The sequence below is a fragment of the Aegilops tauschii genome, chromosome 7, assembly GCF_002575655.3.
Source record: "Aegilops tauschii subsp. strangulata cultivar AL8/78 chromosome 7, Aet v6.0, whole genome shotgun sequence".
Classification (NCBI taxonomy): domain Eukaryota; kingdom Viridiplantae; phylum Streptophyta; class Magnoliopsida; order Poales; family Poaceae; genus Aegilops; species Aegilops tauschii.
The window spans coordinates 613,167,919-613,240,007 of record NC_053041.3 but is presented as its reverse complement, the minus strand read 5'-3'; the positions used below and the strand labels follow the sequence as shown (position 1 = coordinate 613,240,007).

General features: G+C 45.2%; 3 protein-coding genes and 1 pseudogene across 3 annotated transcripts; 3 read left to right on the top strand and 1 right to left on the bottom strand.

Annotated features, from left to right (window-relative positions):
- Positions 1–42,164: 42,164 nt before the first annotated feature.
- On the bottom strand, positions 42,165–42,916 carry LOC109746807 (uncharacterized; annotated as a pseudogene).
- Positions 42,917–43,995: 1,079 nt separating this feature from the next.
- On the top strand, positions 43,996–46,115 carry LOC109746808 (uncharacterized). The gene has a single exon (XM_020305909.4). It carries the CDS (start codon positions 45,124–45,126, stop codon positions 45,523–45,525), a length of 402 nt encoding a protein of 133 aa, XP_020161498.1. The 5' UTR covers positions 43,996–45,123; the 3' UTR covers positions 45,526–46,115.
- Positions 46,116–49,782: 3,667 nt separating this feature from the next.
- On the top strand, positions 49,783–54,242 carry LOC109746815 (magnesium transporter MRS2-B). The gene is made up of 5 exons (XM_020305916.4): positions 49,783–50,541; positions 52,936–53,064; positions 53,166–53,507; positions 53,605–53,652; positions 53,862–54,242. The coding sequence occupies exons 1-5, from the start codon at positions 49,954–49,956 to the stop codon at positions 54,090–54,092; spliced, it is 1,338 nt and encodes a 445-aa protein (XP_020161505.4). The 5' UTR covers positions 49,783–49,953; the 3' UTR covers positions 54,093–54,242.
- Positions 54,243–54,937: 695 nt separating this feature from the next.
- On the top strand, positions 54,938–55,480 carry LOC109746818 (uncharacterized). Its single transcript, XM_020305919.4, has one exon. The coding sequence runs from the start codon at positions 55,033–55,035 to the stop codon at positions 55,258–55,260; it is 228 nt and encodes a 75-aa protein (XP_020161508.1). The 5' UTR covers positions 54,938–55,032; the 3' UTR covers positions 55,261–55,480.
- The last annotated feature ends 16,609 nt before the right edge of the window (positions 55,481–72,089 follow it).

Here is a 72,089-nt window from a genome sequence, read left to right as displayed (position 1 = left end):
CAAAGGTATTTGTTGGGTTGGCATAGATCAAGATTAGGATTTGTCACTCCGTGTATCGGAGAGGTATCTCTGGGCCCTCTCGATAATGCACATCACTATGAGCCTTGCAAGCAATGTGACTAATGAGTTAGTTACGGGATGATGCATTACGGAACAAGTAAAGAGACTTGCCGGTAACGAGATTGAACTAGGTATGATGATACCGACGATCGAATCTCGGGCAAGTAACATACCGATGACAAAGGGAACAAAGTATGTTGATATGCGGTTTGACCAATTAAGATCTTCGTAGAATATGTAGGAGCCAATATGAGCATCCCGGTTCCGCTATTGGTTATTGACCGTAGATGTGTCTCGGCCATGTCTACATAGTTCTCGAACCTGTAGGGTCCGCACGCTTAACGTTCGATGACGATTTGTATTATGAGTTATGTGATTTGATGACCGAAGTTTGTTTGGAGTCCCGAATGAGATCACGGACATGACGAGGAGTCTTGAGATATTCAAGAGGTAAAGATTCATATATTGGAAGGCTATATTCGGACATCAGAAAGGTTCCGAGTGATTCTGGTATTTTCCGGAGTACCAGAGAGTTACGGGAATTCACAGGGAGAAATAATGGGCCTTATTGGGCCATACGGGAAAGGAGGAGGCATGCCAAAGGGGAGGTGGTGCTATCACTTGAGCATGCGTTGGTTTTCCCTTGAAGAGTAAAGGGTGATGCAGCAAAGTAGCGTAAGTATTTCCCTCAGTTTTTGAGAACCAATGTATCAATCCAGTAGGAGATAACACGCAAGTCACCTAGTACCTGCACAAACAATCAAGAACCTTGCAACCAATGCGATAAAGGGGTTGTCAATCCCTTCATGGTCACTCGCAAAAGTGAGATCTAATAAAGATAGTAAGATAAATATTTTTGGTATTTTGTTGTATAGATTGGAAAGTAAAGATTCCAAAATAAAATAAATAGGAAACTAGAATTGTAGATCGGAAACTTATATGATGTAAAATAGACCCGGGGGCCATAGGTTTCACTAGTGGCTTCTCTCAAGATAGCATGTATTACGGTGGGTGAACAAATTACTGCCGAGCAATTCATAGAAAAGCGCATAATTATGAGAATATCTAGGCAATGATCATGAATGTAGGCATCACGTCCGTGTCAAGTAGACTGAAATGATTCTTTATCTACTACTATTACTCCACACATCGACCGCTATCCAGCATGCATCTAGAGTATTAAGTTCATAAGAACAGAGTAACGCATTAAGCAAGATGACATGATGTAGAGGGATAAACTCAAGCAATATGATATAAACCCCATCTTTTTATCCTCGATGGCAATAATACAATACGTGCCTTGCTGCCCCTACTTTCACTGGGATAGGATACCGCAAGATTGAACCCAAAGCTAAACATTTCTCCCATTGCAAGAAAGATCAATCTAGTAGGTCAAACTAAACCGATAATTCGAAGAGACTTGCAAAGATATCTGCTACCTCTTGAGCATGCGTTGGTTTTCCCTTGAAGAGGAAAGGGTGATTCAGCAAAGTAGCATAAGTATTTCCCTCGGTTTTTTAGAACCAAGGTATCAATCCAGTAGGAGACTACACGCAAATCCTCTAGTACCTGCACAAACAATTAAGAACCTTGCAACCAACGCGATAAAGGGGTTGTCAATCCCTTCACGGCTGAGGGAGTCCTGGATTAGGGGGTTCTCGGACAGCCAGACTATATACTTTGGTCGGACTGTTGGACTATGAAGATACAAGATTGAAGACTTCGTCCCATGTCCGGGTGGGACTCTCCTTTGCGTGGAAGGCAAGCTTGGCAATTCGGATATGTAGATCTCCTCCCTTGTAACCGACTCTGTGTAACCCTACCCCCTCCGGTGTCTATATAAACTAGAGGGTTTAGTCCGTAGGACAAGAACAATCATAATCATAGGCTAGCTTCTAGGGTTTAGCCTCTACGATCTCGTGGTAGATCAACTCTTGTAATACTCATATCATCAAGATCAATCAAGCAGGAAGTAGGGTATTACCTCCATCGAGAGGGCCCAAACCTGGGTAAACATTGTGTCCCCCCGCCTCCTATTACCATTAGCCTTAGACGCACAGTTCGGGACCTCCTACCCGAGATCCGCCGGTTTTGATACCGACATTGGTGCTTTCATTGAGAGTTCTACTGTGCCGTCATGATAAAGGCTTGATGGCTCCTTCGATCATCGGCAACGATGCGATCCAGGGTGAGGTTTTTCACCCCGGACAGATCTTCGTATTCGGCGGCTTCATACTGCGGGCCAACTCGCTTGGCCATCTAGAGCAGATCGAGAGCTACGCCCCTGGCCGTCAGGTCAGGTTTGGAAGCTTAAACTATACTGCCGACATCCGCTAAACTATACTGCCGACATCCGCGGAGACTTGATCTTTGACGGATTCGAGCCCATGTCAGGTGCGCCGCACAGTCACGATGAGCATGACTTAGCCCTGCCGTCGGACGGTGTTCCGGAGATCACACCTGCGGCTACTCCGGCCCTCAATCCGAAGCAGATCATGCCATCCGAGGACGGGTGGATGGACCCCGCCAGGGAGGCCGCACACTCAGCGGCGATAGAGCCGAATACTGACTTCACCTCCTATGAGACCTGTGTTGCCGGACCCTTGGATTCGTCCCCGGCCATGGGCTCCGAACCGCCTGCGTCCGTGCCTATCAAATCTGATTGGGCACCGATCATGGAGTTTAGATATTTTTCAGCACTCGCCCTTGGGCGACGTACTAGATTCATTGAGGTCTCTCTCCTTTTCAGGAGACCCTCGGCCGAACTATGTCCGGCTCGAGTGGGAAGCGGACGATGTAGAAATTCGCTCCCCACCCACCACCCACTTAATAGCCACTGTCGACGACATAACCGACATGCTTGATTTTGACTCCGAAGACATCGACGGTATGGACGACGATGCAGGAGAGGAATAGGAACCACCGCCCACAGGGCGCTGGATAGCCACTTCATCACACGATATATACATGGTGGATGCACCCAAAGAAAACAACGACGAGGAACGGGAGGAAGCAGCGAAGGATAGCTCCCTCGAGAAGCAACCAAAGCGACGACGTAGGCGCCGCTCCAACGCCTCAGCAAAAACAGCGATAACAGCGCAAGAAAGAATAATATCCCGGTCGACTCCAAAGGAAATGACGACCACATGGACCCAGCGATGGAGCAAGATGAGCCAGCGGACGGCGAACATAGTACGGAGCCGCTGTCCGAACACGGTGACGCCGAGGGTAAAACTCATCAACCTGTCTCCGGAGAGGAGAACAGTCCAGACGACGATGCACACATCATCCCGGAAAGGCACTTGGAACAAGAGAACCTCCATAGAAGGCTTATCGCCACCGCAAGGAGCCTGAAGAAGCAGAAGCAAAGGCTTAAAGCCGCGCAGAATACGCTCAACAGCAGATGGAATAAAGTGCTTGACACTGAAGAAAAATACGGTGGCAGTCGCCACACAAAAAGCTATCCAAAGCGCAAGCTGCTGCCTGAATTCGATGACGAGGCTTTAGAGCCCATTCAGCCAAAAAATAAAACGGCTGATCAGCCGGATCGACCACCCCGTGGCCACGACAGGGTGGCTAACAACATCGCACACAAGTCAGCGCACGATCTACGTGAGGACCTGCACAAAAAAGCCGGTATGGCCAGGTCCATCTACGGATCTAGGAAGCGCGTTCCGGCGCAGAATCATGGTCGCCCAAACGACTATACTGACCGAATAACAGCTCGGAATCAAAACCGAACACTACAACCGTCAGAATGCCATGACACATCCAAATACAGGGGTGCCGCCCACCCCCTATGCTTCACCGATGAGGTGCTGGATCATGAATTTCCAGAGGGATTCAAACCCGTGAACATAGAGGCATACGACGGAACGACAGACCCTGGGGTCTGGATTGAGGACTTTATCCTTCACATCCACATGGCTCGCGGAGATGATCTCCACGCCATCAAATACCTGCCCCTCAAGTTGAAAGGACCAGCTCGGCACTGGTTGAAAAGCCTCCCCGAAAACTCAATCGGAAGTTGGGAAGAGCTTGAGGACGCTTTTAGGGCTAATTTTCAAGGGACCTATGTCCGACCTCCGGATGCAGACGATTTAAGTCATATAATTCAACAGCCGGAGAGTCAGCCCGAAAGCTGTGGAACAGATTTCTCACTAAGAAGAATCAAATCGTCGACCGCCCGGATGCCGAAGCCTTAGCGGCTTTCAAACACAGTGTCCGGGACGAATGGCTCGCCAGACACCTCGGCCAGGAAAAACCGAGGACAATGGCAACCCTAATAAGCCTTATGACCCGCTTTTGCGCGGGCGAAGACAGTTGGCTGGCCCGCAGCAGCACCAGCGACCCAGGCACATCCAAAGTCAGGGATGGCAACGGGAAACCGCGACGCAATAAAAGCAAGCGTCGAAACAATGAAGACAGCCCAGACAATACGGCGGTAAACGCCGGATTCAGGGGCTCTCGACCCGGCCAACGGAAAAGCCATTTAAAGGCAGCAGAGATGGACCGTCCAGCCTAAACAAGATTCTAGACAGATTATGTCAGATTCATGGCAACTCCGACAAACCTACAAATCACACCAACAGAGAATGCTCGGTCTTCAAGCAGGCCGGCAAGCTAAACGCCGAACACAAGGGGAGGGAGACACCAAGTGAAGACGAGGATGAGCCTCGCCAGCCGAACACTGGGGGACAGAAAACATTCCCACCAGATGTCAAAACAGTGAACATGATTTACGCAACTCACATACCGAAGAGGAGGAGCAAACACGCACTCCGAGACGTATGCGCCGTGGAGCCCGTCACCCCCAAGTCCAACCCTTGGTCGGCCTGCCCGGTCACTTTTGATCGCAGAGATCACCCGACTAATATCCGGCGTGGAGGATTGGCTGCCTTGGTGCTAGACCTAATAACTGACGGATACCATCTCACCCGAGTCCTTATGGACGGCGACAGTAGTCTTAATCTGATATATCAGGACACCGTCCGCAAAATGGGGATAGACCCGACAAGAATCAGCCAAAGCAATACTACCTTCAAAGGAGTAATACCAGGCCCAGGGGCTCGCTGCACGGGCTCTCTAGTACTAGAGGTTGTATTCGGTTTTCCCGACAACTTCCGAAGCGAAGAATTAAACTTCGACATCGCTCCATTCCGAAGCGGCTATCACGCACTACTCGGAAGAACGGCCTTCGCTCGTTTTAATGCAGTACCGCATTACGCTTATCTTAAGCTCAGGATGCCCGGTCCACGTGGCATCATCATAGTTAGCGGAAACTCAGAGCGTTCCTTATGTGCGGAGGAATATGTGGCGGATCTAGCAGCCGAACACTGAACGGCCTCTCCAACAAGAGTAAATGATCGGTCGTCAAGACCGCGGACACGGCTAGACGAGTCCGGCGCACCACTAGCTGTAACAGCTCAGATAAACATGAGATTGGGTCGATGGATATACCCCCATAGGTGGTGCTAGGGGCTTCCCGCATGTAAAAAGGGATACAGTTCAGCTTGACCCTATTTAGTTTGCATTTTAATGGTTCATTAAGAATAACCAATTTTTCGCACGAAGACTTTCACCTGGGTTTTTCTCTTTTACAGATGATCATCGTGCTACACCCTTCCAGGATACGGCACAACGGAGACACAGGCGCCGACGTGCAGCAGGGCCCGGCTCAAAGGTTTCTTTTTAGATTAAGACCCTGTGTAAACCTTTTTTTACTGTCTCTTGTTGCTTCACACCCTCCGGATACTCAACACAACCGAGAGGGATGCTGGCGTTATTGGCATTTCATCACGTCAGACTAATGCACGTACCTGGAAATTCAGGGCTCATTATCGAGGGCGTTACTCAGCACAGTATACGTTGTAAAGTCCGAATACCTTAGGGAGTGTTCGGCGTCGCGAGTTTGGCCTTATATGCATCAGCTCCGAATCATGTCTTTGGTCAATAGTTGGGTTTGCCCGGCTCCCGTGTTTTGCTACCTTACGTCCCGCTCTATCGGGTAAGGTGGCACCAGGAGAACTACTGTGATGGTGCCCTGGTTCATCTGGATGAGCACCTCAGTAGAAAGCTGAAAACTAACTGTCATGATAAAGCGCGAGACTGGTTAACCACTCGATGACTCAGCGGAATCTTCGCGATTCCTCCGCAATAACGAAGGACCGGTTTCCCGGTCATGTATGTACGCGCACCGTATTCGGATGAGCGCGGAAGTACCAGGGGCTATATAGTAGCCCCGCCTTTAAAATCCTATGGCTAAGTGAAAGTGTTAAAGCTATATAGTCCGATTGCCTTGTTCACCGCGCTATCACCTCCTTAATGGACCAAGACGTTGGATCAAGTGTTAATACGCGCTTTTCTGAACACCCCCGCATTATATGCATGGGGGCTGAAGCCGACGACTGCAAACTTTCAGGTTATATACATACATAAACGGCCGCACAGGAGGCATCATAATACTTTCAGGCAAAAGTATAAACACAACCTTTATAATCCAAATAGAATTGTTTTTTACAATTGGGATACATGTCACTCGAACATGATACTCTTCGAGCACTGAGCCTCTATTAAACGAGCGCCTTTTAGGACTTCTTCAAAATAGTGCTCGGCCAAGACCTGGCCTACGGCCGGATCCCGGGTTGCAATAGCGGTGGCCTCCATCTCTGCCCAGTATGTATTAACACGGGCAAGGGCCATCCGCGCACCCTCTATGCACGCCGACCTCTTTACAGTGTCGATATGCGGCACAGCACCAAGGAATTGTTGCACTAAACCAAAATAACTATTCGGCCTTGGTCCCTGATACATCTCCAACATATCTATAATTTTTGATTGTTCCATGCTATATTATATTCTATTTTGGACATTATTGGGCTTTATTATACACTTTTATATTATTTTTGGGACTAACCTATTAACCAGAGGCCCAGCCCAAAATTGTTGTTTTTTTGCCTATTTTAGAGTTTCGCAGAAAAAGAATATCAAACGGAGTCCAAACGGAATGAAACCTTCGGGAACGTGATTTTCGGAATGAACATGATCCAGAGGACTTGGACCCTACGTCAAGAAATCAACCAGGAAGCCATGAGGTAGGGGGGGCGCCTACCCCCCTGGGCGCGCCCTCCACCCTTGTGGGCCCCCTGTTGCTCCACCGACGTACTCCTTCCTCCTATATATACCTACGTACCCCTAAACTACCAGATACGGAGCCAAAAACCTAATTCCACCGCCACAACCTTCTGTACCCGTGAGATCCCATCTTGGGGCCTGTTCCGGAGCTCCGCCGGAGGGGGCATCGATCACGGAGGGCTTCTACATCAACACCATAGCCTCTCCAATGATGTGTGAGTAGTTTACCTCAGACCTTCGGGTCCATAGTTATTAGCTAGATGGCTTCTTCTCTCTTTTTGGATCTCAATACAATGTTCTCCCCCTCTCTCATGGAGATCTATTCGATGTAATCTTCTTTTGCGGTGTGTTTGTTGTGACCGATGAATTGTGGGTTTATGATCAAGTTTATCTATGAACAATATTTGAATCTTCTCTGAATTCTTTTATGTATGATTGGTTATCTTTGAAAGTATCTTTGAATTATCAGTTTGGTTTGGCCTACTAGATTGATCTTTCTTGCAATGGGAGAAGTGCTTAGCTTTGGGTTCAATCTTGCGGTGTCCTTTCCCAGTGACAGTAGGGGCAGCAAGGCACGTATTGTATTGTTGCCATCGAGGATAACAAGATGGGGTTTATATCATATTGCATGAGTTTATCCCTCTACATCATGTCATCTTGCGTAAAGCGTTACTCTGTTCTTATGAACTTAATACTCTAGATGCATGCTGGATAGCGGTCGATGTGTGGAGTAATAGTAGTAGATGCAGGCAGGAGTCGGTCTACTTGTCTCGGACGTGATGCCTATATACATGATCAGACCTAGATATTCTCATAACTATGCTCAATTCTGTCAATTGCTCAACAGTAATTTGTTCACCCACCGTAAAATACTTATGCTCTTGAGAGAAGCCACTAGTGAAACCTATGGCCCCCGGGTCTATTTTCCATCATATTAATCTCCCGACAACAAGCTATTTCTGGCGCCGTTTTTATTTTACTTTCTTTATTTGCCTCTTTATCATAAAAATACCAAAAATATTATCTTATCATATCTATCAGATCTCACTCTCGTAAGTGACCGTGCAGGGATTGACAACCCCTTATCGCGTTGGTTGCGAGGATTTATTTGTTTGTGTAGGTGCGAGGGACTCGTGCGTGGCCTCCAACTGGATTGATACCTTGGTTCTCAAAAACTGAGGGAAATACTTATGCTACTTTGCTGCATCATCCTTTCCTCTTGAAGGGAAAACCAACGCAGTGCTCAAGAGGTAGCAACAAGGATTTCTGGCTCCGTTGCCGGGGAGTCTACGCAAAAGTCAACATACCAAGTACCCATCACAAACCCTTATCTCCCGCATTACATTATTTGCCATTTGCCTCTCGTTTTCCTCTCCCCCACTTCACCCTTGCCATTTTATTCGCTCTCTCCTTTCCATTTGCCTCTTTTTGCCCGCCTCTTGTTTGCTCGTGTGTTGGATTGCTTTCTTGTCACGATGGCTCAAGATAACACCAAATTATGTGACTTTACCAATACCAACAATAATGATTTCCTTAGCACTCCGATTGCTCCTCTTACCGATACTGAATCTTGTGAAATCAATGCTGCTTTGTTGAATCTTGTCATGAAAGATCAATTCGCCGACCTTCCTAGTGAAGATGCCGCTACCCATCTAAATAGCTTCGTTGATTTGTGTGATATGCAAAAGAAGAAAGATGTGGATAATGATATTGTTAAATTGAAGCTATTTCCTTTTTCTCTTAGAGATCGTGCTAAAGCTTGGTTTTCATCTTTGCCTAAAAATAGTATTGATTCTTGGAATAAGTGCAAAGATGCTTTTATCTCTAAGTATTTTCCTCCCGCTAAGATCATCTCTCTTAGAAACGATATTATGAATTTTAAGCAACTTGATCATGAACATGTTGCACAAGCTTGGGAGAGGATGAAATTAATGATACGTAATTGCCCTACGCATGGCTTGAATTTGTGGATGATTATACAAAAAATTTATGCCGGATTGAATTTTGCTTCAAGAAATCTTTTAGATTCGGCCGCGGGAGGCACTTTTATGGAAATCACTTTAGGAGAAGCTACTAAACTCCTAGATAATATTATGGTTAATTATTCTCAATGGCACACTGAAAGATCTACTAATAAAAAAGTGCATGCGATAGAAGAAATTAATATGAACTTATGAAATTATTTGCTACTAAGAGTGTTTCTTCTGATCCTAATGATATGCCTTTGTCTACTTTGATTGAGAATAATAATGAATCTATGGATGTGAATTTTGTTGGTAGGAATAATTTTGGTAACAACGCGTATAGAGGAAACTTTAATCCTAGGCCTTATCCTAGTAATTCCTCTAATAATTGTGGTAATTCCTACAACAATTCTTATGGAAATTTTAATAATATGCTCTCTGAATTTGAGACTAGTGTTAAGGAATTTATGAATTCGCAAAAGAATTTCAATGCTTTGCTTGAAAAAAAATTGCTCAAAGTTGATGAATTGGCTAGGAACGTCGATAGAATTTCTCTTGATGTTGATTCTTTGAAACTTAGATCTATTCCACCTAAGCATGATATCAATGAGTCTCTCAAAGCCATGAGAATTTCCATTGATGAGTACAAAGAAAGAACCGCTAGGATGCGCGCTAAGAAAGATTGCTTTGTGAAAGCGTGTTCTTCAAATTTCTATGAAAATAAAGATGAAGATCTAAAAGTTATTGATGTGTCCCCTATTAAATCTTTGTTTTGCAATATGAATCTTGATAATGATGGGACTGAATATGATCCACCCTTACCTAGAAGGCGTTCCAAAAAATCGGAGTTTTTAGATCTTGATGCTAAAATTGATAAAAGTGGGATTGATATTAATGAACCCACTATTTTGGATTTCAAGGAATTTAATTATGATAATTGTTCTTTGATAGATTGTATTTCCTTGTTGCAATCCGTGCTAAATTCTCCTCATGCTTATAGTCAAAATAAAGCTTTTACTAAACATATCGTTGATGCTTTGATGCAATCTTATGAAGAAACACTTGAGTTGGAAGTTTCTATCCCTAGAAAACTTTATAATGAGTGGGAACCTACTATTAAAATTAAAATTAAAGATCATGAATGCCATGCTTTGTGTGATTTGGGTGCTAGTGTTTCCACGATTCCAAAAACTTTATGTGATTTATTAGGTTGCGTGACTTTGATGATTGCTCTCTAAACTTGCACCTTGCGGATTCCACTATTAAGAAACCTATGGGAAGAATTAATGATGTTCTTATTGTTGCAAATAGGAACTATGTGCCCGTAGACTTTATTGTTCTTGACATAGATTGCAATCCTTCATGTCCTATTATTCTTGGTAGACCTTTCCTTAGAACAATTGGTGCAATTATTGATATGAAGGAAGGGAATATTAGATTCCAATTTCCGTTAAGGAAAGGCATGGAACACTTCCCTAGAAAGAAAATAAAACTACCTTATGAATTTATCATGAGAGCCACTTATGGATTGCCTACCAAAGATGGCAATACCTAGATCTATCCTTGCTATTATGCCTAGCTAGGGGCGTTAAACGATAGCGCTTGTTGGGAGGCAACCCAATTTTATTTTTAGATTTTTGCTTTTTGCTTCTGTTTAGTAAAAAATCATTGATCTAGCCTCTGGTTAGATGTGTTTTTATGTTTTAATTAGTGTTTGTGCCAAGTTACACCTATAGGATCTTCTTGGATGATAGTTATTTGATCTTGCTGTAAATTCCAGAAACTTTCTGTTCACGAAAATAGTTGTTAAAAATCATCAGAACGTGATAAAATATTGATTCCAATTGCTGCTGATCAATAAACAAATTTTCTAGGTCGTCCTATTTTTGCTGAATTTTTTGAGTTCCATAAGTTTGCGTTAGTTACAGATTACTACAGACTATTCTGTTCTTGACAGATTCTGTTTTTCGTGTGTTGTTTGCTTATTTTGATGAATCTATGGCTAGTAAAAGAGTTTATAAACCATAGAGAAGTTGGAATACAGTAGGTTTAACACCAATATAAATAAAGAATGAGTTCATTACAGTACCTTGAAGTGGTCTTTTGTTTTCTTCCGCTAACGGAGCTCACGAGATTTTCTGCTGAGTTTTGTGTTGTGAAGTTTTCATGTTTTGGGTGAACGATTTGATGGATTATGGAACAAGGAGTGGCAAGAGCCTAAGCTTGGGGATGCCCATGGCACCCCAAGATAATCTAAGGACACCTAAAAGCCAAAGCTTGGGGATGCCCCGGAAGGCATCCCCTCTTTCGTCTACTTCCATCGGTAACTTTACTTGGAGCTATATTTTTATTCATCACATGATATGTATTTTGCTTGGAGCGTCTTGTATTATTTGAGTCTTTGCTTTTTAGTTTACCACAATCATCCTTGTTGTACGCACCTTTTGAGAGAGACACACATGATTCGGAAATTATTAGAATACTCTATTTGCTTCACTTATATCTTTTGAGTTATATAGTTTTTGCTCTAGTGCTTCACTTATATCTTTTAGAGCACGGTGGTGATTTTGTTTCATAGAAACTATTGTTATCTCATGCTTCACTTAGATTATTTTGAGAGTCCTACAAAACAGCATGGTAGTTTGCTTTAACAATAATAGGCATTCAAGATTAGCAAAGAGAAAAAGAAAAATTCTTATGAGTGTGTTGAATACTATGAGAAGTTTGATGCTTGATAATTGTTTTGAGATATGGAGATGATGATATTAGAGTCATGATAGTTGAGTGGTTGTGAATTTGAGAAATACTTGTGTTAAAGTTTGTGATTCCCGTAGCATGCACGTATGGTGAACCGTTATGTGATGAAGTCGGAGCATGATTTATTTATTGATTGTCTTCCTTATGAGTGGCGGTCGGGGACGAGCGATGGTCTTTTCCTACCAATCTATCCCCCTAAGAGCATGCGCGTAATACTTTGCTTTGATAACTTGTAGATTTTTGCAATAAGTATATGAGTTCTTTATGACTAATGTTGAGTCCATGGATTATACGCTCTTTTCTTCCTTCCACCATTGCTAGCCTCTCTAATACCGCGCACTTTTCGCCGGTATCATACACCCACCATATACCTTCCTCAAAACAGCCACCATACCTACCTATCATGGCATTTCCATAGCCATTCGGAGATATATTGCCATGCAACTTACCACCGTTCTGTTTACTATGACACGCTCCATCATTGTCATATTGCTTTGCATGATCATGTAGTTGACATCGTATTTGTGGCAAAGCCACCGTTCATAATTCTTTCATACATGTCACTCTTGATTCATTGCATATCCCGGTACACTGCCGGAGGCATTCACATAGAGTCGTATTTTGTTCTAAGTATTGAGTTGTAATGGTTGAGTTGTAAGAAAATAAAAGTGTGATGATCATCATTTTTAGAGCATTGTCCCAAGTGAGGAAAGGATGATGGAGACTATGATTCCCCCACAAGTCAGGATGAGACTTCGGACTAAAAAAAAGAGGCCATAAAAAAAAGAGAAAAAGGCCCAAATAAAAAAATGAGAGAAAAAGAGAGAAGGGACAATGTTACTATCCATTTACCACACTTGTGCTTCAAAGTAGCACCATGATCTTCATGATAGAGAGTCTCTTATGACATCCCTTTCATATACTAGTGGGAATTTTTCATTATAGAACTTGGCTTGTATATTCCAATGATGGGCTTCCTCAAAAATGCCCTAGGTCTTCGTGAGCAAGCGAGTTGGATGCACACCCACTTAGTTTCTTTTGTTGAGCTTTCATATACTTATAGCTCTAGTGCATCCGTTGCATGGCAATCCCTACTCACTCACATTGATATCTATTGATGGGCATCTCCATGGCCCGTTGATACGCCTAGTTGATGTGAGACTATCTTCTCCCTTTTTTGTCTTCTCCACAACCACCATTCTATTCCACATATAGTGCCATGTCCATGGCTCACGCTCATGTATTGCGTGAAGATTGAATTTTTTTTGAGAATGTCAAAAGTATGAAACAACTGCTTGGCTTGTCATCGGGGTTGTGCATGATTTAAATATTTTGTGTGGGAAAGATAGAGCATAGCCAGACTATATGATTTTGTAGGGATAACTTTCTTTGGCCATGTTATTTTGAGAAGACATAATTGCTTAGTTAGTATGCTTGAAGTATTATTATTTCTATGTCAATATTAAACTTTTTTCTTGAATCTTTCATATCTGAATATTCATACCAAAATTAAGAAGAATTACATTAAAATTATGCCAAGTAGCATTCCACATCAAAAATTCTGTTTTTATCATTTACCTACTCGAGGACGAGCAGGAATTAAGCTTGGGGATGCTTGATACGTCTCCAACGTATCTATAATTTTTTATTGTTCCATGCTATATTATATTCTGTTTTGGACATTATTGGGCTTTATTATACACTTTTATATTATTTTTCGCACTAACCTATTAACCGGAGGCCCAGCCCAGAATTGCTGTTTTTTTGCCTATTTCAGAGTTTCGCAGAAAAAGAATATCACACGAAGTCCAAACGGAATGAAACCTTCGGGAACGTGATTTTCGGAACGAACATGATCCAGAGGACTTGGACCCTACGTCAAGAAATCAACCAGGAAGCCACGAGGTAGGGGGCGCCTACCCCCCTGGGCACGCCCTCCACCCTCGTGGGCCCCCTGTTGCTCCACCGACGTACTCCTTCCTCCTATATATACCTACGTACCCCCAAACTACCAGATACGGAGCCAAAAACCTAATTCCACCGCTGCAACCTTCTGTACCCGTGAGATCCCATCTTGGGGCCTGTTCCGGAGCTCCGCCGGAGGGGGCATCGATCACGGAGGGCTTCTACATCAACACCATAGCCTCTCCGATGATGTGTGAGTAGTTTACCTCAGACCTTCGGGTCCATAGTTATTAGCTAGATGGCTTCTTCTCTCTTTTTGGATCTCAATACAATGTTCTACCCCTCTCTCGTGGAGATCTATTCGATGTAATCTTCTTTTGCGGTGTGTTTGTTGAGACCGATGAATTGTGGGTTTATGATCAAGTTTATCTATGAACAATATTTGAATCTTCTCTGAATTCTTTTATGTATGATTGGTTATCTTTGCAAGTATCTTCGAATTATCAGTTTGGTTTGGCCTACTAGATTGATCTTTCTTGCAATGGGAGAAGTGCTTAGCTTTGGGTTCAATCTTGCGGTGTCCTTTCCCAGTGACAGTAGGGGCAGCAAGGCACGTATTGTATTGTTGCCATCGAGGATAACAAGATGGGGTTTATATCATATTGCATGAGTTTATCCCTCTACATCATGTCATCTTGCTTAAAGCGTTACTCTGTTCTTATGAACTTAATACTCTAGATGCATGCTGGATAGCGGTCGATGTGTGGAGTAATAGTAGTAGATGCAGGCAGGAGTCGGTCTACTTGTCTCGGACATGATGCCTACATACATGATCATACCTAGATATTCTCATAACTATGCTCAATTCTGTCAATTGCTCAATAGTAATTTGTTCACCCACCATAAAATACGTATGCTCTTGAGAGAAGCCACTAGTGAAACCTATGGCCCCCGGGTCTATTTTCCATCATATTAATCTCCCGACAAAAAGCTATTTCTGGTGCCGTTTTTATTTACTTTCTTTACTTTGCATCTTTATCATAAAAATACCAAAAATATTATCTTATCATATCTATCAGATCTCACTCTCGTAAGTGACCGTGTAGGGATTGACAACCCCTTATCGCGTTGGTTGCGAGGATTTATTTGTTTGTGTAGGTGCGAGGGACTCGTGTGTGGCCTCCTACTGGATTGATACCTTGGTTCTCAAAAACGGAGGGAAATACTTACGCTACTTTGCTGCATCACCCTTTCCTCTTAAAGGGGAAACCAACACAGTGCTCAAGAGGTAGCAGTCCCTTCGGCCAAAGATGATCCACGACAGACCTCATGGCAAGTCCGGACAACCTATGGAGCTTGGCGCACTCGGTCATTTGTTCAGTTAACAGCAGCGGATGCGTTGGAGCACTGAACTGCGACCAGAACAACCTTTCTACTTCATTATCTTTCTGATCTTTGAAAAACTCAGTCGCATCTGTAGCACTCATTGCCAAGTCCAAGTATGTGTCTGCAGCACTCCATAATTGATCCAGAGGGGCATACTTCGGATCTCCGAACTTTGTCCACAACAAAAAGGGCTTCCCAGCCGTGATATCTCCGGCTTGACGGAGCTCCTCCTTCGCCGCTCTGATTTTAGAGCGGGTTTCCTTGGCTGCTTCCATGGATTTCTTCAGGTCAGCCGCTTTCGCTTGGCTTTCCTTTTGAAGAAGCTCATATCGGCCGGCGGCATCTTTCAGCTCAACAGCCATCTTGGCTATTTTATCTTCGCTCTGGTGATGAGCAGCCTGTTCGGCTCTGAACTCTTCGACCGCCTTTAGGGCGGCCGCATCACTTATCCTGGCTTGTTCCTTGGCTCGGGCAAGTTCCGCCCGAAGGGTCTCCATGGCGGCAACTCCATCTGCAGTCACAACATATTATAGATACTAGCATCATGCTCCTCTTAATATTTTTTGACCACACGAAAATACATACCCTGTGCCTCGTCAAGCCGCTTGTTCACAAGTGTGATGTCGGCATCTGCCGCGTCAAGCTGCCGCCTCAGTTCGGCAAACTCAGCAGTCCGGCCAGCCACCGGACCCTCAGCCGCCGGCACATGTAAGCAGCGCGATCATTACCTGGGACTATGATCCTCAGTTTTCCGCCTTTGGACAGCAACCAGAGTCTCAGGGGCTACTATCTGTATAGAGCACACCTAGCGTGTGCGGTAATGTCAAAAAATATATATATTACTTTGCGTACCTCAAAGCCTCTTAGCAGGCTCATAAAAGCTTCATGCAACCCGCTTTTGCCGGATGAAATCCTCTCAACCACCGTACCCATTAAGGTACGATGCGCCTCTGAGATAGCCGCTAGCTCCAGAAGACCCATCAGTGCGTCCGGTCATGCACCGGACAATCCCGGACACTTTCTGTTGCTCTCCTTAGGAGCCGAATACTCCGGACTTCGGGTGGCTGAAGGGTTACCTTCTGGCCTTGGCGGATCAGGAGAAATCCTCCGTGACGACACCTCAGGGTCGTCCGCCCCATGAGGCGGGGAGACAGGGGGAGGCGTTTCGCTCTCCATCATCTCCAGAAGAAGATCCCCCGAAGACGAGCTCTGTCAAGAAGTGCTACGAGCTGGACTGCAAGATATATGTCTCGGTTATTGTCCTCGGAGATAAAGCAGGATATATCTACCAAAATACTCCTGTTCACTTACAGCTCGGTGGAGGGCTGGACCCCTTGAGGGCGCTGTGCGGTAAGGACGCCCTTCGGGGCAGGGCCCCTTGGCGAAGGTTTCTTCCCTCGTTTGGAAACCTCCGTTTCCAAGTCTTCAGAGGCGGTCCTTTTCCTTCCTTGGGGAGATGGGATTCTAGATTCTTCTTCCCGATTATCCTCCTTTGCGGAGACACTAATTCCCCCGGTTTGGATGTGTAATGTGTGAAGCCCGCTTTCGGCTTCTTTATTCCTCCCTTTATCTTCCCCTGATGGCACTTGATAAGGTGCGTGCTCAAGCATCCTGGCTAGTACAGGATCCGGTGAGCCTTCGGGAAGGGGGGCCGAACACCTGATCATCTTCGCCTTTCTTATCCAGTCCTGGCCAAGAGCGATTTTTTTCAGAATGATGTTGTGACAAATAAAACGACAGCATGTTCGGCCGCAGAATTACTTATGTGGATATCTGGACGGTTGCAGTTGAGACCCGCATCCTCGGTGGTGTCCGGACACTTTATTCGTGATCCGAAGAACAATTCGTACATCTCTTCGAGCGTCATGCCGAAGAATTGCTGAATAGTTCGCGGTCCTTCCGGGTTGAACTCCCACATACGGAGAGATCGACGTTGGCCTGGCAGGACCCGATGAACTAGCATAACTTGCATTACCTTGACAAGACTGACATCTCTCTTGAGGAGATCTCGGATGCGACTTTGCAATGTCGGCACGTCATTAACTGGCCCCCAGTCCAGCCCCTTGTTGACCCATGATGCCAGTTGTAGCGGGGGGCCCGAACGGAAGGCGGGGGCAGCTACCCACTTAGTACTTTGGGGAGCTGTGATGTAAAACCACTCCCGCTGCCATAAGTTGGACATCTCTGGGAAGGAACCCTTTGGCCATGGAGCATCGGCGCCTTTGCTTATTATGGCACCTCCGCATTCTGCGTGTTGCCCATCGATCATCTTCGGCTTCACATTGAAGGTCTTGAGCCATAAGCTGAAGTGTGGGGTCATGCGGAGGAAGGCCTCACACACGACGATAAACGACGAGATGTGAAGGATGGAATTTGGAGCTAGATCATGGAAATCAAGCCCGTAATAGAACATAAGCCCTCTAACAAAGGGATCAAGACTAAAGCTGAGCCCTCGGAGGAAGTGGGAAACAAATACGACACTCCCGTTGGGTTCGGGAGTGGGGATGACCTGCCCTTGAGCAGGCAGCCTGTGCGAGATTTCGGCGGTCAGATACTGATGTCTACTACGCAACCTTCTTCTTGTAGACGTTGTTGGGCCTCCAAGTGCAGAGGTTTGTAGGACAGTAGCAAATTTCCCTCAAGTGGATGACCTAAGGTTTATCAATCCATGGGAGGCGTAGGTTGAAGATGGTCTCTCTCAAACAACCCTGCAACCAAATAACAAAGAGTCTCTTGTGTCCCCAACACACCCAATACAATGGTAAATTGTATAGGTGCACTAGTTCGGCGAAGAGATGGTGATACAAGTGCAATATGGATGATAGATATAGGTTTTTGTAATCTGAAAATATAAAAACAGCAAGGTAGCAAGTGGTAAAAGTGAGCGTAAGCGGTATTGCAATGCTAGGAAACAAGGCCTAGGGTTCATACTTTCACTAGTGCAAGTTCTCTCAACAATAATAACATAATTGGATCATATAACTATCCCTCAACATGCAACAAAGAGTCACTCCAAAGTCACTAATAGCGGAGAACAAACAAAGAGATTATTGTAGGTACGAAACCACCTCAAAGTTATTCTTTCGGATCGATCTATTCAAGAGCTCGTACTAGAATAACACCTTAAGACACATATCAACCAAAACCCTAGTGTCACCTAGATACTCCAATGTCACCTCAAGTATCCGTGGGCATGATTATACGATATGCATCACATAATCTCATATTCATCTATTCAACCAACACAAAGTACTTCAAAGAGTGCCCCAAAGTTTCTATCGGAGAGTCAAGACGAAAACGTGTGCCAACCCCTATGCATAGGTTCATGGGCGGAACCCGCAAGTTGATCACCAAAACATACATCAAGTGGATCACGTGATATCCCATTGTCACCACAGATAAGCACATGCAAGACATACATCAAGTGTTCTCAAATCCTTAAAGACTCAATCCGACAAGATAACTTCAAAGGGAATAGTCAATCCATTACAAGAGAGTAGAGGGGGAGAAACATCATAAGATCCAACTATAATAGCAAAGCTCGCGATACATCAAGATCGTATCACCTCAAGAACACGAGAGAGAGAGATCAAACACATAGCTACTGGTACATACCCTCAGCCCGAGGGTGAACTACTCCCTCCTCGTCATGGAGAGCGCCGGGATGAAGAAGATGGCCACCAGTGAGGGATCCCCCCTCCGGCAGGGTGCCGGAACAGGGTCCGATTGGTTTTTGGTGGCTACAGAGGCTTGCGGCGGCGGAACTCCCGATCTCCTCTGTTCTCCGATGGTTTTAGGGTATATTGGTATATATATATATATAGGAGGAAGAAATACGTCAGGGGAGCCACAAGGGGCCCACGAGGGTGGAGGGCGCGCCCAGGGGGTGGGCGCGCCCCCTGCCTCGTGCCTTCCTCGTTGATTCCCTGACGTGCACTCCAAGCCCCCTGGATTGCTTCCGTTCCAAAAATAACTTTCCCGAAGGTTTCATTCCGTTTGGACTCCGTTTGATATTCCTTTTCTGCGAAACAATGAAACAAGGGAAAAACAGAAACTGGCACTGGGCTCTGGGTTAATAGGTTAGTCCCAAAAATAATATAAAAGTGTTTAATAAAGCCCATAAACATCCAAAACAGATAAATAGCATGGAACAATAAAAAATTATAGATACGTTGGAGACGTATCAAGCATCCCCAAGCTTAATTCCCGCTCGTCCTCGAGTAGGTAAATGATAAAAACAGAATTTTTGATGTGGAATGCTACTTGGCATAATTTCAATGTAATTCTACTTAATTGTAGTATGAATATTCAGATCCGAAAGATTCAAGATAAAAGTTCATATTGACGTAAAAGTAATAATACTTCAAGCATACTAACTAAGCAATTATGTCCTCTGAAAATAACATGGCCAAAGAAAGTTCATACCTACAAAATCATATAGTTTGGTCATGCTCCATTTTCGTCACACAAGAATGCTCTCATCATGCACAACCCCGATGACAAGCCAAGCAATTGTTTCATACTTTAGTAATCTCAAACTTTTTCAACCTTCACGCAATACATGAGCGTGAGCCATGGATATAGCACTATGGGTGGAATAGAATATAATGATGGGGGTTATGTGGAGAAGACAAAAAAGGAGAAAGTCTCACATCAACGCGGCTAATCAATGAGCTATGGAGATGCCCACCGATTGATGTTAATGCAAGTAGTAGGGATTGCCATGCAACGGATGCACTAGAGCTATAAATGTATGAAAGCTCAAAAGAAACTAAGTGGGTGTGCATCCAACTTGCTTGCTCACGAAGACCTAGGGCATTTGAGGAAGCCCATTGTTGGAATATACAAGCCAAGTTCTATAATGAAAAATTCCCACTAGTATATGAAAGTGACAAAACAAGAGACTCTCTATCATGAAGATTATGGTGCTACTTTGAAGCACAAGTGTGGTAAAAGGATAGTAACATTGTCCCTTCTCTCTTTTTCTCTCATTTATTTTTGGGCCTTCTTTTTTTATGGCATTTCTCTTTTTTTTCCTCACTTGGGACAATGCTCTAGAAAATGATGATCATCACACTTCTATTTATTTACAACTCAATGATTACAACTCGATACTAGAACAAAGTATGACTCTATATGAATGCCTCCGGCGGTGTACCGGGATATGCAATGAACCAAGAGTGACATGTATGAAAGAATTATGAATGATGGCTTTGCCACAAATACTATGTCAACTACATGATCATGCAAAGCAATATGACAATGATGAACGTGTCATAATAAACGGAACGGTGGAAAGTTGCATGACAATATATCTCGGAATGGCTATGGAAATGCCATAATAGGTAGGTATGGTGGCTGTTTTGAGAAAGATATAAGGAGGTTTATGTGTGAAAGAGTGTATCATATCACGGGGTTTGGATGCACCGGCGAAGTTTGCACCAACTCTCAATGTGAGAAAGGGCAATGCACGGTACCGAAGAGGCTAGCAATGATGGAAGGGTAAGAGTGCGTATAATCCATGGACTCAACATTAGTCATAAAGAACTCACATACTTATTGCAAAAATCTACAATTCATCAAAAACCAAGCAGTACGCGCATGCTCCTAGGGGGATAGATTGGTAGGAAAAGACCATCGCTCGTCCCCGACCGCCACTCAAAAGGAGGACAATCAAAGAACACCTCATGTTTCAAATTTGTTACATAACGTTTACCATACGTGCATGCTACGGGACTTGCAAAGTTCAACACAAGTATTTCTCAAATTCACAACTACTCAACTAGCACAACTTTAATATCACTACCTCCATATCTCAAAACAATCATCAAGCATCAAACTTCTCTTAGTATTCAACACACTCATAAGAAAGTTTTTACTAGTCTTGAATACCTAGCATATTAGGATTAAGAAAATTACCATGCTGTTTAAGACTCTCAAAATAATATAAGTGAAGCATGAGAGTTCATCTATTTCTTCAAAATAAAACCACCATTGTGCTCTAAAAGATATAAGTGAAGCACTAGAGCAAACGACAGACTACCCCGAAAGATATAAGTGAAGATCAATGAGTAGTTGAATAATTATGCAATTATGTGAAGACTCTCTAACATTTAAGGATTTAAGATCTTGGTACTTTATTCAAGCAGCAAGCAAAGCTAAAGAAAATAAAATTACGCTCCAAGCAAAACACATATCATGTGGTGAATAAAAATATAGCTCCAAGTAAAGTTACCGATGAATGAAGACGAAAGAGGGGATGCCTTCCGGGGCATCCCCAAGCTTAGGCTCTTGGTTATCCTTGAATATTACCTTGGGTTGCCTTGTGCATCCCCAAGCTTAGGCTCTTGACACTCCTTATTCCATAGTCCATCGAATCATTACCCAAAACTTGAAAACTTCACAACACAAAACTCAACAGAAAACTCATAAGCTCCGTTAGCGAAAGAAAACAAAACACCACTTCAAGGTACTGTAATGAACTCATTCTTTATTTTTATTGGTGTTAAATCTACTGTATTCCAACTTCTCTATGGTTTATAAACTATTTTACTAGCCATAGATTCATCAAAATAAGCAAACAACACATGAAAAACAGAATCTGTCAAAAACAGAACAGTCTGTAGTAATCTGTAACTAACGCAAACTTCTGGAACTCCAAAAATTTATCCAAAATAGGACGACCTAGACAATTTGTTCATTGATCAGAAGAAATTGGAATCAATATTTTACCACGTTCTGGTGATTTTTAACAATTATTTTCTTGAACAGAAAGTTTCTGGAATTTTCTGCAAGATCAAATAACTATCATCCAAGAAGATCCTATAGGTTTAACTTGGCACAAACATTAATTAAAACTTAAAACCACATCTTAACAGAATCTAGATGGGTTATTTATTACTAATCAGAACCAAAAAGCAAGAGACTAAAATAAAATTGGGTTGCCTCCCAACAAGCGCTAACGTTTAACGCCCCAAGCTAGGCATGATGATTTCAATTATGCTCACATAAAAGACAGGAATTGAAACATAAAGAGAGCATCATGAAGAATATGACTAGCACATTTAAGTCTAACCCACTTCCTATGCATAGGGATTTTGTGAGAAAACAACTTACGGGAACAATAATCAACTAGAATAGGAAGGCAAAACAAGCATAACTTCAACACTTTAAGCACATAGAGAGGAAACTTGATATTATTGCAATTCCTACAAGCATATGTTCCTCCCTCATAATAATTTTCAGTAGCATCATGAATGAATTCAACAATGTAACCATCACATAAATCATTCCTTTCATGATCCACAAGCATAGAAATTTTATTACTCTCCACATAAGCAAATTTCTTCTCATGAATAAAAGTGGGAGCAAACTCAACAAAATAACTATCATGTGATTGAAAATTAAGATCGAGATGACAAGTTTCATGGTTATCATTATTCTTTATAGCATATGTGTCATCACAATAATCATCATAGTAAATTTGCTCATCAAAGATTGGGGGACAAAAAATATAATCTTCATCAAACATAGCTTCCCCAAGCTTGTGGCTTTGCATATCATTAGCATTATGGGTATTCAAAGAATTCATACTAACAACATTGCAATCATGCTCGTCATTCAAATATTGAGTGCCAAACATTTTAATGCACTCTTCCTCTATCATTTTGGCACAATTATCGGAATCCTTATTTTCATGAAAGATATTAAAAAGATGAAGCATATCAGGTACCCTTAATTCCATTTTTTGGTAGTTTTCTTTTATAAACTAAACTAGTGATAAAACAAGAAACTAAAAGATTCGATTGCAAGATCTAAAGATATACCTTCAAGCACTCACCTCCCCGGCAACAGCGCCAGAAAAGAGCTTAGTTGACGGGGTGTGAGTGCCGCTTACCTAGCCTCCCTGCCAACGGCGCGAGAGAAGAGCTTAGTTGACGGGGTGTGAGTGCCGCTTACCTAGCCCCCCCGGCAACGGCGCCAGAAAAGAGCTTGATGTCTACTACGCAACCTTCTTCTTGTAGACGTTGTTGGGCCTCCAAGTGCAGAGGTTTGTAGGACAGTAGCAAATTTCCCTCAAGTGGATGACCTAAGGTTTATCAATCCATGGGAGGCGTAGGTTGAAGATGGTCTCTCTCAAACAACCCTGTAACCAAATAACAAAGAGTCTCTTGTGTCCCCAACACACCCAATACAATGGTAAATTGTATAGGTGCACTAGTTCGGCGAAGAGATGGTGATACAAGTGCAATATGGATGATAGATATAGGTTTTTGTAATCTGAAAATATAAAAACAGCAAGGTAGCAAGTGGTAAAAGTGAGCGTAAGCGGTATTGCAATGCTAGGAAACAAGGCCTAGGGTTCATACTTTCACTAGTGCAAGTTCTCTCAACAATAATAACATAATTGGATCATATAACTATCCCTCAACATGCAACAAAGAGTCACTCCAAAGTCACTAATAGCGGAGAACAAACGAAGAGATTATTGTAGGGTACGAAACCACCTCAAAGTTATTCTTTCGGATCGATCTATTCAAGAGCTCGTACTAGAATAACACATTAAGACACATATCAACCAAAATCCTAATGTCACCTAGATACTCCAATGTCACCTCAAGTATCCGTGGGCATGATTATACGATATGCATCACACAATCTCATATTCATCTATTCAACCAACACAAAGTACTTCAAAGAGTGCCCCAAAGTTTCTATCGGAGAGTCAAGACGAAAACGTGTGCCAACCCCTATGCATAGGTTCATGGGCGGAACCCGCAAGTTGATCACCAAAACATACATCAAGTGGATCACGTGATATCCCATTGTCACCACAGATAAGCACATGCAAGACATACATCAAGTGTTCTCAAATCCTTAAAGACTCAATCCGACAAGATAACTTCAAAGGGAAAAGTCAATCCATTACAAGACAGTAGAGGGGGAGAAACATCATAAGATCCAACTATAATAGCAAAGCTCGCGATACATCAAGATCGTATCACCTCAAGAACACGAGAGAGAGAGAGAGAGAGAGAGAGAGAGAGAGAGATCAAACACATAGCTATTGGTACATACCCTCAGCCCCGAGGGTGAACTACTCCCTCCTCATCATGGAGAGCGTCGGGATGATAAAGATGGCCACCGGTGAGGGATCCCCCATCCGGCAGGGTGCCGGAACATGGTCCCGATTGGTTTTTGTGGCTACAGAGGCTTGCGGCGGCGGAACTCCCGATCTGCTCTATTCTCCGATGGTTTTAGGGTATATTGGTATATATAGGAGGAAGAAATATGTCAGGGAGCTACGAGGGGCCCACGAGGGTGGAGGGCGCGCCCCCCTGCCTCGTGCCTTCCTCGTTGATTCCCTGACATGCACTCCAAGTCCCCTGGATTGCTTTCGTTCCAAAAATAACTTTCCCGAAGGTTTCATTCCATTTGGACTCCGTTTGATATTCCTTTTCTGCGAAACACTGAAACAAGGGAAAAATAGAAACTGGCACTGGGCTCTGGGTTAATAGGTTAGTCCCAAAATAATATAAAAGTGTTTAATAAAGCCCATAAACATCCAAAACAGATAATATAATAGCATGGAACAATCATAAATTATAGATACGTTGGAGACGTATCAGATACCTGGCTTCTCTTAGCTTCTTGATGTCCTCCTCTGTGATAGAGGAGGCCATCCACCGGCCTTGAAGGTTGGATCCGGACATGATTGAAGGTCCGAAGCACTTAGCCTGAGCCTTGGGTGTTGGAACTCGAGGTGGGGGAAGGGAAGGATGGAGCGCGAGAAAAAAAGGACAGGCCTTGGCCCCTTTATAAGGAGGGCGAATATCAAGCGTCCTCCGCATGGCCGCTTGGAACTTGCCTAAAAATCGAGGAGTCATACTAACAAGCACGATTGGGTTACCCACACCCATATTGATGAGAATCCCGTGATAAGGGGAACACGATCTCTGCTTCGACAAGACGTGCCAATAAAACCGCCTCGCAACACGCAGTGGCAGGCTGGGAAAAACGGTTCGTAATGACCAGACCACGGCAGGACGTCACGTTAGGAAAAGTTGTCAGCAGGCCAGATTTGTGGAATGGTATACTCTCTACGGTGGTATGTGGAATTTGTTTTGCAAAGCCGGACACGATCCTTGTGTTCAAAATCTTCTATGAAGTATTCGGAGGAGGAACCCGCCTTGTAATGCCGAAGACAATCTGCGCGCCCGACTCATCGTCATTGAAGCCTGGTTCAGGGGCTACTGAGGGAGTCCTGGATTAGGGGGTCCTCGGACAGCCGGACTATATACTTTGGCCGGACTGTTGGACTATGAAGATACAAGATTGAAGACTTCGTCCCGTGTCCGGGTGGGACTCTCCTTTGCGTGGAAGGCAAGCTTGGCAATTCGGACATGTAGATCTCCTCCCTTGTAACCGACTCTGTGTAACCCTAGCCCCCTCCGGTGTCTATATAAACCAGAGGGTTTAGTCCGTAGGACAAGAACAATCATAATCAAAGGCTAGCTTCTAGGGTTTAGCCTCTACGATCTCGTGGTGGATCAACTCTTGTAATACTCATATCATCAAGATCAATCAAGCAGGAAGTAGGGTATTACCTCCATCGAGAGGGCCCGAACCTGGGTAAACATTGTGTCCCCCGCCTCCTATTACCATTAGCCTTAGACACACAGTTCGGGACCCCCTACCCGAGATCCGCCGGTTTTGACACCGACAAGGCCACTTGCAAAGGTGAGATCTGATAAAGATAATAAGATAAATATTTTTTTATTTTTGTTGTATAGATTGAAAGTAAAGATTACAAAATAAAAATATATTGGAAACTTATATGATGGAAAGTAGACCCCGGGGCCATAGGTTTCACTAGTGGCTTCTCTCATGATAGCATATATTACGGTGGGTGAACAAATTACTGCCGAGCAATTGATAGAAAAGTGCATAGTTATGAGAATATCTAGGCATGGTCATGTATATAGGTATCACGTCCGTGTCAAGTAGACCGAAACGATTCTGCATCTACTACTATTACTCCACACATTGACCGCTATCCAGCATGCATCTAGAGTATTAAGTTCATAACAACAGAGTAACGCATTAGGTAAGATGACATGATGTAGAGGATAAACTCAAGCAATATGATATAAACCCCATCTTTTTATCCTCGATGGCAAGAATACAATACGTGCCTTGCTGCCCCTACTGTCACTGGGAAAGGACACCGCAAGATTGAACCCAAAGCTAAGCACTTCTCCCATTGCAAGAAAGATCAATCTAGTAGGCCAAACTAAACCGATAATTCAAAGAGACTTGCAAAGATACCAAATCATGCATATAAGAATTCAGAGAAGAATCAAATATTGTTCATAGATAATCTTGATCATAAACCCACAATTCATCTTATCTTGGCAAACACACCGCAAAAAGTATTACATCGAATAGATCTCCAAGAACATCGAGGAGAACTTTGTATTGAGATCCAAAAAGAGAGAAGAAGCCATCTACCTAATAACTATGGACCCGAAGGTCTGTGGTAAACTACTCACACATCATCGGAGAGGCTATGGTGTTGATGTAGAAGCCCTCCGTGATCGATTCCCCCTCCGGCGGAGCGCCGGAAAAGGCCCCAAGATGGGATCTCACGGGTACAGAAGGTTGCGGCGGTGGAAAAGTGGTTTCGTGGCTCCCCTGGATGTTTTCAGGGTATAAGAGTATATATAGGCGAAAGAAGTAGGTCGGTGGAGCTACGAGGGGCCCACGAGAGTGGGGGGCGCGCCTCCCTGCCTAGTGGCCACCTCGTTGCTTCCTTGACGTCCACTCCAAGTCTCGTGGATTGCGTTTGTTCCAAAAACGATCCTCGCGAAGGTTTCATTCCGTTTGGATTCCGTTTCATATTCCTTTTCTGTAAAACACTGAAATAGGCAAAAAAACAGCAATTGGCATTGGGCCTCCGGTTAATAGGTAAGTCCCAAAAATAATATAAAAGTGCATATTAAAGCCCATTAAACATCCAAAACAGATAATATAATAGCATGGAACAATCAAAAATTATAGATACGTTGGAGACGTATCAATATCAAATCATGCATATAAGAATTCAGAGAAGAACCAAATATTATTCATAGATAAACTTGATCATAAATCCACAATTCATCGGATCTCGGCAAACACACCGCAAAAGAGTATTATATCGAATAGATCTCCAAGAACATCGAGGAGAACTTTGTATTGAGAAACAAAGACAGAGAAGAAGCCATCTAGCTAATAACTATGGACCCGAAGGTCTGTGGTAAACTACTCACACATCATCAGAGAGGCTATGGTGTTGATGTAGAAGCCCTCCGTGATCGATTCCCCTTCCGACAGAGCGCCGGAAAAGGCCCCAAGATGGGATCTCACGGGTACAGAAGGTTGCGGCGGTGGAAAAGTGGTTTCGTGGCTCCCCCTGATGTTTTTAGGGTATAAGAGTATATATAGGTGAAAGAAGTATGTCGGTGGAGCTCCATGGGGCCCATGAGGGCGGGGACGCGCCTACCCCCCTGGGCGCGCCCTCCTGCCTCATGGCCGCCTCGCGGAGTTCCAGACTTCAACTCCAAGTCTTCTGGATTGCTTTCGTTCCTAGAAAGATCATCGCGAAGGTTTCATTCCGTTTGTATTCCTTTTCTGCAAAACACTGAAATAGGCAAAAAAACAGAAACTGGCACTGGGCCTTCGGTTAATAGGTTAGTCCCAAAAATAATATAAAATAGCATATTAAAGCCCATTAAACATCCAAAACAGATAATATAATAGCATGGAACAATCAAAAATTATAGATATGTTGGAGACGTATCAAGCATCCCCAAGCTTAATTCATGCTCGTCCTTGAGTAGGTAAATGATAAAAACAGAATTTTTTATGTGGAATGCTACCTAACATAATTTTTAATGTAATTTTCTTTATTGTGGCATGAATGTTCAGATCCAAAAGATTCAAGACAAAAGTTTAATATTGACATAAAAATAATAATACTTCAAGCATACTAACAAAGTAATCATGTCTTCTCAAAATAACATGGCCAAAGAAAGTTCATCCCTACAAAATCATATAGTTTGGCTATGCTCCATCTTCGTCACACAAAATGCTCAAATCATGCACAACCCCGATGACAAGCCAAGCATTTGTTTCATACTTTAGTATTCTCAAACTTTTTCAACTTTCACACAATACATGAGTGTGAGCCATGGACATAGCACTATAGGTGGAATAGAATGGTGGTTGTGGAGAAGACAAAAAAGAGGAAGATGGTCTCACATCAACTAGGCGTATTAATGGGCTATGGAGATGCCCATCAATAGATATCAATGTGAGTGAGTAGGGATTGCCATGCAACGGATGCACTAGAGCTAAAAATGTATGAAAGCTCAACAACAACAAAATAAGTGGGTGTGCATCCAACTTGCTTGCTCACGAAGACCTAGGGCACTTTGAGGAAGCCCATTGTTGGAATATACAAGCCAAGTTTTATAACGAAAATTCCCACTAGTATATGAAAGTGACAAAATAAGAGACTCTCTATCATGAAGATCATGGTGCTACTTTGAAGCACAAGTGTGGAAAAAGGATAGTAACATTGCCCCTTCTCTCTTTTTCTCTCATTTTTTGGGGCCTTTTCTTTTTTTTGGCCTTTCTCTTTTGTTTTGGGGCCTTCTCTTTTTTTATTTGGTCTTTCTCTTTTTTTCCTCACACGGGACAATGCTCTAATAATGATGATCATCATACTTCTATTTATTTACAACTCAAGGATTAAAACTCGATACTAGAACAAAATATGACTCTATATGAGTGCCTCCGGCGGTGTACCGGGATGGGCAATGAATCAAGAGTGACTTGTATGAAAAATTATGAATGGTGGCCTTGCCACAAATACGATGTCAACTACATGATAATGCAAGGCAATATGACAATGATGAAGCGTGTCATAATAAATGGAATGGTGGAAAGTTGCATGGCAATATATCTCGGAATGGCTATGGAAATGCCATAATAGGTACGTATGGTGGCTGTTTTGAGGAAGGTATATGCCGGTAACTTCATCATCACCGTCATCACGCCTTCATGCTAACGAAACTCTCCCTCTCCCTCAACTGGATCAAGAGCTCGAGGGACGTCATCGTGCTGAACGTGTGCTGAACACGGAGGTGCCGTACGTTTGGTACTTGGATCAGTTGGATCGTGAAGACGTTCGACTACATCAACCATGTTACTAAACGCTTCCGCTTTCGGTCTACGAGGGTACGTGGACACACTCTCCCCGCTCGTTTCTATGCTTCTCCTAGATAGATCTTGCGTGATCGTGGGAATTTTTTTGAAATACTACGTTCCCCAACATCTAAGACCTGAGGCCCCAACCAAGCCACTTGCTGGGTATAGGGCACACACCGGTCCAGCGCGCTCTCAGAGGCCGCTGCCGTCAACTGCCACCACTCCAACATCAGAGCTGTATTGACGGATCATCCTTGTCCGGTCTAGCTGCCGTCGATGCCACCACGGCGCCCAACGCCACCACCTCCCTACGCGCAAACTGCTGAGCACATCGCAGTCGCCGCCGGTACATCTCAACACCATGCCGCCAAGTATCACCATCCAACACAGCTTGAAGCCTCTGGAAGATCTGTCGTGCGTAGCACCTGCCGATCAGTCATGACAAAGCATAGCACCTGTCGATCAGGCATGACTTGACATCTCCACCGAAGCTCCGTGCAAGACGAAGCCGCTCCACCTCCTACCTCTGACTTCCAGCGCTGCTCCACAAACGATGCTCCCAAGAGAGAAACGGCACAGCCGTGCCGCCATCGTCCGATCTAGAAAACCAGATCTTAGGGTTTCCCCGAAGCAGCACGAGTGGGTCGACAGTAGTTACACAACGATGCCTTCATCAAGGTAACGACGCAGAACACCGCCATCGCCTGCTGTCGGCTCGGTTTTTACCGGCAACTTTGTCTCCCCAACTCGTAGCCAGAACTAGATGACGGATCTCGAGATCCGATCACCCAGCCTCTGGCCGGCCACCTCCGACGGAGAAGATGACCACCACCGCCGGCTGCACCGGACAGATTAGATCTGACCGAAGGTGCCGCCAAGCAGTCCACCAAGCCCTCGACGCCGCCGCCGATCCAAAGCCGGATGACGCGTCGCCGCAGCATAGACCGCCCGCCGCGAGGCTGGAGTGGCCTCTGCAGCCATCGCCGCCGTCGCGAGGCAGGAGTGGCCTCCCATTGCCTCTATTGCTATGTTGACTCTTACCAACGCCTGCTTACTAGCGATTCCTACCTTCGTGATGTGCCTTTTCATTTTGAGATATGGTGTCCATGCGCAATTCGGCAAAATTAGAGCTCGTTTCTTCTAGGAGGCAAGCGCGGCGAAACACAATTACCAGATGGTTAGATGGGCCGACACATGTAAACTGAAAAACCATGGAGGTTTGGGCATCACCAATTCTAAGAAAATGAACTTAGCGCTAGATATCAAGTGGCGTTGGAAAACTGCCCAAGGCGACGACAACCCGTGGGCCTACATCTGTAAAGCCAAATGTTTTTCGAACAATTCTTTTTCCAGCTATAAAGCCAAGGGCTCTCAATGTTGGAATGAGATCCAAAAATGCAAAGAAATTTCCCGAATTAGGTCGTTTCCAGGTTTTGGCTGTCAAGGTGGATTGACGATAAGCCCTTATATGCTAGTAGATCCCCTCACCTTTTTGTTATTACATCTGATCCAGAGATTCTGGTTTGCGATGTTTTTGTAAAGGGAAATGTTTGTGAGTGGCGGACCGGCCGAAGCTTGGGCCGGTCGCGCGCGCATCTTTGGATGAGACCGAATCCATCGCCCCCCGCCTGCTCCACGTAGCACTGGCCCACCCACCGCTTCGCCACGCCTACCTTATCTCTTCGCAGAAGATTTTTATCATCCACTCATTCCCTTTCTCCCTGCTCGCGACGCATCTTTCTTATCTCTTTCTCTCCCATCTTCCGGCGACCACCAGCACCCAAGCAGAGCAGCATCACTTTTTTGTGTGAGGATGGCTGCAGATGCAATCGACGGCGGCGGGATCTGTGGACCTGGGTTGGTCGAGCTCCAACCGTGGGGTCGGGGAGCTGCAACCCCTAGGTTGAGATTTGGAGGCGATGGCGACAAGTGCTGCAACCAGCAACCCGCCGGTGCTAGAGACGGCGGTGACTGGCATTCAGGCACATTTGGAGCCACTGCGACAAGTGCTAGAGATCCGGCGAGGGTCTTTTTTTGCTGGAAGCAGCCCCAAATTTTGTGCCCATTTTTTTGCTACAACCATTCTGAATTTTGCTACTATCGGTGTTGTCAATTGCTACATCCCTTTTTCTTTGCTCGGATGTGCTCTTTGCTCGGATGTGCAAATGTGATGTTTTTTTCCGGTCGAGTTTTTTGCTACAACCATGTATGATTTTGCTGGAACCGGAGACATTTTTTGCTACATCCATGTTTTGATTTTGCTGGAACCGCACACAATTTTTGCTACATCCACCCACGGCGGTGTTGGTCGACGGCGGCGATGGCTATCTTTTTGCTGCAACCGTAGTAGGATTTTGCTACTACCGATGGAGCTTTTTGCTACATCCATGTAAGGCGGAGTTGTGACCTTGCGAAGGCGGCGACGGCGTTTTGCTGCACCCGTTGTTTGATTTTGCTACTACCGGTGAAGTTTTTTGCTACATCCATTCAAATGGCGTTGATTGACTGGCGGCCGTCGTCGATGTAATTCCGTGCAGCGAGCGTCAATGGTGAGGGGCGGCGGCGGAGCTACAACCATCGTCGTCAAGAGCTGCAACTGCAGGTGGAGCTGTTGCATGGGTCGAGTCGACAACGAGACCGGGAGGGTAAGGACCGATGACGAGAACGGCCGGCAAGGGTGGGGTCCGGCGGGCGACAAGGAAGACCGGCAAGGGCGGGGTCCGGCGGGCGACGAGGAAGACCGGCAAGGGTGGGGATTGACGACGGGGACGGCCACCGGAAGGGACAGGGGGCGCGGCGCCGCGGTCCCCGAGCTGGACATGCGGATCCAGCCCGAACTGCCCGAGGAACAAGAAGCTAGGAGCGATTTTTTTTTTTTGCCTGGATCCAACTGCTGCGCGGCTCACATCCAACGGTCTGGGCTAGACCGGCTGAAGCTTTGGGCCGGTGCGCCGGCGCGTATAAGCGCCCTTGTAAACGGTAACACCCGTTCATCTGCAACTTAACCCCTCCTGTGCTTTTTTCCAGGGAAGCGTTGCAAGCTCACATTGCGGGCGTTACGCTGTCCGGACAAGAATTTAATTAGCTTGGACTTCGAGGCTACGGGTGCCTTCTCGGTCAAATTGTTATACGCCGAACTGGTTTAGGGGGGAGGTCCTATACGGCGCTGCATGCGCCCATTCGCGCTCCTGGCTCCCGCTGCCGCACCTGGTGGGCCGGCCCAGGAACACGAAGCAACTCTGTAGCGTGGAAAAACTTTAAAAAAATATACTACGGCGAGGATTCAAACTTTGGCTGTTTCGTTTCAACACAGCTGACCCAACCACTTGAGCTAATAACACTTCATAATAAATTACAAACGGGAGAAGTTTAAGTACTTTCGTAGCCGCGTTATTTACTGCACATACATTTTAGAGAAACGACATTTTTTTGGAAAAAAAAATATGAATAAAATTTTAAAGTTCGCAGATATTAGAAAATCACGAATTAGAAAAAGTTCACGTATTCAAAAAAAATTAACAAAAAAAGTTCATGGATTTTTAAAAAGTTCATTGAATATGAAAAAAAAAGTTCACCAATTTTCAGAAAAAAGGTCATCGATTTTCAAACAATTTTCACAACTAAAAAAAAGACACTAATTCAAAAAGAAAGCTCACAAAGTTCGTAAAATATTGAAAAAAGTTCATCGAATTTGGAAAAAGTTCGTCAAATTTTAAAAAGGTTCATCAAATTTGGAAAAACGTTCATTGAAAAATGAAAAAAGTTCATCGAATTAGGAAAAGTTCATCAAATTTTAAAAAAAATTCATCAAATTTGGAAAAAGTTCATTGCAAAATGAAAAAAGTTCATCGATTTGAAAAAAAAGGTCATTGATTTTGAATAATTTCATCGTAATTGAAAAAAGGTTCATCAAATTAGAAAAAAAGTTCATCAATTTTGAAAATAAAATCATGGATTTTGATAAAAAGTTCATCAAAATTGAAAAAAAGTTAATGAATTTTCGAAAAAGTGCATTATTCTAAGAAAAAGTTCATCGAATCAAGAAAATTTCACTTATTTGTAAACAATTCATCGAACCAGGAAGAAGAAAAACAAAAAATAGAAAAAAAAAGGAAAACAAAAAAAGGAAAAGGGGGAAATGAAAAAAAGGAAAACGAAATCGAAAGAATAAAAGAGAAAAAAGTTAAATATTTCTAGCTCGCGGTGGGTGGCGGGGTGGTTAGACGATTCTAACTAGAGGAGCGAGGGCACTGGTTTGAATCCTAGTCAGAGTGCTTCTTTTTGTGGATTTAAACACATAGATGGGCCGGCCTAGCGCGGGAGCGCTGTTTGCGCCCGTTAGCAAAAATGCTCTATAACGGGCGCCTGCAGCGCCAAATAGGGTTTGCCGGCTTAGGGCTCCAGGGCTAGATATGCCAAAGCCTTAGAGCAACTCCAACGGGCCGACCCAAACGGACGGCGCTTTTGTCCGCTTTTTGTCCGTTTGGGTCGGCCGCCCGCCCTGCGTCCGCCCTGTTTTAGATTTGGGTCGGCAGTGCGCCCAACGCATTGACCCATATGTGCCGGCGTGGCCGGCTGGTCGCCCTATTTCAGGAAATAGCTCATTTTTCCATTGTTTCACACACAACTTTTGCATTCAAACATATAGTCAAATAACATAGTTTCAACCGAATAAAATGGCATAGTTTTACAAGCCAAATGAAAGTAAAAATGTCTCACATAGTTTTGCAAGCCGGATAAAAGAAGATACATCTATTGGTTGCCAACATGAGCCCACGTATACTCAACCAAATCATTTTGCAGTTGCACATGAGTTTCACAATCACGCATGTCATGATGAAATTGGGTGAACTGTTGATAACCCACAAGTATAGGGGATCGCAATAGTTTTCGAGGGTAGAGTATTCAACCCAAATTTATTGATTCGACACAGGGAGAGCCAAAGAATATTCTCAAGTATTAGCAGCTGAGTTGTCAATTCTACCACACCTGAAAGACTTAATATCTGTAGCAAAGTATTTAGTAGCAAAGTAGTATGGAAGTAATGGTAACGGTGGCAAAAGTAATAGTAGCAGTTTTGTAACAATCGTAACAGTGGCAACGGAAAAGTAACTAAGCAAAGATCAATATGTGAAAAGCTCGTAGGCAATGGATCAATGATGGATAATTATGTCGGATGCGATTCCTCATGCAACAGTTATAACATAGGGTGACACAGAACTAGCTCCAGTTCATCAATGTAATGTAGGCATGTATTCCGAATATAATCATACGTGCTTATGGAAAAGACCTTGCATGACATCTTTTGTCTTACCCTCCCATGGCAACGGGGTCCTATTGGAAACTAAGGGATATTAAGGCCTCCTTTTCATAGAGTACCGGACCAAAGCATTAACACTTAGTGAATACATGAACTCCTCAAACTACGGTCATCACCGGGAGTGGTCCCGATTATTGTCACTTTGGGGTTGCCGGATCATAACACATAGTAGGTGACTATTGACTTGCAAGATAGGATCAAGAACTCATATATATTCATGAAAACATAATAGGTTCAGATCTGAAATCATGGCACTTGGGCCCTAGTGACAAGCATTAAGCATAGCACACTACTAGGAAAAGGGCTATATCTAATATGGACATTAATGGCGCACCATGTATGTGGTGCGCCACTGCGGCGCACCACATACAGGTGCGCCATTATTGACATATTACTAATGGCGCGCCTGATGTGTGGTGCGCCATTACTAGTTTAGAAAAAAATAAAAAAAATTGTTAATAATGGCGCACCAGGGATAGTGCGCCATTACTAGTTGACATAGTAATGGCGCACCTTCACAAAGTGCGCCATTACTATATGTATGAGTTGGTCAAACTTAGTAATGGCGCATTTTGCATAGGTGCGCCATTACTATGCAGTAATGACGCACTTTGCATAGGTGCGCCATTACTATGTCAAACTTAGTAATGGCGCACCTACACAAAGTGCGTCATTACTAACTTTGACCAAGGTTTGACCAAGTTATACACATAGTAATGGCGCACTTTGTGAAGGTGCGCCATTACTATGTTAACTAGTAATGGCGCACTATCCCCTGGTGCGCCATTACTAACTTTCTTTGCACCCACACACACCCCCCCCCCCGACCGCCTTTTCAGTTTTAAAAAAATAAAAAAATGATGGAAATGTCAAAAAATAAAAGAAAATAAGTTTTCCATGTGATATGTGGTCTAGTTGTTGGGAAAAATTTACAAATATAAATTTCGGCTTTATTTGCAAAATCTCTCTGGAATTTAGTAAAATGGGCATAACTTTTGCATACGAACTCGGATTAAAAAGTTTTTTATATGAAAAATCATCTGCTCGAAAAGTTACATCCGAATTGAACGGGGGGAACCTTGTTCAAGATTTTCAGAATCCCCAAAAACCTAACAGAACGAAATATACGAGGCTTTTAAGATCTAGAGGGGGAAATGGAAAAGGTTTCAAACTTACTAGTGGCGCACCATTTGCTAGGTGCGCCACTAGTAACAGAAAAAAATTGGTTTCGAATTTTTTTTGAATTTTTTTTTCAAAATATGATACGTAATATGACAGGGAAGTTTGAAATATTTTTTCAAAATTTCATCACACCCATGAACATGAACAAAGTCCTAGACATCAACAAGGTTTAATAGGATTGATATGATAGATATATCAACAAATGCCTGTGAAGTGAGCTGATGCTGGGGTTGGATAGAACTGCCAAGTTAAGCGTGCTCGGGTTGCAGTAGTGTGAGGATGGGTGACCTTCCGGAAAGTTTGACCACGGAGTGCGATTTGACTTGAGATTAAGCATATTGACCCGAGATTAAGCCATAGTGACACGAGATTAAGAAAAAATTTGAAAAAAAATTCTGAAAAAAAATTTGAAAAAAAATTGTTAGTAATGGCGCACTTCTATGTGGTGCGCCATTACTAGTCAGATAGTAATGGCATTACTATTTGTTACTAATGGCGTGATAATAGTGGCACACCTATAGTGCGTCATTAATGGCCAAAACAGGTGCGCCACTAATTAGCCTTTTCCTAGTAGTGGCAAAGTCATAGCAACATCAATCTTAGAACATAATGGATACTATGGATCAAAACCTAACAAAACTAACTCGATTACATGGTAAATCTCATCCAACCCATCACCGTCCAGCAAGCCTACGATGGGATTACTCACGCACGGCGGTGAGCATCATGAAATTGGTGATGTAGGATGGTTGATGATGACGGTAGCGACGGATTCCCCTCTCCGAAGCCCCGAACGCACTCCAGATCAGCCCTCCCGAGGAAGATTAGGGCTTGGCGGCGGCTCCGTATCATAAAACGCGATGAATCCTTCTTTCTGATTTTTTTCTCCCCGAAAGTGAATATATAGAGTTGGGGTTCAGGTCGGTGGAGTCCCAGGGGACCCACGAGGCAGGGGGCGCGGCCCGGGGGGGCGCCCTGCACCCTCACGGACAGGGTGTGGGCCCCCTAACGCTGATTCTTTCGCCAATATTATTCATTAATTCCAAAACGTGTCTCCGTGGATTTTCAGGTCATTCCGAGAACTTCTATTTTTGCACAAAAATAACACCATGGCAGTTCTGCTGAAAACAACGTCAGTCCGAGTTAGTTCCATTCAAATCATGCAAGTTAGAGTCCAAAACAAGGGCAAAAGTGTTTGGAAAAGTTTATACGTTTGAGACGTATCAACTGTTCAAACGTTGCCGCTCCTCCATGAAGGAAATATGCCCTAGAGGCAATAATAAAGTTATTATTTCCTTATTTCATGATAAATGTTTATTATTCATGCTAGAATTGTATTAACCGAAAACATAATACATGTGTGGATACATAGACAAACAGAGTGTCACTAGTATGCCTCTACTTGACTAGTTCGTTGATCAAAGATGGTTATGTTTCCTAACCATAGACATGAGTTGTCATTTGATAAATGGGATCACATCATTAGGAGAATGATGTGATTGACTTGACCCATTCCGTTAGCTTAGCACTTGATCGTTTTAGTTTACTGCTATTGCTTTCTTCATGACTTGTACATGTTCCTATGACTATGAGATTATGCAACTCCCGATTACCGGAGGAACACTTTGTTTGCTACCAAATATCACAACGTAACTGGGTGATTATAAAGGTGCTCTACAGGTGTCTCCAATGGTACTTGTTGAGTTGGCATAGATCGAGATTAGGATTTTTCACTCCGATTGTCAGAGAGGTATCTCTGGGCCCTCTCGGTAATGCACATCACTATAAGCCTTGCAAGCAATGTGACTAATGAGTTAGTTGCCGGATGATGCATTACGGAACGAGTAAAGAGACTTGCCGGTAACGACATTGAGCTAGGTATTGAGATACCGACGATCGAATCTCGGGCAAGTAACATACCGATGACAAAGGGAACAACGTATATTGTCATGCGGTTTGACCGATAAAGATCTTCGTAGAATATGTGGGAGCCAATATGAGCATCCAGGTTCCGCTATTGGTTATTGACCGGAAACGTGTCTCGGTCATGTCTACATAGTTAGAGAACCCCGTAGGGTCCGCACGCTTAAAGTTCGGTGACGATCGGTATTATGAGTTTTTGTGTTTTGATGTACCGAAGGTAGTTCGGAGTCCCGGATATGATCATGGACATGACGAGGAGTCTCGAAATGGCCGAGACGTAAAGATCGATATATTGGACGACTATGTTTGGACACCGGAAGTGTTTCGGGAGGTTTCAGACATATACCGGAGTACCGGGGGGTTACCGGAACCCCCCGGGGAGTATATTGGGCCTAATGGGCCCTAGTGGGAGAAGAGGAGGGGCAGCCAGGGCAGCCGCGCGCCCCCTCCCCTTCTAGTCCGAATTGGACAAGGAGGGGGGCGGCGCCCCCCTTTCCTTCTCTCCTTCTCTCCCTTCCTTCTCCTCTCCTACTCCTACATGGAAGGGGGGAGTCCTACTCCCGGTGGGAGTAGGACTCCTCATGGGGCGCGCCATAGGAGGCCGGCCCCCTCCCCCTCCTCCACTCCTTTATATACGGGGAGGGGGCACCCCTTGGAGACACAACAATTGATCATTGATCTCTTAGCCGTGTGCGGTGCCCCCCTCCACCATAATCCACCCCGGTAATATCATAGCGGTGCTTAGGCGAAGCCCTGCATCGATAGCATCATCATCACCATCATCACGCCGTTGTGCTGACGAAACTCTCCGGCGAAGCTCTACTGGATCGTGAGTTCGCGGGACGTCTCCGAGCTCAACGTGTGCAGAACACGGAGGTGCCGTACGTTCGGTACTAAGGATCGGTTGACCGTGAAGACGTACGACTACATCAACCGCGTTGTCATAACGCTTCCGCTATCGGTCTACGAGGGTACGTGGACACACTCTCCCCTCTCGTTGCTATGCATCACCATGATCTTGCGTGTGCGTAGGAATTTTTTTTGAAATTACTACGTTCCCCAACACTCCATGCTCAAGCACAACATTCTCACCCTGAAACTGAAACCCTTGATCGTACAGACGTTCCGGGCGCTCATCTTCTACGATCATATTGTGCATGATCACACAAGCAGTCATCACCTCCCATAGTTTCTGCGTGCTTCAGGTATTAGCAGGATAACGAACGATGCCCCATCGAGATTGCAAAACACCAAAGGCACGCTCAACATCCTTCCTAGCACTCTCTTGCTCTTGGGCAAATCTTTTCCTCTTCTCTCCGACAGGGTTGGGGATTTTCTTCACAATGGTGGTCCACTAAGGATAGATACCGTCACCCAGGTAGTATCCTTTGTCGTAGTTGTGGCCGTTGATAGTAAAGTTCACCGGTGGGCTGTTGCCTTCGGCAAGCCTAGCAAACACCGGCGACCGCTGAAGCACATTGATGCCATTTGTGATCCGGCCATGCCAAAGAAAGAGTGTTAGATCTAGAGATCTTGAGACGCCACGGCCTCTAGTATGACAGTGCAAGCCCTGACATGGCCCTTATACTGCCCTTGCCAAGCAGAAGGGCAGTTCTTCCACTCGCAGTACATGCAGTCTATGCTGCCAAGCATCCCTGGGAAGCCCCTGCTGGCATTCATCTCCAACAAACGGGTTGTATCTTCAGGAGTCGGCTCTCTCAAGTACTCGGGGCCAAACACAGCAATAACAGCCTTGCAGAACTTATACAGGGACTCTATGCATGTAGACTCGCTCATACGGACGTACTAGTCAATGAGATCACCGGGCACTCCATATGCAAGCATTCGGATGGCGGCAGTGCATTTCTGATAAGAGGAGAAACCAATCTTTCCAACGGAATCCTCTTTGCACTTGAAATAGTCATCATAGCCGACCACCCCCTCTCTAATACAGTTGAAAAGATGCCTACTCATACGGAAATGGCGGCGGAATTTCTGATGTTTGAACAACGGATTTGTTGTATCAAAGTAGTCCTTCCAAAGAAGGAGATGCCCGCTCTCTCGGTTGCGATTCAATGCCGGAAGGTGGCCCGGAATGGAGCCACGGAACAACGGCCGCTGGCTATTGAGGTGGTGATGGACCAACACGGCAGCCAATATCTCTTCCTCATCATCGGACGACGAATCGTCGGGGTCGCAAAGAAAATTGTGAAAAAAGAACTCGTCGGCGGAGTCCATTTTGTACTCGTCGGAGGCGTCGACGAAGGAGACGGCCGGCGAAGAGAGCCGCGGCACGCACGGACCAGCTAGCTGCCCTGACGGCGTCCGACGAGCGTGCCGGTGAGGATCTGGCTGGGGCGGCGAGGCGTCTTCTTGGTCGCGGTCGCAACTGTGTCAGGGGGGAGCGGGGTTGGGTGAGGGTTTGTTGTTGGATGGGGATAGGCCAATGTGCCACCGACCAGCGGGCCCGGGGGGAGGAGAAGATGAGCACGCGTACGTCCGTCTCGTGTCCGTGCCGACGCAAATCCGGCTCAAAAGTAGGACGGGAATGAATCACCCGCGGACGAAAAACGGACGCGCGTCCGTTTGAGTCGGCTCGTTGGGCCGGCTTTTGTGTCCGTGCCGACTCAAATAGACGCCAGCGGACGAAATGGGTCGCCCGTTGGAGTTACTCTTATAGACTTCAAGAGTTCCTTTAAAAGTTTGCATCTTCTTTGGCATGTCTCGTTAGACGGGCTTCCCTCTGCGACTAATCTTCAAAAGCATCATGCCCGGGCAACGGATGTTGTGCCCCATATGGCTATCTGAAGGATGCTAATCACCTTCTTTTTCAATGTGCGCCTGCAAAATAACTATGGAGTTCAGGAGTTGTGTTATAAATTGTTTTGGAGCCTCCTGGGCTCTGAACTCCATGCTAGAACAATTAGATCTTCTTTGCTCAACGAGAGGCCAGCAACGTAGGTTGGCTTGGCGGGCATTTGCGGCCTTAACTTAGACGCTATGGACAACTAGAAACAAGACTACTATTGAAGGAACGTTGCCATCACCTTTGTCGGAATCGGGGCTTCGGGGACCCAAAGGTTCGAACTCTGAGGTGTGCTCATTCCTACCGCCCTATCCTTCCCGCGGCTAACCACGACGGGCTTACGGCGAGAGCGAGCTAGCGGGAGCGGGCCGGTGACACAGCAGTTACCCAGGTCCGGGACACCTTTCGGTGTAAAACCCTACTCTTGTTTGGCTTGGAATTGCACTGGTGAGAAGGGAGCGAAAGTACAAGGTTAGAGGATCAAGTGATCGACCCTCTTTACGGCGGCACCTTGCCCTCCTTTTATATTTGCCTTGGACCTCGTCCCCGAAAACATTGGCGGGAAGGGTTGCCATACAAGCAAATTTTGAAGAGGGACAGGGCGCAGTCTATCCTGAAATAAGGTGGTCTTCGCCTGCAAAGTCACCGTCCATGACGCACCGGTGGGCTCGGTGGTGACCTCCACCCTGCGCGCCCGCCGTCTTGGTCTTCTTACACCGATCAGGCAACCTTTGGGGATTGCTTTGAGAACCGGCGTGCTGACCCTGCTCCCTTAGCACAAAGAAGGAAAGTCTCCTCATTCGCGCCTCCTCGCACGGTCCCTGGCACCGTTCGTCGCCGTGCGCGTCACCCACGTATAGACACGAGGCCGCGCGACCGGGCTGAACAACCATTGACTTGCTCGCCTCCGAGAGAGGGCCTCGGGACGCCGCCGCACGAGGCTGTTGATGGAACCGCCCAGTCTGCTCGAAATGCCTACCGATAGGAGCTTCACGGCGCAACGGCCTCGCGAGGAGTCTTGCTCGTGACGCTTGTTGTGGGACACTCATTGGGCCATTGACATGCACCACGCCCTGGGCCGAAGGCAGACGGGCCTGGGTACTCGCGGTGCCACGGGCCCAACAACATCCCGCTAATTATATTTTAAATGAGTTCTTTACTTTCATCAATGGTGTCCTCTGGGAAAGAAGTCGGCCAGTCCTGTTGAGGCCTGGATGTTCTACCAGCCTTCTATGTTTAGTCTAGGCTCTCTTTTGTAAGGTTGTATTATGTTTATTTCAGCTTGTTGAGGGTTGGGTTTGGTGGCTTTATTAATTTAAAGCCGAGCGTTTTTTGCGCCTTCTATCTAAAAGCTCTCTATGTAAACTATTATAAGATTGTTTAGATCACTATTAGAAGTACTTAATACTTCATCATGCGTGATCGATATGGATATACATCCAGTGGCCAGTGCCACTATCACTGAAAACGAAAGGGATTCAGATAAATTCCTCCGACGGTTTTATATTCACAATGGAATGGAATGGAAATGGACATGTTCGAATTACAATCGCTAAAGCCCTGAATTTCTACATCTCTAGCCCCCCTTCACAATAAAACAGGGGAGAGAAGCAGAGAGTGACATTGCACAAATTAATTACGTGCCGCTGGAAGGCATCGCGCCCGTTTCATAGGTCTGAGAACCAGTCTTCGTCGTCCTCGGCGTTGAGGTAGACCCGGTAGCGATCGAGGTCCTCGTCGGCGAGGCCGTAGCGGCGGCGCCAGTACTCGAGCGTCGCCTCCGCCTCCCGCATGTTGCTCATCACCCTCTGGTATGCCGCGTTGATCCGCTCGAAGTCCACGCCGTCGTCGTCTTGGTGGCCGTCCCGCACGACGTCCGGGTGGTACTGCAGCGCGAGGCGGTGGAATGCCCTCTTGACATCGCCCCTGGTGGCGCCCGGCGTCAGCCTCAGCGTCCGGTAGTGGTCCTCCTCCAGCCCCCCGCCCGGGACGGCCGGCCTCGCCCGCGTCGCCCCGCACCTCACCGCCGCCTGCCGGCGACGCCGAAGACGACGGGACGCGCAGGCTCAGCGCCACTCCTCCGGCAACAGCCATGGGTGTGCCGTGTGCAAGAAATGGAATGGCGAGGTGGATCTGGACGAGCTCTGGGAGCTTTGGGATCCGGACGTGATGTTGGCTCTGTTGACCGCGTGGTGGAGCTGGAATGGCTGGAAACTTGGAATGGACGAGGCTGCCGCGTGGGAATATATAGTGAGGAGGAGGAGGAGGGGAGGAGGCGCGGTTGCGGTTGGTTGGGTGCCGGCTCGCCGGAAGGAGCGGCACGTTTGGCCTGGCAGGCTCGCCGGTGTTTCCCACGTTGCCATTGCGCACGTTGCGGTACAGACAAAAACTCGGCGACGGTAAGAGGGGCGACACCGCAGCGTCCATATCCGTTTCGTTGCCTTGCCTTGCCTTGCCGCACGCGGCGTGTGTACTATTCCTTCCGTCTGGGAAAAAGGGAAGCTTTCACGTGATGTAAAATATGTGTTCTACGATTTCAGCACCCAACAATTGACCGGGTACAAATTGCAAACCGGACAAATACATATCCCTTCCCCGTGTCCCTGAGTATCCATCTGGTGCACAGGGCGGCTTGTGTTGCACCGGACTGCTTCGTGTCACACGTGTGACACTCATCATTTAGATAAATTAATAAGTTGCAAAAACTCTTGAAAATATAGGATGCATGTCTTTTATAAATTTTCGTTCCTCAAGTTCGCCCAAAGGATACATTTAGCCCCTTAAGAAAAAAAATCGACATTGGATCCTTCTATTCTCAAAACCTAGTGAGTTTCGTCCTAATCCTGATTTTCAGAGAAAACCGGCCATGTGCAGCGATTTCCTCTCCCCACTTGTCACTTAGACGCCGGTTATCTCTCTTCGGTCAAAATAGACATCAGTTATCTCCCTCTTCCTCACATCTCTCTCTGTCCGGACGCATCATTCTCTACTTCTATCTCATCTCAATCGCCTCGCCGTCTCCTGTTCGCTGTGATTGTACCATTTATGTGATTTATGGGAAGATCCAAATATATACTATAGATTTAGGTAGACTATATTCAATATCTATGGGATACAAATGAGAAAGATCTGGCGAACATCACATGGAAAACAAAGACTGAGGTTTTACTGCATTCAATATCTATGGGATACAATGAGAAAAATCTGGCCTGTATCTCCGAAAGATTAGATACTGGAATCGGGAAAAAGAATGGCGGCTGCACCTCTATACTAGCTAAGCAACGAACGTACATGCATGCGTCCGTTGGCTACAGCTTACCTAAGTAGTACTTCCTCCGTTCCTAAATATAAGTCTTTTTAGACATTTCAAATGAAATACAACATACAGATGTATGTGGACATATTTAAAGTGTAGATTCACTCATTTTGCTCTGTATGTAGTTACTTGGTGGAATCTGTAGAAAGACTTATATTTGGGAACAGAGGGAGTACAAAAGAAAGTATGCAGCAGAAGAAAATAAGTCAAGAAAGATACTACTCGATAGCAGGACGGCCCAGCTACAGAAGAAAATAAGCATGTTTTTTTTAGACTAAAGGGAGTTTTATTTCAGAATTATAGAGTTACAGTTAAGAGGCAAGAATTCCTCGGTACATGAAGGCCCTCTATGTAGCCAAACAGCTATGCTATATTCAGTATGGCAATATCTCGCCAAACAATCTGTCAGTCTACTCTGACTACGATGAAACTTTTGCAGACTAAACTCCCAAACCTCTCTTAAGCCTTGGATCTTCAGTGCAAGATGACTATATGGAGACCAGACTAGTGACCCATCTCTGAAGATAGATTGGGCCGTGCACGACCTGAAACTCGATGTGTTGCAGGGCCAATGTAAGGTCTTGCATCATCGCATGTATCTCCACTTCCAACAACTTAAAAAACAACACGCATCAGTCAACCAGCTATTCCTGCTGATGCTGCACAAATCACAACGCACCACAAGGGACGGTGAGGGATTTGACTGAAAACTAAGCAAATTTCAGGTGCGGTAGCAAAACCGGAGAATTGGCGAAAAAGAACAGCTCAATCGAAACTGGGGACGAAAGAAGAGAGCGGATAGCGACGCCTGGTGTCTCCCCCTCGCCAAGTTTCCTCCGCGCCAAAACGTGCGAGCAATGGCAACGTGGGAAACTCCGGCGAAACAAGACAAGCGTGGCCCAGACGCGCCGCTCCTTCCGGCGAACCAACCGCCTCCTCCTCCACCCTATATATTCCACGCGGCAGCCTCATCCATTCCAAGTCCCAACCATCCCAGCTCCACCACGCGGTCAACAGAGCGAACACATCGGGAGATCCAAAGATCCCACAGCTCCGTCACACAGCTCGATCGATCTCGTTCTCGTCTTCTCCTGATCTCTTGCCGCGTGTGGGTACAGCCATGGCCACCGGAGGAGTAGTAGTGCTCAACCTGCGCGTCCCGTCGGCTTCAGTGGCGCCGGCGAGGCCGGTGGGCGGGGGGCTGGAGGATGACCACTACCGGACGCTGAGGCTGGCGCCGGGGGCCACCAGGGGCGAGGTCAAGAGGGCCTTCCACCGCCTCGCGCTGCAGTACCACCCGGACGTCGTGCGGCGAGGCGGCAGCGACGTCTGGCAAGAAAATAGCATCGACTTCGAGCGGATCAACGCGGCATACCAGAGGGTGATGAGCAACATGCGCGAGGCGGAGGCGAGGCTCGAGTACTGGCGGCTCCGCTACGGTCTCGCCGACGAGGACCTCGACCGGTACCGCCGCTACCTCAACGACGACGACGACGAGGACGACTGGTTCAGAGACCTCTGAAATCTTCTTCGTTGCCGTGCCGTGAGAGAGGGGTTGGCAATCACACTGTAAATTCGCGCGACGTGTGTGGCTGTGTGCTTCTCCCCTGTTCTATTGTAGGGAAGGAACAGATGCAGAAAATCTAGGGTTCTAAGAGCATCTCCAACGGGCGTCCAAAAAAAGCTCCGCGTCCTTAAAAATTCGTTTTTTTGACGCCCAACAGCTCCAGCAGATGCTGTAGCGCTAAAAAGTTTTGGGCGCGCGCTGAAAAACGCTATCGCGCGCAGCATATTTTGAGCTTCGGATTGGGCGCGCTTCACAAATTGCACTGTCTGCTTTTTGAGCGCGCGTCTTTGGGCGTTTGCTAAAGCAATGTTGGCCCCGGCGCATTAAAAATGCTAAAGTGGCGCGCTATAACTTTTATTGGGCGCGAGATTTTTGTGCGGCCGTTGGAGATGCTCTACCAAATTGTACTACTTGATAGGAACATTTTAATTCCATTGTAAATATAAAAAAAATCAGAGGAATTAATCCAAATTGTGGCTCAGGAACGCTTCTTCTCCTTGGATTTCCATGGATGGAAGGAACGCTTCTTTCGCTTTATGTGATAATGGCACTGACTGATGACACTTGCTGGTGAAATGGTTCAGTCAGTTTTTCACTGTAAAAATGTCAGCCATTTGTTTTGCTTGATCCTACTTGCATTTTTCTTTTGCATCTGTCACGTGCTGCTACATGGGTAGAAGAGTTGATCTGGATCTGAGATGGTATGGTAGTATTCAAAGATGCATCTTTGTTAATGTTAGTACTAGTACTAATTACCACATCGATTAGCCATGATGCAGAGCTCACAAACTATTCAATTATCGTCCTCCAAGTTCACATCAAATGTTTAATCCCAGTGACATGCCAAGAGTCTTGATCCACACAGTTCATTTCCCGTTAGTATCTCGCGTCCGAGACGTGTCGTTGCATGAGAACATTATTTTTTTTAGAAAAGGAGGATGACCCCTGGCATCTGGCCGATGCATGCGGCCACTTTATTAATTATTCACAAAAGTCTTACAAAGTAATACATCAGTAAGTTTGAAGTCACCATCCCGGTAACATCTGTCGCTACTCTTATCCACTTGACGAGGGGTGTCAAAAAACTGAGCCGAATACCAAACAAACTTCGCATCTAAATCTAGCATCTAAAGCCGGAGGCCCCAACCAAGCCACAATACCGGGTCTGGGGCACGTGCCGGTCCGACACACTCTCGGAGGCGGCGGCCGCCGTCTTTCACCTATCCATCTTCGGAAACAGGAACTGGCGCATCAACCTTGGCAGGCCTGCCGTCGATGCCACCATGATGCCAAACAGTGTCGTCCTCCCGCGCGAGTCCGTCAACCCGCATTGGACGCCGAGACTCCACTGCGCCACGCCACCGAGATCCGCCATCATCGATGCGTAGGATGAAACCCCGCTCCGCCACTGGACCCTTCCAGTCAGCACCTGCTCCAAAACGACATTGAAGATGCCATCATCGTACGATCCGGGAAAGACTCAGATCTATGGTTTCCCCCCGAGGGAGATGATGTTGCCTGCAACAATGATGCCTCAACAAGGAAACGACGTCAATGACGTCGCCATCGTCCGTCGAGACCGAAGTCGACACGCTTTTCACCGGCAGTCGTGCCATCTCGACCCAGTAGCTGATTGGAACCGCGCGGTGCCTCGCCGAGTAGACGCACGCAACCGACGAAACACTGAGGACCGGCACCGCAACCCTGATCCACCATCGCCGTCGGCCACAACCGCCCAGAAGACAGCACCAGCCGACCGCCGCAGCAGTCGCCGTCCGCATCTCGCGCCGCAGTCGCCGGCCGCATCTCACACCGCCTGGTGCTTGGGTCCACGGATCTGGGCACGCCCCACCACCAGAGGCCACATCCACGTCACCCGCCTCCCACGTAGCCGCTAGGAAGCCAGATCGCCCCGCCGCGACCCTCCGCATCGCGACGCCCTTGCCCGTCAAATCCGGCCCGCGTCGTATCCACGCGCGAGGGGAGGAACCTGTCGCCGCCGACGCTGGTAGGGTTTTGCCCGGTCACGCCCTCTGGCGGCGACAGGGAAGGGGAGGAGCGGGAGGAGGGGTGGTGAGAGACGGCCAGGGTTCCCTCTCGTCGACTGCGGGGGCGCCTCGGGAGGGGCTCGAGTGGGAGCCCAAGACTACCCCCTATTCATCTATGCCTTTGTTTGAGAGGCTTTCACACGGACGCGGCTAATCTGCTCCCGAGCTCAAATGAGCTCGGGTGAACAGTAAAATCAAACTAAATCAAAAAATCAAAAAATTCCAAAAATTTTTTTTGAGAGAAACATTGACAAAAGTTCTAAGTGCCTGCAAAAATTCGTCATGAAATCACATTCCTAGAAGGCGTGGCAAAAAAAACAAAAACAGTACTCTGAAAAAGCTACTTTCAAACGCATTTTGAAGCACTGAATTTGTTTTTTTTGCCACGCCTTACAGGAATGTGATTTCATGATGAATTTTTGCAGGCACTTAAAACTTTTGTTAATGTTTCTCTCAAAAAAAATTGAAATTTTTTGAATTTTTTTTGATTTTTTTTCGATTTTACTGTTCATGCGGGAGCATATGAGCTCGGGATCAAAAGATGACTTTCGCTTTCACACTGACTTATTCATCTGTGCTTTTGTTTCAGAGGCTTTCACACTGAAGTGGTCGGTGGCGACACAGGGTCAGAGGACACTAAATAAAGGGATCCTTCTCCGTTTTCTATTGGCGCCGGATTAAACAGATTGTGACTCGCTTTCTTCTGACGGTGCCTGCTAGCTTGTTTCATTCGAGGATTCCTCGCGTCTCCTGACTATCATAGTACAGTTCATCGATCTTGATCTACTTCCATATTTTAGTGATCTAAACGTTTTTATATTTTTTTTATAGAGGAACTACAACTTTAGTTCTTATTTGAAGATGTAAATCAATTTTTTTGTCTAATCATTTTGACCACGGCCGTCTGCTCTCCTGCCTAACCTGTCACGTTCTTCGACACATGCTTTCCCGCTAAAGCAACCGACATGAACAGCTCTCAACAGTCTTCAGAAAGTTGACAGCGAGCCGTGAATGGTAGCTAGATACATGTGCAGACTGTTACGCGTCAACTTTCTCAGCAAACCGTGACACTTTGCCCCATTATTGTCAAATCATGGCAATTTGGGTGGCCCCATTTCAAATTTTCTTTTGCTTCCATACTGACTTTTTAGGAGAACAAGAAGGATTTTGTGGTGTCTTGTAAGGGAAAAAGTATCATGACAACCGGTTGCTAACCGTTGATGTCATGGTTAAACAAATATTCATCGCTCCCGGAAAAAATGAAATAAAAAAAATGCATGAATGCCGCCGCCCAAGGATAAGACAACACACATCATTCAACATAAAAAAAACAATAGGCACCTTTTTTTGCTTGGCAATAGACATGATTTTTGACATACACATATTTTACAATGTGCTGCGTACCTCTTTTCTTTTACTGTTATTTCTAGAAAAATGTGACTAGATTTCTTTTTGCGAGGATTGTACTCCTTCCGATCCATATTAATTGTCGCTGATTTACTACAAGAGGGAGTAACTAGATTCTTTTAGGAAGTCGACACGAAGAACACAATTTTCTTAAAAAATCACATGCTCTTATTTTCGATCAAGAAATATATTTGATTTATATATTTATACCAAATTTTAGGAGAAAAAACTATTCTACTACTCACATAGCCTTTATAGAAAAGGGAGTATAAAAATGCGAAATGATAAACAAGAAAAGCGCAGCTCTGGAAAGGTGTAGCTCCCCATTAATTGTACACGAGAGGTTGATAACGAGTTGGGTTCCTGAAGAAAAATAAGAAAATGATTTAATTATAATTTTTTATCTATTCATCATTGCCATGATAGGATACAAATATAAAAATAAATAAAATTATATCCATGTCCGTAGACCATCCAGCGACGACTATAAGCACCGGAACGAGCCCGAAGGCACACCGCTATCATATTACTTTATTGGTTACGATTCCAAAGCATTGCATCTGAATTTTTTATCGAGTTTGAATAAAGTTATAGGATATTTGAAAAAAGAAAATTTCTAATGTGTGGTTGGGATCCTCTCAATTCTCTCCCAAACAAAAACAAATCTCTGAAAAAAAAAAAAGAGATTCTCTGCCGAAGAAGATCCAGCAGCACGCGAGCGCATTAAACTCCACACAACCCAACTGCCAGCGCGTGGCGCAAGCGCAACGCAACGCAACACACGAACCGACCTCCAAATCCCGGATTCCCCAGGGGCCCATCCGCGAAAAGACCCCACAGCCGGGAGGAGGAGCCCATCCCGTCCCACCCCACCGCCGCGGCCAAAAACCAATCACGCCTCCCGGCGGCGGCCCGCGCGGCGCCGGCCATGGCGGACGCCGTCAAGCAGCCGCTCCTCCACCACCAGCAGCCCTACGCGTACCCGTCGCACGCCGCGTCGGCCTCCTCCCCCGCGCTCCCCTCCGTGCCCCACTCCGGGACCGCCACCCCCACCCCCGGGGCCGGGGGCGCCGCCTCCGCCTCCTTCGCCGGGGGCCGCCGCTTCCCGGGCGGCCTTGACGTGCCCAACCTCAAGAAGCGCGGCGGCGGCACGCGCAGCTGGATCCGCGTCGAGGCCGCCACGGCCTCCGTGCAGACGCTGGAGGTCGACAAGGCCACCATGATGCGCCGCTGCGAGCTCCCCGCCCGCGACCTCCGCCTCCTCGACCCGCTCTTCGTCTACCCCTCCACCGTCCTCGGCCGCGAGCGCGCCATCGTCGTCAACCTCGAGCAGATCCGCTGCGTCATCACCGCCGACGAGGTGCTCCTCCTCAACTCCCTCGACAGCTACGTCTTCCAGTACGCCGCCGAGCTGCAGCGCCGCCTCCTCCAGCGCGCCGAGGGCGACGAGCTCCCCTTCGAGTTCCGCGCCCTCGAGCTCGCCCTCGAGGCCGCCTGCTCCTTCCTCGACGCCCAGGTACCCACGCCACCACGCGCTCCACAGCCTTGGGTTCCACCCCTCTAATAAAATCACTGTCTATGCATCTGCTGTGATTACTTATTAGTCATAGAGGTATGATGATCCCATAATTATTGTAGTACAAATTTTCTGCAATACTGCGGTTTAGTTTGATGATAGAATTGGAGTGGGCTAAGTTCATCCGAATGTCTAATACTTAGATACTATAAGTGATGTAATGGTGGGCACACACTAAATTTGGGTCAGTGCCTCTGATCCCCAAGAAACAAAGAATGTTTGGCCACTTTGGGGAAAGGGAATGGGAGTTTCCAGGTGGGAGTTTATTGGGGGATTATGCTTCAGGAAATTGATTAGTAGTCCCAAACCCATGATTGGTGTGTGTGGTGGGATTTGAGAGGAAGTTCTATCCCACTTGCATTAGCAGGGGACCAGGGAAGAGGTACGTGAGAATTGGCCTCCTTAATTCCCTTTCCCCTTCCCTCCTCAACTCCCTTCCCCCCCTACCAAACGATGGATTATAGGTTTGCTCATCGGTGTCAGTTGGATCAAAATTATCACTGATTGTTGCATCTCCTGCCTCCCTTTTGGAGGTGTACTGAAGGAGTTAATGAATAGTTGGCGTCAGTCTGCTACATCTGCAATTAGAGATTCAGGTCGTGGCATGTCTTTTGCTTTTGAAATTTTAACACTCTGTGATGCATTATGCTTTAGGAAGGGGATGAAAGTCTGAGCTGATTTAACCGTTGGACTGAGAAATATAGGTCTAAGAGGAAAAGTTATACCAACATAGATCTCTGAATGGAAAAAGGGCCAGTGGGTCAATCTGTGGGTGTTTAGAGGTGACGGTTTCTTGTTTAAGAAGTCACCACATTCCTAAGTGCATATTCTTTCCTTCTGTAGGTGTTCTCTTTGATGCCTTTACCCCTTCATTACCAGTACAATGATGCTTTCTCTGTTAAAATCTTGACACTACATTATCAATCTCCAACAGCTTGATTGATTCTAAGCTCACCAGAAATATTTGTTCAGAAATTGGATCATCTATCTCATATGCTTATACCTGAACCCTCTCTAATGTGGTATTCCTGTGCCAGATGTTTGCCGTTTGGTTATAGTTATAATTGCATACTTCGATTTGGGATTTGTTATGAGGCTACTTGCTACTATATGGGACTGGAGACACCTTCTGTAATGGGGAAAACAAATAACTGTTTGAACTGTGAAATGAGGTTATGCAGAAATATTTAACACCAACATTACTATTTGACTTCCCTTTTGCTAGACCAGCCAATGCTGTTCTTATGTTAGAAAAATAAGCAGTTTATTATTTAATCTTGATATGGGTAAGCCGACATTACCTAGCTGCAAGAGGACTGGAGCAGATTTAGGCTTTGCTTGACATAGCGATTTTCTTAATATCACTTTCAACCTAGTATTTTTCTACTCCCTCCGTATCAAAATATAAGACGTTTTTGCAGTTAAATTTAAACTGCAAAAACTTCTTATATTTTGGTACAGAGGTAGTAGTATATAGATCAGTTTAGGCTTTGCATGACATAGTAATTTTCTTAATAGCACTTTCAACCTACTCCCTCTGTCTAAAAATATAAGGTGTGTGTCAAAAAACGTCTTATATTTTGAGACAGAGGGAGTAGTATTTTTCTAGTATATAGATATAGATCAGCTGACAACTATCTGTTGGGAATATAACAGTGAACTTTTACTAGAGTTGGTAAATATTCTTCACAAATCAGAACTACATGATTCCACAGTTTAATGCCAGTGAGTGCACAACAATCCTAAGCAGAGACTTGGATTCACTGTAGTTTGGGATGTATTATGGAAATTATGCTTTTGGTTTGAAAAATAGTAGTCAATAATTAGTGAATGGATGCAAGAGTAGCTTGTTCATATTTTATTTAAAAAACTGCTTACCAGCACATTGAAAGCTTTAATTTATTGACAGAAATACTACCTCTGTACCAAAATACTTGTAGTTGGGGGAACTTGTACTAGTTTCCCCCAACTACAAGTATTTCAGTACAGAGGGAGTATCTTGTAAAGGCTTCATACAAGAACCATCACCTGAACATGATTTATGTACCAATGTCTGCACTGATTCTCTAGCTTTTCGAGTTGCAGAAAGTGACAAAGGTTACAATTTGTACAGTTCATGCTCTTTGAGATACTCACAGATAGCTCATGCTAACTAATGTGCTATTAATCTTTACTATTTAGCTATGAAAATATAATTTGTATCTCTGAAGGTCGGCAGCCTCTTACCTCATCAAGTTCATTGGAAATCATATTTATTGCACCAAAGCATGATGATCTCCTTGATATTAGTTCAAACTGGAGCATGTCTGAATCTGCATTTTCTGCCTTTCTCAGGCAGCAGAATTGGAAATTGAAGCATATCCCTTACTGGATGAGCTAACATCAAAAATTAGTACTCTAAATCTGGAACGTGTTCGGCGGCTAAAAAGTAGACTAGTTGCTCTGACCAGAAGAGTCCAGAAGGTAAGTTTGCATTATGATTGGAATCCTGCTTCTCTTGTTCTTCAGATAATCTATTTCTAAGGATTGATCTGCTATATAATTGCCATTGCATCTTGCAATAGGTCAGGGATGAAATAGAACAGCTAATGGATGATGATGGAGATATGGCTGAGATGTATCTTACCGAGAAAAAGATGAGGATGGAATCATCATCTGTGTTTGGTGATCAATCATTGGCGACCTTCAACGCGGCAGCCGCTGGGACTTCAGTTTCAGCTCCTGTGTCTCCAGTCTCTTCACCCACAGAATCACGGAAATTGGAGAAAACCTACAGCTTGTGTAGAAGTAGACATGATAGTGTAAAGAGCTCAGATAACTCAGTGACTGAACATATTGAGGAGCTTGAAATGTTACTGGAAGCATATTTTGTAGTCATCGACAGCACTCTTAACAAGCTGACCTCGGTAATGAGTCGCCTTTATTCAAAATTGCACGATATCTTGTTATTTTTTTCTATAACTTGGAGTTGAAGGTGTATGATTAATTTTTTCCTTCTTTCAGCTGAAGGAGTATATTGATGACACCGAAGATTTTATCAACATTCAGCTGGTACATCAGCATATCTCGCACTCTTCTCATTCAAGTTACCAGCACGTAGGATCTATGCATTTCACGTACTGATGCCTGCTGCTCTGAACTAACTGAATTACCTTGAGTTTCCTGTTTTAGGAGAATGCACGTAGGATCTACGCCTTTCACATAGTGTTGCCTGCTGGTCTCTATACTAATCGAGCTAATCTTAACTCTCCTGTTCCCAGGACAATGTTCGGAATCAGTTGATCCAGTTCGAGCTTCTGCTAACAACCGCAACGTTTGTCGTCGCTATTTTTGGAGTGGTCGCGGGGGTATTCGGGATGAACTTCGAGACCGACGTTTTCAGCATTCAGAACGCATTCCAGTGGGTGCTGATCATTACAGGAGTGGTGGGCGCTTTCATCTTCTGCTTCTTCGTCTGGTTCTTCAAGTACAAGAGACTGATGCCCCTGTAGATATAAGCTCCCCTCATTATGCGGACTCAACCTTCTGTTCTCTGTTAAGGTACTTGATCAGAAAGCACTGAATCCATGTAAATCAACATTCTTTCAGGGGCTTGCCATGTACCTACTACAAAATCAAATGAAAACATATTTTTTTCCTTACTCTGATGTAAATGGGTTATCATAGAAATAGTTCTCAAGTCTTAACCTTCCATCCTTCCAAATATTTCGCCTATTAATAAAACAGGTATTTGGTGGGGTGGTTATAGATATAAAATTCTTGTATGAACATAATTTTAGGACTCCGCTACAAATGACAAATCTGACTTTAGATTTTTTTATCATGGCAAATCAAACTTTTTCTATGGCAATTTGTGTTTGCCGAGGAAATCAAGTTGAGTTTGCAAGCATGGCAAATCCGTCTTGGTTCATTTATTTTGTGTGGAAATTGCCGTGCTCGCCGACCGAATTTGCCATCCTCACCCCAATAAAATTTGCCGTAAAAAATGTTCCATTTGCCATGCTTAAAAATCAGATGTCAGATTTTAGCATTACCGTAATTTTAACAGAGTATGCTTAGGGCTTTCGTCTAACTCCATATGAGAAAACTGTTTTTACTACTCGTAGTAGCTTATGTAATTTGTGCTACGGTCGTTCGTCGGTATGTAAGCTCTTAGTTCATTCCCGAGACAGACGAAGTTACTCCAGATGTAGGGTATGCTGACGCTGAGTCACCAGGTGAAGGGTATGCTGGCGCTGCGTCCCACTACGTGGCAGTGACACCGCGCCACGCGTCCTCACATGCATCCCAGTGGCCGCTTAACGTGCTCACTTAAGGCCCCTCTCGTCCTTGTCCGAGGGCTCATCTCAGCAGTGGCAAACCAGTAAACAAGAAAGCTTGGGCGTAGCTCGCAACTAGGCAGCGAGAAGAGGAGAGCATCGTCCGTTCACCATGTGGCCGGAGATGAAGGCGTGGGCGTCCATGGCCGACGACCCGCTGAAGCGCGCCTCGTCGTCGGCGACGAGCCCGTCCAGCCCCATGCGCCGCTTCAGCCCCACCACGATGGCCGTCGGCGGCCTCCTCGCCGTCGGCACCGTCGGCTACTTCATGTTCATGGGCAAGGACGACAGGCAGCGCGAGCGCGACAGGCACAACGAGCGCCTGGCTCAGCGCACCTGAGAAGCTGCCATCGTCGCCGCCCCTCGCCTGAGGGAGGCGAACGCCGTCTAGCTTAGCATACTAGCCGCCGCCGCGTAATAGTAATAAAATCCTCCCCCTTCCGTGTGCTCTGTTGTTTATGTACTCTTTTATCAGTGAAACATGCATAGATTTCGCTGAGCAGATATGGTCTCCTCTGTACTGAAGATGGTTAATCCTCTGAACTTTAGTACCGCACGAATTCAGAGAGCTGTATGTAGTTTGCTGTAAGGACACACACATACACCCAGCCACTGACATATCAGAAGTTCACCCAGTTCCCGGTCATAACTGAAAACATCATACTGTAGGATCTCCCAAGATAACGCCTGAAGAAGCAGAGCCTACTTGCCTGCCACTAACTACTCTGATGATCTTGTCGACCTCGAGGGAGGAGGAGTAGATGAGGTTGGTGAAGCAGAAGCAGGCGTAGAAGCCGATGGTGATCGCCGGTGAGGACGAAGAAGGCGTAGGAGGCGATGAGCATATACCCGAAGTAGAGCGCGCCGGAGACCACCTTGGTGACCGATGTCCAGCTTGGTGAAGAAGTAGAAGGCCGCGTAGAGGAAGAGGTAGAGCGCCGACGAGCCGGCCGTCAGGCAAGTACGGCCTCCACCACCACCGGTAGTCCTCGCTGCAGGGCTGGAAGTAGCAGAGCACCACTGCGATCTCCACGCAGGTCAGCGCCAGGATCACCAACGCCAGCAGCAGGAACCCGAAGATGTAGTAGAACTGGTGCAACCAGACGGAGGCGATGAAGACCGCGCCGAACGGGAGCACGCCGCCGATCAGCACCGAATCAATTGCTTCTCACCAAACTATCTTAGTACCTTTTCTTGTCTCGCCTTAATGGGCGACTCAAACTAGTCGATGCACGAATGCCAGCGATACAAAGTTCTTGTCCCATCTCATGATCTCATCTCAGCAGAGATCACTAACTGGCTAGTGGACGAGGAGAACCACCTGAGATCAGCCAGCACCTTCAGACGCGGTGGGCTGTTTTAGTGAACCTTGGACACTTGGACAAAGGCCCTCAGTTACTTCTTCATGTTGGTTGGTGCTTCCACGCAAAATCACTCCTTTTAAAGATCACTCACGCCTCCTCAGGGCGACAAGTGACGCGCATTGTGTTTTTTTCCCCATAGATTCGTTTCTTCAAAAAAAAAAAGTTTTATCTGTTATACTGTGCGTCCAAATTTTAAACCATTTTAGTATTCCTCGCGTCGAGTTCTTGCAAACTAGACCCATGTTGATAGGTTTTGATGAACTTTTTTTTTATGAAAAAACTGGACGAAAAACCTTTGGAGAGGCTCCCAACCGAGCGCTCTTTGATTAGTTGCTCTCCTACAAGCCATGAGTACCCCAGGACCGTCGTTAAATCCTCCCTGCTTGAAGGGAGGCCCGGGTTGCCCAGATTAACATGGGCTGGGCCTCTTAGCACTATGTGCACGTATGATATACTGTAGTGAACTGATGCACCATGGTGAACCAGGTTACTGTATCGAATATCTTTTAAAATTTTGGAAATATTTTTTGAATCACAAACAATTTTGAAACATTTTTTAAATTTTCTTCAAAAAGACACATATCTTTTGATATTTCAAACATTTTTGAAAAGTTCTTAACAACTTACGAAAAACACAAACAATTTTTAGAATATTTTTAAAATTCAAACCTTTAGAAAAACGGGAAAGGTTTCAGTTTTTGAACATGTTTAGAAAATATGACTATATTAAAAATTGCAAACATTTAGAAAATGCGAAAACATTGAGATTTTATTTTTTTTAATAAAAACATGAACATTTTTTGAAAATCTAAACAATCATTGCAATTTCTTAACATTTTCTGTAAATTTGAAAAGAATGAGTAAAAGTAAAAACCACATAAAAAATAAGCAAAAACGATAAAAAATAGTATAAAAAAGAAAAATGGAAAAGGAATGCTTCTAGAATGTTCATAAAACCGATAGAAAACCAGACAGCAAAACCTAAAAACATTGCATTACACTGGCAAATATGGGCTGGCCTATCTGGAGCGCTCCCCTCGCTCATCTGTGCGAGAGGGCTCCTATTTGACACAAGAAAGGTGAAATAAGACTTCCTGCAATTCCCTATTGGACGCCTTTTCATCAAAATGGCGCCCAAGCGATGCCCAAATGCACATAGGCGTTCTACAAGGCAATGTAGGCAGCCTGTAGCAAGAGGGACCATTCCCAAGGATTGATAGTGAGTTTTAGTGGTTTTGTTTTGAGTCTTCAGTGTTGCTCGTTTTTTTTGTCGACCAGTTTTAGTCCCGTTTTTATCTTTCCCTTTATTTCCTTTTTCCTTCTCCATTTCCCTTCCTTGAAAGAATGTTCACTATTTCAAGAACACTCTTTGGAATTCATGAATATTTTTAAAATATCTGAACATTTTTTAATTTTTTGTCAATGTTCTAATTTAGATGAATATTTACAAATATATAAATGTTAGAAATTGGTTACAACTTAGAAATACACAAGCATTCTTTAATATTGGTGAATTTTTAAATTTTTTGCCTTTAAAAAAAAATTCTCATACACTTACTAGTTCATGAATATTTTTTAATATTTCAATTATCTGGAGCTGGTTATTTGGGAGATAATCAGCATATCAAAAGGGAATCACTAATGTCCGGATTGCCAAACGGGCCGGCCCAGTCACAGGTTCAGGTTAACATGGGTTGGGCCTGCCCCGGCTCGTCATCGGCTAATTTTGTTGTTAGTATTATGGGCAAGTTTGGTTGGTCATGGCCATATATACAACCTTTTGCCAAACACTACTAGGGAAAAACTTATAGGCAGACGCTTACTAGTAGCGTGGGTTTATAACCCTCGCTACTGCTACTTACTAGTAGCGCGGGTTTTTACCCCTCGCTACTACTAAGTTGATACTAGTAGCGCGGGTTTTTAACCCTCGCTACTGCTAAGCGGTCTCTACCGTGCCCTCCCGGGACATGCCATAGTAGTAGCGAGGGGTACAAACTCGCGCTACTACTAAGATAGTAGTAGCGCGGTTTTATACCCCTTGCTACTACTAAGTATGAGGTAGGTGAAATCTCCATATCCTCGGCCGAATCCCTCCTCTCTCCCTCACTTCTCCCCCCCCCCCCCCCTCACTTTCCTCCTCTCTCTCCCTCACTTTCCCCCTCTCTCCATGGTGCTCCTGCCCAAGAACATCTCCTCCTCCATGGCACCCAACGTCTTCCTCCTCGCATTGCTGGTGTCCAAGAGCTCGCCCGTCTTCCCCCTCGCCTCCATGCAACCACGGCGGAGCACCTCACCACCCGGTGAGCAGCCCCGATGCGCCCTCCATCTCCTTCCTTTCTCCCTTGTTTCTCTTTTTCCCTCTCCCTCTCCCTTTGGTTTTACTCACCTCCCATGCCCATGCCTGCACAGGTCGTCGACATGGCCAACCAGGAGTTCTCCGCCTTGACCGCAAAGAGGATCCTCACACTGTCGTCTTGCTCTACACTGGATCCGGCCCTCTCCAACAGCCGTCGCCGGATCTGGTCTGCCACTACCCGTCCACACCTCCAGCGACGCCTGTCGTCGCTGGATCGAACCATTGACACCATTGACAACATGCACGGGGTCGAGTTTTTTTTTGGTTTTTGAAATTATAGTAGTAGCGTGGGTCACAGACAGACGCTACAGATAGTTAGTAGTAGCGCGTGTGGAATCCGCGCTACTAGTAACGCATGTATTAGTAGCGCGGGTGGCACCCGCGCTACTACTACGAGTTAGCTGTAGCGCCGTAGTAGTAGCGCGGGTTACTAGGCTTTTTCCTAGTAATGAAACCTTGCAACAATTTTGGCAGCAGTTTTTAGGTGCAATGTTTGCGTAGTATATATGGCGGGGTAGCTATAGCCTGCTATATGTTTTCTAGAATGTTCATAAAACCGACAGAAAACCAGACAGCAAAACTGAAAAACGTTGCACTACACTGGCAAAAATGGTTGGCCTATCTGGAGCGCTCCCCTGGCATCTGTGCGAGAGGCTCTTATTTGACACAAAAAAGGTGAAATATGGCTTCCCGCTGTTACCTATTTGACGCTTTTCTTTTATCAAAATGGCGCCCAAGCGACGCCCAAATGCACATAGGCGTTCTACAAGGCAAAATGTAGGCGCTCTGTAGCAAGACTGACCATTCCTAAGGATTGATAGTGAGTTTTAGCAGTTTTGTTTTGAATCTTCTGTGTTGCTCGTTTCTTTGTCGACCAGTTTTAGTCCCGTTTTTATCTTTTCCTTTCTTTTCTTTTTTCCTTTTCCATTTCCTTTCCTTGAAAGAATGTTCACTATTTTAAGAATATTCTTTGGAATTCATGAATATTTTGGAAATATATATTTATTTTTTATTTTTTTGTGAATGTTTTAAATTAGATGAACATTGAGAAATATATAAATTTTAGAAATATTTTGGAATTGGTTACAACTTAGAAGTACACGAGAATTTTTTAATATTGGTGATTGTAAAATTGTTTTGCCTTTTTTGAAATTCTCATTTTTTTAGATTTTTTAATTAAATTTTCATACACTTTCTAATTCACAAATATTTTCTAATATTTTAATTATCTGCAGCTGGTTATTTGGGAGATAATCATCACTAATGTCATGATCGCCAAAAGGGCCGGCCCAGTCACAGGTTCAGGTTAACATGGGTTGGGCCTGCCCCGGCTCATCATCGGCTAATTTTGCTGTTAGCATTATGGGCAAGTTTAGTTGGTCATGGCCATATATACACAACCTTTTGCCATACTTTGCCACAAGTTTGGCAGCAGTTTGTAGGTGCGATGTTTGCGTAGTATATATGGTGGAGTAGCTATAGCATGCTATATGTTTGAGCAGTCTGCTCTAGTAAATTTTGCCAGATTCTGTAACAATTTTGGCGACCGGTTTCTTCGTCCTGGCAAAATATTGCTATGAATCAAACCAGCCAAAAGATGTTGGAGACACTGGGTTGATTCAGCTCCATTGATTCCGCAAAAAAAAAAAATCAGTTCCATTGGATATTGGCCCCCATGGTTTTTTTAAGGTCTCGGGGGTTGGGGGGGGGGGGGGGGGGGGGGGGTGCAAAGCCCCCGACTGAATCATTTTCTCTATTTGGCCCCCATGTCATGCCATGGACATGCACTTTTTCCCAAGGTGAAAATGGGAAGTCCTTTCATAGTGCACTTGCTAAGTTCCAAGTTATTGCAATCCATTTTTCCTGCTAAAAAGAGAACCATTAATTCCTCCCTCCAGCATTGCCCTTTGTACATGCATGTACTGACGTCATATATCCAAGGCTGGAAACATGCCTAAACAGTAAACACTTGTGGCTTATCCTCTAGCTAGATTCTTCTTTTTCTGATCCATCAAGCATGTGCATGTCCAGGCTCCAGGGACTGGCACAGTAGCAAGATTTTTCTTTTCCTTCCAAATCATACACAACTCTGGCAAGCATCATTGCACCGAATCATGTCCCAATTAAGCATGCCACGAAAGTACGTACGTAGTGGCAATAATTTATATGTACTAACTAACTAACCTGTACTATGTCCTTATCCTTTCAGGAATGTGCAATCGAAATGTTATCCGGTCCCTAAGCATCCGTAATCAGATGCAAGGCATGCATGCCTACAAAGGAGCTCCAGATAGCTAGCTATAGCTACAAAGTTTGATACAGTTTTGCTGTATGTCTTCATGAAACTTTGAACTTCTAAGCGCATATACACAATATGTTTATGTACCTTAAATGATTAGCCGGTGGCTTCGAGGAAACGAATTTCTCAGATTATTTGTATTTATAAATAGCTTCCCACTCACTAGCCAAGACTAAAGTATTATTAATCCCTTCTTTTTGACAACGTTAAATGTTCATGTCCTAGTTAATTATTGGAGTGTATATGTACACATATTACTTGCATGTCTGAAACACATGGACGGCTGTATCACATTTGCAACAGATCTCTATATAATTCGTATAGAGGCTGTGCCAATTAATTCGGGTCGGAGGGGGTACTTCTTTTGAAATAGATGGGGTTCTTGATGATGTCTCACAGGCTTATGCCCACCTTTGACCATTTCTTCTTACAAATATGCACGTTATGTTTTATAAAAAAACATGGCGCGCTTTTATAAACAGCCATATTAATTGGTACCATTTGCAGCTAACCAAGCTAAGCCATTTCTAATTGCTAAATTAAGAATTCCCTGCAAAAGCAAAGATAAATTAGTTCAATCACGGACTTTCTAAAAGGACATCTAATATGAAATCAGCAGAGGAAGTATATATATAGAATCAAATTTCTCAATAGAATTTTATTGATTTTATCTCATGTGCATCCATCTATGATGCATCTGCACGACTGCACCATATTTCATCTGCCGCGACTACTTTTCCTTGTAGGAATCAGTCTAAAAAGAAGGCCTAGCTAGTTAATTACTAATTAACTAGGTTATTCCAATTCGGTCTAGCTATTTCTAATCTCCACAATCCTACAGCCTTTTTTTTTTCCTGATCAAGGCCACAAGATACCCTTGTCATCCAATGGCATGGGTGATTCCCTTTTGGGTCTTTTGAGAAGGATAGCCGTACGATTATGACATGAGAGCTCCAAGTATCTATATGCAAACTATGCAGCTGCGTGATAGATGCATATATTAGACTAATTGCAAAGGCAAATTCACTTTGAAGTGGACACGTTTCTAGACGCGAGAGGATGAGCACTGGGCGAGCAATACATGAGTGGACACATGGCTAGGCAAGTAGGCAGTATCTCCATATGTAGCATTTTTTGCTATTATGCCTTTTGATTTACCTACTACTTTTGTAGTACACTAAAGGTGAGCACCTTTCTTTGGGATTTAGTAATTTAACCTGACCATAAAGCTAGATCAGTGTACCTATCCAGTGAGACCATTATTAGCGTTTGTAATGAAGGGTGGACTAATCAATGGACACTCATTGGTACACCTTAGTAGTTTTAGTGGTATGAAAGCTTGTGACTGAAGACATGAAGGTAATGCCTTGTAGTTGTTTGCAGAATTCTTTGATAAATATTTATTATTGAAAGACAGAATTAGTTATGAAATAAACCCATCTAGCATTTAGTAATTTCTCTAACTAATAAAAAACCACTTTTACCGCGCGTCTGCACATTTTTTGATAGCATTTCCCCGTCAAAAAGTTGTAGCCACACTTCAGCGCCTAATTGTTGCATTGTGTCACGTTTTATCAGAATTAACAACCCAATCAATCAAAATCAGGGTAAATGTTAAATAGGGTAAAACATGGCACAATGTAACAATGTTGGAGGTAAATTGTGGAAAAACTTTAAAGGCCCCGTTTTAAAAATGTAGGAATAGGAAAAACACAAAACTGGAACGTCTTGTCCATTCAAATCATATAGGATTCGAGTTTGTTTGATTGCATCACATGAAAAAAAGGTTTTTTCCCAAGAGGTTGGGGCAGATGCTAGATTTCCTGTGAAATGTAATACAATTGATTCTATAGGAAAAAAAATCATATGATTCAATAATACAAATCAAATGGTCTATGTAGGAAAAATTCCTAAGGATCCTGATCCTCCAAAAATTCTATGAAAATCCTTTAAATCAAAGAGGCCCTAAATGAGCAATACTTGTCAATTGTACAATCATAGGTCTAAGGGTTTGCTTGCACTCATAAATCATGCACTACTCCCCCCCCCCCCCCCCCCCCCCACTAATTTAAGTATTTTTCCGATAATGGGCACTTTTATTAATTCATAATGTAGCATCAAGCGGTACAAAGCACAATGAGCAACAACCCACCTTTGCATAACCATGATGCACACAGCCAAAACGAGCTGTCTGGCAGAGTTAAAAAGGAGGACATGGTTGCACACAGTAAAGTCATATGATACCATTCACAAACAAAAATCATACGAGACCGACACGATGCTCATATCGCATGCCAAATTTTGTAGTTGAAAGTAACTAACGATATATAATGTATATAAGCTTGGCATTGGGTGCTAAGGCAGCGGTGGAGGCTAAACCTCTTTTGTTTGCGTCAACTAATTCCTCCGGTCTTTAGATTCCGCTTGGCACCTATGGATGCAAGCCCGTAGCACGCTCGTACAATTTTTAAACCGGTGGGCGTGGTTGGATCGAAGCTACTAGCTGGATGCGCATGCATGCCAAAGCAAAGGGAAACTGGCCGGTCAGCATGCATATATGGCGAGCCAATCTCACGCTGAAACATCGCCTCCAAGAGTACCGTCGCCTCGAACCACCCTTTAACAAAGGCTTAACTAAGTTTTGCATGCGCTGCCCACCGCATCATTAGCTCGTAAATTAACGCCGGTTCGGGATCGATACGTATCGAGCCGAGTGTATAAATGTGTGGTCCGTCCATGCATGTATATATTTGCTAAAGATTGATCGATCGGGGGTTAGTTAATGAGTTGTTCTAGTCGGCCGTACGTCACAATCCGGCCGTTCTCTCTGGCACGCCGAGTACGGACGGACTGGTATAAAATGGAGGAGAGATGTTGAGTATTGTTGTAGCGTGCTGTGCATTCGAGGTCACGTTGTTGATCGAAAAAGCAAAAAGAAATGCAACCCTTCTTTGAATCATATGATAATTTGGGTAGCCTTAGTCTAGCAAGCAAGCTCGAATCACATAGAAGCTTTCTCTTTGCTCATGTACGTACGTACTATATTTTTGGAGCACAAACCGATAGTGACCTGGAGTTCATACTTATAAGGGATCTATATATGCATGTACATAGAGCTCCCGCAAAATCAAAAATATCATGAGACAAATAGCTTAATTAGTAGCACCGTCATCTCTTCCTATGCTGTTCCATGCATGCACCCATCATGCATATCGTCTAGACACTACTCTCTGTACTTACTGTGCAAATAGTTGAAGAATATCTGGTGAATCTAGCTAGCTTAGCCGTAGCCCTAGCTAGCTTCATGCAAGTATAATGGGGAGGTGAGACCGAGTGGGACAAGAAGGTGCAGTCAAGTACTCCACTCCACTGCACACCAGCTGGGTGTGGTGTGCTCTGTCAGTCTAGTCAAGCAGCAGCTGCTGATGGAGCTGAGCCCGCCAACTTGCACTAGCCCGTTGCTTTTTGAAACAAGGCCTGACAGGTGCGGCCCCACCGGGATGTACCTGCGTCGACTGCGTGCGTGATAAACTGGTCAAACCTCCCTTCCCTCTCAAGTCTCAGCCGATGGACACTGGATAGACACAAGTCGGTCGCTTCTGCGTGTCACATCACAGAGCTGTACCACTTAACAACTGTGCGGTTCTGCTAAATCCATGCCCCTCGTGTATTTCTTCCCACGTCTAGTCGAACTAGTCCACATTGTGAACCCTCCGATACAAGGGCATTTCTAACCGTTCTCTTAACCGGTTTTATTTTTCTAACCAAGACCTAGCCGATCCCTTATCGGTCCGTCGTAAGGGAGTAAAATTTCACTCCTCTTCCTACAAATCGCACTATATTTACTTCACCACGTGGCGGCTGAGTAAAAGCCGCGCCTCTTCTTCACTGCCTCTCCCTCCCATCCCGCGCGCGCATCTGCGCCAAAGTAGCCCCTCCCATCCCCCATCGACGTTGTCCCCTCCCGCTTGGATTTGCGCCGCCTCGTCACGTGGCCGGCGAAAAAACGCTGGATCTGCGGCTGCTGCCGTTGCCGCCGGATTTGGCGATTCCGGCTGCCGGTGGCTGCGCCTTGCCATGGATTGGCCGGGAAGCGGACCGCACAGCCACGACAATGCCTCCGGGTTGCATGCAGGTACCAGTTCCTCCTCTAGTCACTCAAATCTCTCACGTCGGAGGTTCGTCGACCAATAAACACCCGACCGTCGCCCGGGCTCGGCGCTGGCGCAGAGGCTCGCCGGCTCGCCGATGCCGGTCATACAGTGCGGCGACTACACGCGGAAGATGGTGCGCCGAGTTTTTACCACGCCGCAACACCCCGGATGGGTGTTCTTCAAGTGCACAAATGATGGGGTATGTGCTTGTTTTTATTCGATTGTTTACTAGATTCGACACAATTTCAGTAGCTCATTGTTTGCTCATCAATGTGTGTAGGATGGATGCAAGTTTTGGTATTGGGAATAAGAATACATCGATCTATTGATAGCATGAAAATTGATAGATGTTCGTGCACTCTTTGCTAGAATTGAGGTTAGAGATGAGATTAGATGCGAAACAACGTCTACTTCTTTAGAATCAAAGAAGAAAGAAGCGTTGAAGCTCAAGAATCCGCAGATCAACAATGAAGACATACAGAAGATACTTATCCAACCAGTGGGAGTTGTTAGGAAATTTGATATCTTCTAAAATGTCTAAATGTGGTTCTTGTTTTCTTTGGTCTTGCTCTCGTGGCAAAGAATTGGCGAATTATGTACGCCAATGTCATTGAATGAAATAAAAAGGCAAGAAAATATGTTTCAGTGGCCGAATATGTATTGCAAATGGATTTTTTTTTACTCCACTAACTTTAAGAGATTGGCTAGAAACAGCCAAAACTTAGTGGAGTAACTTCACTTCACTAAGGTTAACTCCGCCGTTTTACTTCTCTATTTTTAGGGATCGGTTAGAGTTGCGCTAAGGCTCACAACTGAGTAAGATCTTGGCACACGACGGTGTAACCGTGCAAGAGATCGATCGATCTGCAAAGCGATGTTTTGTGGCTGCCAAGATTACCTCCGGATTTAAAATGATACTTATGCATACCATATTAAGACATGACATGGATGTAGATCGCAGGGACGACAAGCACTAAATATGACGAAACAAGATAGCTATGGTACGTGCCTCCGTGCTTGCTGCCAAACCTCTCTCCAGCACTAGGATCTCCAGCTTGTTGGCCCAGCACCATTCATATCGTGGATCCACGCGCCGTACGTACGTACTCACCAGCACCTGTACGTGCCACTGCAGCCAGACGTACGATGACTAGCATTTGGATTGACATGAGTAAATTGCACACAAATATCACAATTGGGGCATGAAAAGCAGATTGGTACCAAGTTTGGTAATTTTTACGTGTCAGTATCAAGTCTGGGGCTAGATGTTACAAAAAGGTCTAAATCGTGTATAAACGTGTATTGACGGTGTATCTGACCGGCGGGGCCCGCATGTCAGCTGCCGATGTGGCATTTTTTTTTGTGCAGAAACCCCCCGCACCTCCTTCGTCCTCACGCGCGGCAGCGCCCGATCTGGACGAGGGGAGGAGCCCCTCGAGCCCGAGCTCCTTCGTCTCCCGTAACCCCCGCCCCGCCCTGGCCTCCTCCTCGCCGCGCCGCCGGCCGGCCACCAGAGCACCACCACCGGCGACCAGGACCAGGCCGTCCCCGCACCCTGCCTCTCTCCTTCTCTTCCTCCTTCCATTTTTTCTTCTCTCTCTCTCTCTCTCTTTCAGCCGAAGCGCTCTCTCTGTCTCTCTTGACGCGCCGCCTTGGTTCCCGTCATCCCCACGAGTGAAAGAGGGGGGAGACAGAAAGGGATCCATGGCGGCGGCTGAGTGGGTTGATGGGAAGGGGGAGGTTGCTGGAGGAGGGGGGAAGGGGGACGGCGCCGGGCGGGGGATCTGGCCGACGGCGAGGGAAGGCGCGGTCGGCTGCTGGGGTTCGAGCTGCTGCAGCGGAGGGGGGAGAGGCCACGACGCGAGGAGAGGCCGCGGCGGAGAGGGAAGGCGCGAGTAGAGGCCACGGCGGCGCGAGCAGAGGCCGCGGCGGTGCGAGCAGGGGCAGCTCCGGCGCAAGCGGGGGCCGCGGTGTTGCGAGTATCCAGACCGGGCGCCGCCGTGCGGGGGTTTCTGCAAAAAAATGCCAAGTCAGTAGCTGACAGGCGGGCCCTGCCGGTCAGATACACTGTCAATACACGTTTATACGCGATTTAGACCTTTCTGTAACGTCTAGCCCCAGACTTGGTACTGACATGTAAAAATTATCAAACTTGGTACCAATCTGCTTCCAATGCCCCAATTATGGTACTTCTATGCAATTTACTCGATTGATATGCTACAATGACTAAACACTGGTGCTGCTGCTGCTTGGCGTACACCTCCATTCAACAGTTGGAGCTGCACCTGTACTACTACTGCCGCACGTACGTGCGTCGACGACTAGTTACTGTTTGCCTTGAGCTCCATGCCACACGTAGCCAGGTTGGGTACGTACGTGCGTGCGTGCGTGCGTGCGTGTGGGGGTGCTGGAGATAGACTGTGCATGTGGACGTGAATAATAAAAGCCCGACCAAACTTCCTTTCCTCTGTTGCTGTATTCAAGCCAGTGGCCCGAAACGCATGAGGTTTGGCCGCCACAGCTTGTAGGGCCGCAAGTACGTACGCACGACCGAAACGGTGCACTGTTGCACTGCACCCTCTCGTGGCAACGAGACCATCCACATGCCCACGCCCAGAGGAAAGAAGATAGGGAGATCGAGCAGCGCACAGCTCGCTGGGCAGACATGCATGCACGGGCGACCTACTAGCTGCTGCCTGCTGGGCTGGGCGTCCACGAAATCTATCTATCTGCGGCAGAGGAGGGAGGGAGGCGGCAAGAGCACGTGAAGGATGAATTCGTGCAGCCAGCAACGGCGTCTAGCTCTATCCATGGACGTACGCGACAGGTAGCTGGCTGCATGCATGGAGATGGAGCCAGCGGCGGTGTGCCGTGCGCGCGCGTGCGTGGTGTCAGCGAGCGACAGTCCGCCGGGCAAGGAGAAAAGTTGCCGCCGCGCGCCACGACGACGACGGCGACGGCGACCTGAGAGATGAGCTGAGCCAGCCAGACGATCACCTGCATGCTGCCGCCGCTCAATCCCATCCTCCACCCCTCCAGTCCAGACGATCACCTGCTGCCGCCATCTACCCATCCGTCTACAGAGCTCTCGTGCGCGCATGCGTCCGGTGGCTCGTACAGTCTCCATCCTTAAAACCACGTCCATTTATATCCACCCCGGCCGCACAGAGCTCGCCGTGGCGCGCGTCTGCTCACGCGTCCCGGTCTCGATCGACCTATCGATCGGCAGCTGCGGGCCGCAGCGGCCGTCAGCCATGGCCGGCTCCGCTTTGGACGCGCTGTTCCCGAGGAAGGCAGGCAGCCGTCACTGTGGCTGACACTGGCTTATCCCATCCGTGTCCGCCGCCACTGTTCTCTGTTCACTGTTCAGCCGTGCTATTACTGGTACTCGTTTCACTGGAGCGTGTCAGCGCGTGTTACGTGGGTCAGCTGGTCGTATGCATGGATGAATATGTGTTGTTCGCTACATATAGGCCCTTGTAAAGTGCTCCAATCCATCCATTGGTTCACGCTATGGACTGCTAGCTCCGGGGTAGGCCAAATCATGTGTCACCGAGGAGGACACCTCGCAAGAACGTATATGTGCACTGGATTCGCCCGTGTTCCTCCAGCTTTTGAATGGAGAAGTTACTGCCTTATTTTAGTTGAAAGGAAAAGTTACTGCTAGGATGCTGACATGTTTACAAAGGGAATCTTGTAGTTTATTGGCATTATGGTATGGAACTAAGTTACTGATACAAAAAATAGTTTCAGCAATTTTTTGGATATCAATCTATGCATCATCAAGCTTTTAGCCAACTTGACATGATGTTTTTTACCACCTAAGAAACTATGAGGTTTGCTTTCTAGAAAAATCAATGTGCACTACACTGTGGAGAGGAGGCAGTACTTTTTAGCATTTTGTATACTACTACAATTTTTACAAGCAAAAAATTGGACAATTGGAAACGATCTCAATTTTTACAATTTGTGGCTCGTTTTACCATTTGAGTAACTGTTATTTATTCAAGGTCATTTTTCCATAGGAGATTATAAAATGAGTTCAGCGCAACACTATTCAATCATCAACCACAAATCCTAAGCATAAACATGTGTACAAAAGGTTGTTCTTTTTAGAAAGTTTGAGCCAATGGGAAATTTCTGATGGAATATATGAGTCACCGAAAAGAGTTAAGAGGTATAAGCACACGTATCACAACCCATGTAGGTAAATTTCTTACACATAAACCATAAGTTTTAAATATAAATCTGACGTTCCAAAGAAACCCCAAAAGTATAAATATTATCATTAATTATTCGGTTAAGAAAGCACTATCCGGGTGTTACTATTTTCGCAAAATAGCGATAGTCTCACTGGGAAAAAGGTTTCTTAGGTTTCATATTTTTGCTAGAATATTAGGCGTTCCAAGGACTTGATGTAGTGTAGTGAGACAGGTGCCAAAGATGCATGACGCATATCATCGTGTTGTAATGACAAGGACCTAGTAGCTAGGGTCCATGTCTCTGTGTTAGTCCTTGGATTATTGGCTAGCACACAAGGTACAAGATGAAGTACTAACAACAACAACATTTTATTACATAATGAATGAATCCAGAGTTTCAGTATTATATCAGAAAATTGAAAAAAACTCGAAAGTCCCTCAAAAGTCACATGGAAATTGAGTGCAAACTTGACCCTAAATGCACCTTCTTTAGTCTTCATTGATAGCGTCTGCAACATGACAAGTTGCAGGTAAGCACATGGAATGCACTTGCAACTTGCACCAAAATGATAACATACTTAGTATTATATGCAAAGGAATGTCAAAGAGTGAGTAAGTCTATTTGCATAAAGCCAGTTTCATATGGTGCTTATATAGGGGTGACTGTCTTGCGCGAGGAGCACGAATCAGACTAAATTTGAACGAATTTAGTTACGGTTTCAACCAGAACGTTCTTTTTGTTGACATTTGGGGATTTGCATGTTGAGAAAGAAGCTGGCATGGTCCTGGATTGTCAGTGAAAGGGAAAAGGAGTGCGGTGGCTGACAAGGGGTCTGAGCTCAGGAAAATGCAGGAATGCGCGTCGGTTGGGCTTGTGCTGACAAGGACGAGCAAGTTTTGGGTGAAGTTATCGGACCAAACAATTCTGCCCACGAGGAAATAGAGTAATATATAAAATAATTTATTTTCTAAAATATATCCAGAAATTTATAAATGGCATAATAATTGCATGATTTATTATTAAATACCCACAAAAATAGAAATACATGTAGAGCCTAGAAAAATATATCCAGCCCAATTGCAAAACTAAAATAATTTTATTTTTAACACTTAATATCTAACTTACTAATTCCCCTAAAATACTTTTACGGCTTTGATAATTCTACTAAACGTTTTTACGAACTAAAATGCATAAAGTTAATATTTAAAGCATTTCTAACTCAATATTGTGAACAAGTCATATTAGCTTCTCTCCTTTCATTTTATTTTGATTTTTGAAAATTTTCCTAATATTACATAGTCCAAGTATGCTTATAAATCCTTATTTGAATGTTCCCAACTTAAGAATTTGAGAACTCATAATATCTCCTCTCACTTATTTGCACATCCAATTGGAAAATATCGAAATGGCTCGAAAGAGAATCAAGTGAGTCCAACTAAATAATTTCCTTCACTTTAGGAAAGTCATTTTATTCCTTTCTTTTGGAAAAAATATTTAGTAGCTCTAAAAAAGTATGGACTTGAAAGCAGCTTACTTATTTTGGATAGTCAGTTTGTCCACTACTTAGATAGGTGTCAAAACCAGAGTGAGAAAACTTTCAACAAGTACTCCAAAAGGTTTTACTTAGTATTATATGCAAAGGAATGTCAAAGAGTGACTAAGTCTGTTTGCATAAAGTAAGTTTCATAGGGTTCTTATATAGGGGTACAGTCTTGCGCAAGGAGCACGAATCAGATCAAATTTTAAATGAATTTACCTATGATTTCAACAAGAACATTTTGTTTGTTGAGATTTGGGGATTTGCATGCAGAGAAAGAAGAAGCTGGCATGGGTCTGGATTGTGAGTGAAAGTGAAAAGGAGCGCGGTGGCTGACAAGGGGTTCGAGTTCAGGAGAATGCGAGAACATGAGTTGATTGCTTGTATCTGCGTTGGTATTTCCCCGAAGAGGAGAGGATGTTGCAACACAACAACGGTAAGTATTTCCCTCAGCTATGAAACGAAGGTTATCAATCCAGTAGGAGAACCAAGCAACACTATGTAATCAGCACCTGCACACAAATAACAAATACTTGCAACCCAACGCGTAAGAGAGGTTGTCAATCCTTCATCGGTATTGAGATAGATAAATTGTATGAGATTGGATAAATAGATCTTGCAAAAACACAAAATAGAATAAATAAAGAAAAAGTGCAGCAAGATATTTTTCGGTTTTTGGAATAATAGATTTGAAAACAATATGATAAAAGATAGACCCGGGGCCCGTAGATTTCACTAGTGGCTTCTCTCGAGAAAATAACATACGGTGGGTAAACAAATTAATGCTGGGCAATTGATAGAAGAGCAAATAATTATGATGATATCCAAGGCAATGATCATGTATATAGGCATCACGTCGATTAGTAGACCGACTGCAGCCTGCATCTACTACTATTACTCTACACATCGACCGCTATCCAGCATGCATCTAGTGTATTAAGTTCATGGAGAAACGGAGTAATGCAATAAGAACGATGGCATGATGTAGACGAGATCTATTCATGTAGGAATATACCCCATCTTTTTATCCTTAGTAGCAACGATACATGTGTGCCTCACTACCCCTTCTGTCACTGGGTACGGTGAGGACACCGCAAGATCGAACCCATCAAAAGCACCTCTTCCCATTGCAAGAAAAATCATTCTAGTTGGCCAAACCAGACCAAAGTTTCTAAGAAGAAATACAAGGCTATAATAATCATGCATATAACAGATTAAAGAAGACTCAAATAATATTCATGGATAGAACTGAGCAT

Excerpts from the sequence above, each read along its gene's own strand:
- LOC109746818 (XM_020305919.4), top strand. The coding sequence starts at position 55,033 with ATGTGGCCGGAGATGAAGGCGTGGGCGTCCATGGCCGACGACCCGCTG.
- LOC109746808 (XM_020305909.4), top strand. The coding sequence starts at position 45,124 with ATGGCCACCGGAGGAGTAGTAGTGCTCAACCTGCGCGTCCCGTCGGCT.
- LOC109746815 (XM_020305916.4), top strand. The coding sequence starts at position 49,954 with ATGGCGGACGCCGTCAAGCAGCCGCTCCTCCACCACCAGCAGCCCTAC. Across the intron at positions 50,542-52,935 it reads GCTCCTTCCTCGACGCCCAG|GCAGCAGAATTGGAAATTGA; the intron begins GTACCCACGCCA and ends TGCCTTTCTCAG. Across the intron at positions 53,653-53,861 it reads ATTTTATCAACATTCAGCTG|GACAATGTTCGGAATCAGTT; the intron begins GTACATCAGCAT and ends TCCTGTTCCCAG.